Below are 60948 nucleotides of genomic sequence, written 5' to 3'. Positions count from 1 at the left end.
GGAAACTATTAAGACAGGAATTTGGGACAGAGGGGTAGAGCTCATTGTTGCGCTCACTCCAAGTTCACACTCAGCCTAAGGAAGCTACCTTCAATGTGGAACTCTACCTATCAGGCCCACCGATAGTCAGTCTGTCCCTGTTTTTCATAATGTTATACAGAGCAGAGGGACTTGTCCGAAAATTCTTGTCAATTGTCCTTCCTCTTCCTGCCCTCCCAAAAGGCTTGCAGCTTTAGCACTAAAGCCATTGTCCTCTAGTTGGGTGCTTCTCTGGGGTGACTCCCATTTGGGCTCCCTATTCTTCCTTTCTCCCCTCCTACATGCCTGCTGCTCTCAGGATTTTGACCCTAGCTTTCACCTCAGTCTTCCCTCTCCCGTCAACTCCAAGTTTCCTCATTCTCAGGACTTTTGAAACGTAGGTTGGAGAGTTCCTTGTCAAATATCCCTGGGAGGGGGGTGGCAAGAATCATCCATCCATCCATCCATCCATCTCAAATTCTCTTCAGTGACCCTTTCTATGCCTGTGGCTTCCGAATCTAAGACTTGGGCACTGCATGCTCAAGCCATGCAGAACTGTCTTTGGTTGTCTCTACCTAGATATTCCCCAGTCATCTCAAAGCTAACTGGCTGAACTACAATTTTCCTTCCTTCCTTCCTTCCTTCCTTCCTTCCTTCCTTCCTTCCTTCCTTCCTTCCTTCTTTCCTTCTTTCCTTCCTTCCTCTCATTTACCCAAATCAGAACCCCCTGCCTCCAACTTCAATCTTTCTTTGTAATTTCAAGCTCCATTCCACCCTACCCATCCCCATTGCTGTCACTCAGCTACTCTACAGCTGGCTTGTAGTGTAGCAGCTTCTGCCCTGATACCCTGCCACTCTGTCTGACACTGCATTTTCTTCCTGTGCTAGCCGAGTGAGCTTTCTAATATACATCGCTTATGAGGGTTGTCCCTGGCTTTTTGTGGGCTTGTGGCTCTCACAGTCCTCGATATCAACAACAAAACACTCAACAGCTTTTAAGGCCCTAAATGATCAGGCTCCTGATTGTCTTACAGATACTTGCTTGGGCTCCAATCCTGGAGTTCTTTTGACCTCACTCAGAAATGCCCCAAACCATTTCCTCTTGGCTCACTCTTCTTCATAGTAGGTATTAAGTGGAAATGTAAATAACATTGTAAAGCAAGGGTCTTTAAAAAATTGCCTCATCTCATCTTGTTTCTATATTATTATTAATCCTACCATTACTTAAACACACACACACACACACACACACACACACACATACACTAAAGTAAACCTCTAAAAACACAAACCTCTGGACTTGAAGCTTTGACGTGTAGGAGAGAGGAATCTCACTGAATTGAGACTCAGGCCTGAGATTGGAAACTGCACAACGAACACCACAGAAATTTAGTGTCATTTCTTCAGGAAGGGACCATTGTAACACTTTTAATTTGTAAAAAAAAAAAAAAAAAAAAAAAAGTCACGATTTTACCAAGAAACAAATTACAGCAGCCAGAGAATGTGCCACACCTCTGCTCTGCTCCTGTCCTCCTTGAGGGGGGTTGCAGTTCTTGGAGAAAGGAGTCCCTTCTCAGAGAATTACCCCTTCCATCCCAAACCCTTTAAGTGCGATGCCCTTTAGGATGCTAGTGGCATCACTGCCGCTGCGTTTCCTGTTGGCAGCAGAGAGCAGGAAAAACAAGCTTTGGTAAGCCTCCGCCAGAGCAGAAAGAGCTGGGGCGATTCACGCGGCTTTCCCAGGCCGGTGTCCCGGTGTCCGGAGCCCCCAAGCCAGGAGCCTGTGGAACGGAAAATCGAGAGAGGCCTGAACTGGGTCCCGGAGCACACCTTTCGCCAGGGCGCAGAGAAGGCTCACGCGACTAGTCCAACGCAGGGCCTCGGCTCTCTCTGGAGCTCGGCTGACCCTGGGGCGGCAGATCACGATGCCCGCGCGCGCTCCCCGCCGCCTGGTCCAGGGGCCTCGGGGGACCTGGCTGCTGGGAAGCCTCTGGGTCTGGGTGCTGTGCGGCCTGGGGATGGCGGGCTCCCTGGGAACCCCACAGCCATGCCAGGCACCCCAGCAGTGGGAGGGACGCCAGGTTCTGTACCAGCAGAGCAGCGGGCACAACAACCGCGCCCTGGTGTCCTACGATGGTCTCAACCAGCGCGTGCGGGTGCTGGACGAGAGGAAAGCGCTGATCCCCTGCAAGAGGTAGGCAGCTTGGAAGGGCAAGACGGCGGCCAGGGGAACGCCAGCTCGGGCGGGGGCTTGCTACTCCAGCTAGACCCCCAGCAGCTCCCGGCCCCTCCCGATCCCCAATTAAGTTATAGGGGGCCTTGGGATCCGCTTGGTCTGACCACTGAGGTAGAGGCAGGCAAAGAAAGGACTCTCCAAGGGCAAGATGGAAAAGCCAGGCATTCTAAGTCCAAGTTAGCCTCATGTCTTAACTGCTGAGTCAGGCTTCTGGCACCTGGAGTCCCCTGCAGTCTAGGGCGTGTTTTTTGTGTAGAAGGGACAAACACAATATTCTCTAAAATTTTTGTTTACAATGAAAACATTTTAAATCACAGTGTGTGTGTGTCTCTGTGTGTGTGTGTGTGTGTGTGTGTGTGTGTGTGTTGCCTGTGTGGAGGCCAGAGGACAACTTAGAGTCGGTTCACTCTCTCTCTTCTGACATGTGGCTCTAAGTACAACACTGTAAAAGGCATGGGAAATGATTTTTAAAAGCTCCTCCCAGCTCATTACCCTATTACAATCTGACCATGTTTGTTTCCATCTTGAGGATTTTCTCTTTTGAAAAACTAGTTAAAACTCCCATTAGAACACATATACTTTCTCCTTAAAACATCTGTTAGATACATATACTGCCACCTTAGAATAGACGCTGGGGCACATACATTCCCACCTTAAAATCCCAATTTTACGTATCCTTCTCTCTTCTCAGTTTATTAGGTTTTTTTAAAACCTATTTTTAATGACCACAGAAATTGCAAAATGGGAGGGCATGCTATCTGTCACACACATGCTCAACACAAATGCGTGCACATTTACATACACACACACAAGCAAACCAATGGTAGTCAATTTAGCTTTCCATTTTGTGTTGATAGAGGACATACTTTTTTAGAATGTCACCTTGTTTCTGGTCTCTTTAAGACCTACTTTCTAATTTAAGATCACCACCTGTCTCGGTGGCTCAGCCCTCCACTAATGTCCAGTGTGTGTCATGCAGTCACACTGACATCTCTTCATGGCATTTGCACCAGGAGGAGATACGATGGTCCTGGTAAGATTGGTGATGAATAAGAACCACTAGCTCCCAGCACAAAACAAAGCTTGGTAACACCGTTTCACCAAAAAACCATTGGAAGTGTTGGGCTTCTTGATTAAAGTAGGGGAAAGACAACTTTCTGAACCACCTAATCAGAGTGTGAGACCACCCATTACCAAATGCAGGAGACTCACTGTACTCTTGGATTTTTTTTCTGCTTTTGAGGATTCAACAAACCATGGATAGAAAATATGTGAAATCATATTGCATGTACTAAGCACATCCATACTATTTTTCTTGTCATTGCTTGTTAAACAATACAGAACTTATTTGAATAACATTTATATTATATTTGTTATACTGAACAACCCATATATGGAAGGGTGTTTGTAAGCTGCATGCAGTTTTTTGTCACTCTTAGATCAAGGACAAGGGCATCCATGGATTTTGTTATCCATAGAGGCACTGGATCCAACCCTCCTTGAATATAGAGGGACAGCTTTACATTAGCCTGGAAGGCAAGTCACAGTAGTGTCTTTATGGAAGACTCAGAGTATGCAAAGACTTTCAAGAACATGAGTGTTTTTCATTGGGGCTTGAGGGATATAGTAATATCCATTATTTGAGTGTGTTATATGATATACTATTGCTGAAACTTGGCATGTTTTATATAATTTTGTTTAGGGTTCATAACATCACACACTAGGTTGTATGATTTCTATTCACATAGAAACACCAAGACCTAGGGAAATTAATAAACTTTCCTTCTATCGCACAACTGAAAGTTAAGAAAGCTGCATGGATTCTGACATCTATAATATACTATGTTCATATTCATCCATCCTCATTCAGTAGGCTATTGCTCATGGCAGATACTGTGTCAGTTATCAGTGGAGTGGGTCCTGATTTTCAGGGGATAACAGTCTGAAGGTGGAATCTCATAATTTAATTATCCCTACGATGAATATACCCATGATGAACACATGGCCAGAGCTTCCTGGAGAAGGTGATATCCCAAATTAGTGGCCCTCAGACACCCAAGCGAATCTACCAGGGGTGACATGCAGAAAAGACTTTGTTGGGGGCATAAATATGTATGTATCACAGATTTAGTAGGTTGTCATCTGGGAGTTTACAAGCAGGACTCATATTCTGAGACTACCAGCCCAGTCTCTATGAGGAACAAAAGCAGAGTGTGTTGAGAGGTCACGCTGAAGGAGCCTGAACAGTTGGAATGCCATTATTAGGTGGCATAAAAATCACTGGATGCATGGCTGAAATTTCATCCTCAAGAGCTTTAGAAAAACTAGAGCGACACAATGAGTGTAGGAGCAAACACTCCGAGTACTGTAGCTGCTTCAGATGGAGAGGAAGCTGCACAGGTGGTTCCATTAGGGAAGTGTTAAAGAGGTGGTGACATATAAGTGATCAGAGGCCGCAGGGTATGGAGGGACAAAGAGGAGTCAAGCAGGTTGCCACTAGTGGTAGCTGGAGCTAACTGTACTGGCTGCATAGAACAGGGATCACTCTCTTTACTTGGAGTGAGGGTGGGACACGACTCTTGATGTGTCCTTAGGAAGCATGTTCACTGGTTATCTGTTGGTCAGTAGACATGGGGAACATGGGCTGGAACACCAGAGTTCACTGCTGATGCTAACTAAGCAGTGTGACCTGGAGAAGACCAAGAGTTCATTCTCACCCAAAGAGCATCATTAACTGTTCAAGACATTTGGCTATGTACTCAGAATCTGGTTCTGAAAGTGAGCTTTTCTAGATTACTGTGGGTTTTTTTTTTTTTGAGACTCAGTTTCCTCTTTTACAAAATGCAAATACGTATAGCAACTCATTTATTAGCATATAGTGAGGATTCTGTAAGTTAAATATACAAAGCACGTGCTACATTGTCTCCTCATAGAGCAGTGAGGAGGTGTGTAGTCAGGGGTCCCAGGTGCTTCTCTCACCACCCACCATCATTGTCCTGGTGGATTTCATTTCCCATGTGCAGGAGTCTTACTGACAGCCCCTCTGAACTCAGACACTTGATTGAGCAGCACACACAAGTATCCTCTCTTTGGGAACTGACTCGGTACACAGACTCAAATGCTAAACTATATTTCAGCAAGTTTTATAGCTGGTATGGAGACCAGTATTCTCAAATCCACAGAGATAGACTAAATCATTCTCTCCTTGATTCAAAACGATGTGAGAAGCCAAATTGCGATCAGGAGGTTATGAGTAAAGAGTTGGAGCAGACACACGTACAGAGGCCTGGTGATTGTCTCTTCCAGGCTCAGTTTTACGTACAACATTGAGTTTTTTCCATCACAGATAGATGTTTCTTCCCAGAATAATATTTAACAATTGTCAGATTGTGTGGGCTACTTGAAACAAGCTAATGTCATTTGGGAAGAAGGAACTGCAATTGAGAAAATTTCCCCACAAGATTGACCTGTGGTACTTTTGACCGATAGAGGGTTAATATGGGAGGGGCCAGCTGACTGAGGGTAGCACCAATCCTGGGCAGGTGATCTTGGGTTGTAAAATAAGTCAGGTTGAGAAAACCATAGGGAACAAGCCAATTAACAGTGCTCTTCCACGTTTACTGCTTCCAGGTCCCTTCCTTGAGTCCTTACTCTGACTCTGATGATGGACTGTTTGAAAGACAATGTAAGATAAAAACAACCCTTTCCTCCCCAAATTGCCTTGGTCATGCTGTTCAGCAATAGAAACCTTAACTAAGATAGAAATTTATACCAGGAGTAGGGTATTGGCTGAGATAGACCTGATCATATATTTTGGGGAGGACAGTGGTAACATTTGAACTTTGGGCTGGAAAAACCATTGGAAGCTTTAAGAACATAATGTGAAAAGCAGGGTAGACAATGGAGGCCTGGCTTGAGATGTTCTTAGAGGAAAGTTTGAGAGTCCTTTAAAGACTCTATGATTATTCAACTCTTCTATAACAACTAGAGTGGAACATTGCTTCGCTTTGCTGATACAATGGATTTTGCTCAGCTGAGGCTGAAGAATCAGCTGTGATTAAGAAGAGACCAGCATTATTGATGCAGAATTTCTTCAGAAATGTTTCCCTGGGTTCAGCTCACAGAAGCAGTGATCCAAGAGGAGGGGGCTAAGGTTATACCACATGCTAGTCACCTAACTTGAGTTTCTCAGATTGTCCTGGTTGTGAAGGCATGAAGGAGTCTTGGAGAGCAGTCTTGTCACAGTGAAAGGCCAGGAGAGGCAACTGGTGAACCTATGCGGCAGAGGTGGAGGTATGGAGTCCTTGGAGGAGCCCTGGTGATCATGAAAATCATGAGTAAGTCCCAGGTGCCCCACACTGAGCTGTTTATAGTGCTGGACATTGGTTTCGTATTATTCTGGTTGTAACTATACTCTGGCTTCTCTTTTCTGAAATAAGAAGTATGTAACTTTTCAAATTAGGAGACCACAGTTAAGGGAGTTTGGAATTTTACAGACTTTGGAATTTTAGAGAGAGAAGAAGTGTTAGAGAGGCTTGGGACTTTAAAAGAGTTTTAAATATTTTAAAGAGCCTGAACTTCTAAGTTGTGTAAAAATTTGAAACCTGTGGGAATTTTTAAAATTGGAATATTTTATGTTATGATGGGAATATTAGCATGACACCTCGGGGACAAATGAGTAAAGAAAGATTGTAGTTTAATAGTGATGTGTTTGTGTGTCAAGTTGACAAGGGTCAATTGTGCTGACTGGACTTTTTTTTACCTTGACACAAGCTAAAGACATTTGAGAAGAGGGAACCTCAGTTGACCAAATGCCCCAAACCAAATTGTACTTTAGGCATTCTCTTGATTTTATGAGTGATAAAGGAGGACCCAGCCAACTGAGGGTGGTGCCACTGCTGGGCAGGTGGTTCTGGCTGGGACAAGAAAGTGGGCTGAACAAGCCAAGAGGGAGCAAACCAGTAAGCAACACTCAATACATGGCTTCTGCTCCACTTCTTGTTTCTGGGTTTCTGCCTTGACTTTTCTGCATGATGGACTACAAGCTGTAAGCTGAAATAAATCCTTTTCTCCCCAAGTTGCTTATGGTCATGGTGTTTCATCACATCAGTAGAAACCCCAGCTAAGATGCAGGTGAAATTGAAGGTAAAGCGATGCCTGTGTTTTTACAATTGTGATGCCTCCTTGCTACTCTCTACTATCCCTTCTTTTGGTCTGGACTCCTCCCACTCTGGACGGTACACAAGCTTCTGTCAGGAAGTCTCTTTCCTCATAACTTAATAAATAATTAGTGTGTGTTTCAGACATGTACACTGTACTTGTAAGGCACAGCCTCAATCTTGTTGGCTTAGAATTCACATCCTCACTGCATCTCCATTTCTCTGTCTTTATACCATCATGTGATGGCTTCACGGTATGGCTTGTAGAAGGCAGTTGAGTTCTTCTTTCCATGTTTTTTGGCTGGGTTCTCCCTCACAGTCCTGTCAGGTCCTAAATCAGATGCAAAAGGGAGCATTTAGTATGTGAATACATTTTACATTCTTTAAATGTAGATTTCTTAGTACAGACTCAAAATGGTTTCAAATAACAGGAGTATGGCCAAGCAACCAGATGTTATTTGAAAAAACTATGGATGGTTGTCTCTTTGTATTTACTAGTAAGCTGAGACATAAGTGTAGAATTGGATCAACTTCTTAAGAGCCTTCTTCCCCACTCAGATAGTTACGGAAAATCCCAGTGATAGTTACCAGGGAATGACAAGGATTTTCCAGAATCTCTGTTCCCTGAGATGATGGAAAAGATTAAAATAGTTTATGAGCTTCAGATAAGACAAGCCTGAACCATGAATAGGAAAAATTAGTAATTGATACTATTTTGTTTTCTGGTTCCAACTGTCTCTTCTGTTTTCTGGATTAAACTCATGGGGATTATATTGGGAAGGCTAAAGGAAAAGCAGGCTGATTATTTTTATAATTTAATCAATATGGTGATTTTATGTGAGGGGAGCAAATTAGATTTGACTGTATCCTACAGGGCACCAGTACCACACTGCTGCTTACCAGTGGCGTCTTTAGATTAATGAAGCTACACACATGGAGGCAGAGAGTCACTGGATGAGTACACATAGGAATAACATTTTTTAGGCTGCTCAGGAGCTGATTTTATGTGTTCTACCAGAAATTTTTATTTATAAGTGATGAAAAGTATGTCACATATTGAGTAGCAAATGGATTCTCATTCAAGTTGCGATTGTTTCACGTCTGGTTTAGTTGTGTCCAGAGAACAAAAGAACATTTATCTTCTCTGCTGTGATATGAAACTAATTGTGTTTGGTTGGAAACTGAGGGAATGCTGTTAGAGAGCCATAGGTTGGAATCATTTCTTTTCAATGATGCCTCATTTCTAAGTACTTTTGTTTAGGAGATATATGATTGCCAATATCATGAAAGCATATTGGTGCTTCTGTTACATCGAGCTGATGGCTTCTACAATGGTGTGGCATAGATTTTATATTTTTTTCACCCTGTCCTTTGTGTAAACTTAAGCTTCTTTCTCTCCCCTTCCTTTTCATTTAAGCTTGTCCTCATGAGCAGAAAGAAAAAGTGATGATTCAGTGCTTTGGCCCTGAGCCAAAAACCTCTCCTCCCTGACACTCCATTACCATATGAATTGAACAGAATTATTTATAGGAAATCTCTTTTAAGATCAATTCTTATGTGTTTGACACATGGTAAAACTCATGGCTCTAACTGCATATGTATTAGAGGATGACCTCGTCAGTCACCAATGGGAGGAGAGGCCCTAGGTCCTGTGAAGGCTCCATGCCCCAGAATAGGGGAATGCCAGGACCAGGAATGGGAATGGGTTGAGTTGGGGAGCAGTGGAAAAGGGGAGTGATAGGGAATTTTTGGAGGGGAAACCAGGAAAGAGGACAACATTTGAAATGTAAATAAAGAAAATATCTAATAATAATAAAAAAGATCAATTCTTGTGTGTTTGAGAAAGAAGATAATGATTCTTTCTTTAACACATTATCTTACTTTATTTTGAAAATTTCTCCTATTTACATTTACAGTACAAAGAGGCTTTTCTTTTAGTTTCTAAACTATTGGGGAGTTCACTGACCACCAGATATGCACATGGTCTTCAGATACTGCGGTGTATGTTTTCTGCAAGCAAGGACGTTCATTCTCTGTACCTGCATTACAGCCATGAATCAGGAAGTCAACATTGGCTCTATTTTACTACCTGAAACCCAGCTATTTCCAGGTTTTGTTGGTGAACTTTTGGGTGCTCTTTTCAGCAGAAGAATACAGTTTAAATATAAGTATGACAGTGGGGTACTGTGTCTCTGATCTCTTTTTGTCTAGAACAATTCCCGAGGTCTTTCTTGCAGCTGCAATTTTTAAAGATTATTGCCTGGGTGTTTTACTCAGTGTTCCTCTGGTGTCTTATATTCATGTTCAACTTACTCAGTATGGAGTGTGTCAAAGCTAAGACTTTACTGTGTCTGTATGACCGCTCTAGCCACAGAATGTTGGCTATCATATTGTGCCATTGTGAAGTGACACTTTTTCCTTCATAATTAATAAGTAATTGTGTGGGAAGATACTTTTCCATCTTGTTCATTCCAATTGTTCATCAAACTCTAAACTTACATCTTTGGTTCAGTACAGATTCAGGGTTCTCATTGGATTCCTTGTTTGTTTTGACTTCCCAGTTTTTCAGAGGAGCCGCTCCCAGTCGTCTTTGACATTCTTTTTGTTTTGTTTTTGTTTTTGTTGTTGTTGTTGTTGTTTGAGACAGAGTAAGATATTCCACAATCATCTTATTTCCCCTTTCAATTAGCTGTTCCTCGAGAAGTCCTGGTTATTGATGCTGGAGAAAAACACTTGGAAGTCCAAGTCTGTAGTCTAGTTGTACTCATTGCTCTCAGGCACTGCTAACAAGGAGTCAGGGCTCGTAACACACACACACACACACACACACACACACACACACACACACGCACAGGAACACTCTCATGCACTCATTCACAAATATGCACACACTTAAATCTTTGTGTCTAGAACTCCAGTCCTTATCCCTAGAAGTAATTCTGTGGCCCTTTCCATTCCAGTTCAACCCAACATGGGGGATTCTCTTCTTTTTTTTTTTTTTTTTAACAGAGAATTCTTTTTTTTTTAATTAGGTATTTTCCTCGTTTACATTTTCAATGCTATCCCAAAGGTCCCCCATACCCACCCCCCCAATCCCCTACCCACCCACTCCCCCTTTTTGGCCCTGGCATTCCCCTGTACTGGGGCATATACAGTTTGCGTGTCCAATGGGCCTCTCTTTGCAGTGATGACCGACTAGGCCATCTTTTGATACAGATGCAGCTAAAGACAAGAGCTCCCAGGTACTGGTTAGTTCATAATGTTGTTCCACCTATAGGGTTGCAGTTCCCTTTAGCTCCTTGGGTAATTTCTCTAGCTCCTCCATTAGGGGCCGTGTGACCCATCCAATAGCTGACTGTGATCATCCACTTCTGTGTTTGCTAGGCCCCGGCATATTCTCACAAGAGAGAGCTATATCTGGGTCCTTTCAGCGAAATCTTGCTAGTGTATGCAATGGTGTCAGCATTTGGAAGCTGATTATGGGATGGATCCCTGCATATGGCAATTCTCTCTCACAGTGAATGAACAAGACCTCATCCTCAGATTCACTAAAGATCAGTCATGCAGCTAGAGTGTTCCCTCCCTACCCTGCCCAAGACCAGCCTTACAGAAATGTTTGTGTCTCCTTAATGATGTTAGTTCATAGTGTTCAAGCAGAGGAAGAGGAAAGGCAAGTTACATTTTTCGTAGATATTTACTTTCTCTTGAATTTATCAACCTGGCATCATTGCAGGCCTGCAGAGAGGATCTGTGAGTCTCAGGCTGTAGACCGGTCTTTACCTTGATCTGCATGGAATGGGATTTCATTTCTAGACTTTAAAGCTTGGGCATGACTTCTCCTTGTCACGTGCTCCCTTTCCTCATATCTGATCACTAGAGATGATGTTTTGTTTTATTAACTAAGGAAAATGTACTACTATTGACATCTTGACCCTTCTAAAATAAACCATATTGATTTGCAATGCTGACATTTTCACAAAAAAAAGACACATTCTTAGAAGAACCAAAGTTTGCTTCGAGAGGGTCTAGAGACCTTGGAGTTCAGTAATTTACTCCTTTTACTAAAGACATAAAATAGCTGAACAGAACCAAGGAGAATAAAAAAAGCAAAACTAAACAACAACAAAAGAAAAACCTTTATGAAAGGAAGTCATCAGAAGTGGTCACCATACTGTTCTGGAAACGACTTCTTTTCAATAACATTGAACTGTTTCTTCCTAAGTCTGTCCTTAGAGAAGGTGGTCAGGGCCACATGCCCAAAGATCTGAAAATATGCCACCAATTAGTGGTTTATTTTTCCTGGAAAAAAATGAGATAGTCTTATATTTCCCAATTCCAGTAAAAAAAATTCTCATTCCTTCCTTCATAAATTTTTATTTACTCATCTTTAAGGAAAAAGAGTCTCTTGAAGACTAACAGTGGAAACCTCATTTCACCCCTTTTATTTATCTCTGTCCTACTAGGCTCTCTCAAACCTCTCCAATCAAGCTGTCACACAAGTCCATGGAGAATGTCCTGGGCAGGACCAGAAGCTTCAAATACCTGTCAGCTCCTCAGCAGCCCCAATTCTCTTCTCAGTACTCACCTACCTAGGTGTGCCTCTTCTATTTGGTTTTTCACACATCACCTTACAAATGTTTCTCATTATTTGAAAAATAATTCTATGTATGTATGTATGTATGTATGTATGTATGTATGTATGTATGTATGTGTGTGTGTGTGTGTTGTATCTCTCTCTTTTGCTCTGTGTGTGTGTGTTTGTATGTACATGTTCACATGTGTGAGTGTATATGCATGTGAAAGCCAGTGGTCAATGTTGGATTCCTTCACATTCTGTTCTTGGAGCTCATGCATTCTCCCACTGGCTGCCAGTAAGTCTCCTATCTTAGCCTTCCCAGGAACTAAGACTACAGGCGTGTGCCACTGTGGCCAATTTTTATGTGTGTGTCGGGACTCCAAACCCAAGTCCTCATAGTACAGGGTGAGAAGTTTACCAACTCAACTACTACCCCTCCTCTGCCTCATTTCCTCTTTTTAGTCTTCTGGGCTCTTCTTGCTCTCTGTACTGCTAATAAAGGAAAGTTCAGGGCTGGGCATTCCATCCCTTTACTTCTTGTGTGAACCCTCTGTCTAAATGAGATCATGTAAGTCATGGCTTTAAATGTCACCTCTTCATTGGGGTTGGGGGGTGTCACCATATGTTTGGTTCCTGTCCAGAGATCTCCCCTGGACCCATCTGCCTGGTTGATGTCTTCCTTTGAAACCTGTGGTCTTTACGAATGTAGCATATCCGAAATAAATGTTTCCTTTGCTTGTAATAAAACTTACCAGAACCAAACCCAAACCAAAGAACCAAACATATAAACTAAACTTCCCCTTTCTTTATCTTAAGTATAGTAGGTCTACTTGGTCAGCACAAACCCACATGGTCATCCTTCTCTTCTCTCTCACCTACTTCCAAAGAGGCAGGATATAAATCCAACCAATTCTGATTTCAAACGCTACACAGAATCTGGTTATACCTTCTCTATCATCCTAGTTTCAACTGTCACTGTCTCATACCTGGAGTTTTGAAATCCTCTTGTTATACCCATAGTTTTGCTCTGACCTGCTGTTTGCAAGCATGATAACATAAGTGATTGTGTTCAGATAAATGTCTGTGTTAGGCAGCTCCACCTCTTTGGATTCAATGCCCTTCTTTATAGATGTCCCTGTGGGGCTTACTCCTGGCCCTTCCACATCTTATCTTTTTGCCTTTTTTGCCAGCCCATAGTCTCAGCAGGTTAATCTGCTTGGAACTTCTGTTGATTATTCCACTTAACTAGAAAGCCTTTTCCATCCAGAACTACTCTATCCTCTAATGGTTTCTCTCCCCTCAGCATTCTCATATACTTACCTCAGTGCCTTATGTAGTCAAGATATTTGTTATTACCTAACATATTGTTTATTCTTTTTGTGTTTTATCATCAGTCTTGCTACATCTAAGGTCAGGAGGTCAGAGATTTCTGCATGGTTTTGCTATCTCTCCAGCATCTTAGAGTAGAACCTGACTCTGGTTGTTTGAACCAGTTGATTAAGAAGTGAGTAATAGTTATCTATGTACTCATGATAGATATCTAAACAGATGCACAAAGACAAAATGATAAAGATTGTTCAAAATTTCTCATGGTACCTAGTTACTACTGTGCCACCTGAATATTTGAGATTTTTATGGTGCATACAGGATGCATACTGTAGTGAACACTGTGACATCACTGGCTGCTCTTCAGATGTAGAACATGTACAAGCTTACTGAAACTGATGAGTCTGATTCTGTCACTTCTGAGCTCCTGGCTTCTTCTCATTTCAGATTTCAACCAACCATATTATGCCCTCACATGGGACCTCTGTAATCACACAGCACAAGCCTCCCTCCCCACAAGGCTTTCCCCACAGGGACCTCCCCATCATGTCCCATGCCCCCTTCCTTAGGCTACTTTCATGGTCTGTCATTGTCTCATCAGCTAACTCCCCTAGCCTTCATGATGGCTTTCTTCTGTGAAGTGAGAGGAAACATCTGCGGAACCAATATACTCTTGGATTCCTTGTACTAAGGCATTTTAGGCAGAGTAAGTTTCAATAAATGTGTCAGATTTGGATGCAATAATAAATACATGCATGGTATGTGTTGTTTATGACTTTGGTATTATCAGCATTATACATGTTCATGACAGAAAAATCCAGACAGTGTTGAAATCAAATAAAATAAAGATCATGCGTACATCGTCCTTCAACCAGAATGTACAGCCATGGTACACATACTTCCCAGTTTTCTTTTTCCATTCCTGTATTTACATTTAAAAAAAATTTTTATTAGGTATTTTCTTCATTTACATTTCCAATGCTATCCCAAAAATCCTGTATTTACATTTTTAAAGTGGAAATATAGAGCTAAGGTTTAGCTCAGCTTAGGTAGCCTGTATTATATATGTTTAATCTCTAGACCTATTACAGAAAAGTAAAATGGAAATATACAATGGATTTTTAAATTAAAAAGGTTGTTCATCCCCTTGGTCTCCTTTTATTGTCAAATTGCTCTGGCTAGGACTTCAAGTACAATGTAGAATAGGTAGGGAGAAAGTGGGCAGCCTTGTATAGTCCCTGATTTTAGTGGGATTGTTTCCAGCTTCTCACCGTTTACTTTAATGTTGGCTACTGGTTTGCTTAGATTGCTTTTTATCATGTTTAGGTATGGGCCTTGAATTCCTGATCTTTCCAAGACTTTTATCATGAGTGGGTGTTGGATTTTGTCAAATGCTTTCTCAGCATCTAACGAGATGATCATGTGGATTTTGTCTCAGAGTTTGTTTATATAGTGGATTACGTTGATAGATTTCCCTATTTTAAACCATTCCTGCATCCCTGGGATGAAACCTACTTGGTCAGGATGGATGACTGTTTTGATGTGTTCTTGGATTCGGTTAGTGAGAATTTTATTGAGGATTTTTGCATCGATATTCATAAGGGAAATTGGTCTGAAGTTCTCTATCTTTGTTGGGTCTTTCTGTGGTTTAGGTATCAGAGTAATTGTGGCTTCATAGAATGAATTGGGTAGAGTACCTTCTGTTTCTATTTTGTGGAATAGTTTGAGAAGAACTGGAATTAGATCTTCTTTGAAGGTCTGATAGAACTCTGTACTAAACCCATCTGGTCCTGGGCTTTTTTTGGCTGGGAGACTATTAATGACTGCTTCTATTTCTTTAAGGGATATAGGACTGTTTAGGTCATTAATCTGATCCTGATTTAACTTTGGTACCTGGTATCTGTCTAGAAATTTGTCCATTTCATCCAGGTTTTCCAGTTTTGTTGAGTATAGCCTTTTGTAGAAGGATCTGATGGTGTTTTGGATTTCTTCAGGATCTGTTGTTATATCTCCCTTTTCATTTCTGATTTTGTTAATTAGGATGCTGTCCCTGTGCCCTCTAGTGAGTCTTGCTGAGGGTTTATCTATCTTGTTGATTTTCTCAAAGAACCAGCTCCTTGTTTGGTTGATTCTTTGAATTGTTCTTCTTGTTTCTACTTGGTTGATTTCGCCCCTGAGTTTGATTATTTCCTGCAGTCTGCTCCTCTTGGGTGAATTTGCTTCCTTTTGTTCTAGAGCTTTTAGGTGTCTTGTCAAGCTGCTAATGTGTGCTCTCTCTAGTTTCTTTTTGGTGGCACTCAGAGCTATGAGTTTTCCTCTTAGAAATGCTTTCATTGTGTCCTATAAGTTTGGGTATGTTGTGGCTTCATCTTTATTAAACTCTAAAAAGTCTTTAATTTCTTTCTTTATTCCTTTCTTGACCAAGGTATCATTGAGGAGAGTGTTGTTCAGTTTCCATGTGAATGTTATCTATTATTTATGTTGTTATTGAAGATCAGCTTTAGTCCATGGTGATCTTATAGGATGCATGGGACAATTTTAGTATTTTTGTACCTGTTGAGGCCTGTTTTGTGACCAATTATATGGTCAATTTTGGAGAAGGTACCATGAGGTGCTATGCTGGTGCCTGGCAAACACAGAAGTGGATGCTCACAGTCAGCTCTTGGATGGAACACAGGGCCCTCAATGGAGGAGCAAGAGAAAGTACCCAAGGAGCTAAAGGGGTCTGCAACCCTATAAGTGGAACAACAGTATGAATTAACCAGTACCCCCCGAATCTCGTGTCTCTAGCTGCATATGTAGCAGAAGATGGCCTAGTCGGCCATCATTGGGAAGAGAGACCCCTTGGTCTTGCAAACTTTATATGCCCCAGTACAGGGGAACACCAGGGCCAAGAAGTGGGAGTGGGTGGGTAGGAAAGTGGGTAGGGAGGGTATGGGGGACTTTTGGGATAGCATTTGAAATATAAATGAAGAAAATACCTAATTAAAAAATAATATTAGCATAAAAATGTTGTTCATGATCCTCATGCTACTATATGATAAGCAAGCCCTAGCTAAAGACATAGTATAACTTACATAGGCAATCTCTTATCATGGGACAACCACATTTTCTTACCTCTGTTTTTAACTAGTGTAACTGACAATAAAATATGTAGCCTTATATTTTCATGCAAACATATATTAAATATTTTTAACATTATTTTGAAAAGTTCCTAGATATGAAAATAATGAATTGACTTGCCCATTTTAAAAGTTTTCAACAGTTAATCATATTGACTTTCAGGAAGGTTATTCCATATAGATGTTCTGACCAGCAGACTATGAGCACCCAACTTTCCACATCATATCTATAAAGAGACTAAGTATGTGTAGTAATTTGTGGTACTATAAACAAGAAATAGATGGTCAGAATGGCACATCTAGGGTGATGTCACACTGTTGTGGTTTGGTTCTGCTTGTGGTGAGTAGGGTTATAACTCACCATTGACTCTGGAAAGGGGCTGGTTTAACAAGGACATTGATTATTTCAGTGAATAATCCCTGATAGATCTTATAAAGAAAGTTTTCTAGTTTGTGGATAAAACCTAGCCAACTCAGTGATTCATATAACAGCCTAACATGACATCACCTTCACTTTTTTGAAGTGAGTTTGGATGCATAATGATGCATAATTCTTTTAATAATGTACCCGAGCTAGCAAATACTTGTAGAGATGGCTGTGATGAGTGAACCAGGCCATCTGCATGGGCTCCACGGCTTTGGAACCATTCACTTTGTCTCTTGTTGAGACACCTCTTGGATCTCCTGGAATCTCAAGTCTTAATGCTTGGAGTTCCTCAGCCAGATGTTGATGAAAGATGGAGAAAATCAGACTTGTCTTCTGAGGGAAAAATTGGGCTTCACTAGAACTATCAGAGTCCCCTGCAAAACTCTGGCGGAGAAACCTGGTGGGAGTGTGGAGTCCTGTGTGGATGGATGGAAGTTCCACTTCAGAAGGAAGAACACAGTGGACAGGAATGATCTCACACACTCACATCCTTGGGAGCCAAGAGTTCTGATGGAAGGACCTAGCCCAGCCTTAACATCCATAGAGATGCCCTGTGGGTACTAGCCTCTGCATGACTTGGGAGCTTTTCGTTTCAGACTCATGTCCTCTCTCTGTCCACTCTGTCACACACCCTGTAATTGTGGAAAGTGGAGCTCCTGACAGCTCTAGGTGTGGCCTGTGTAAACCAGGAAAATTCAGCATTATGAGATCTTAACTCTCCTTAAGGAGTTGGAAAAGGAAGTTTGTGGTCTGGTTTTTCTAACATTAGTACAGTTCCTATTGAACAAAGCAGGTATTTATTTAAGTCCCACTTACCACACTGAAAAAAATGTAATGTGTATTGTTTGCCATGTTTCCTCATTTTCTATTTTGGATCCAGCTCCTGAAAGATCAACAACTTCCTTTGGCTAACCCCTGAGGGATTTCTGTAACATGTATATGCTCTCAGGTATATAAGGAGCTTATTCATATCTTAAGGGTCCTCCTGTCTCTGTTTCCCTGCATTAGGATTATAAACACTGCATTGGGCTTAGCTTTTTGGAGCAGGTTCTGGGAATCGAACCCAGATCCTTATTCTTGCATAGCAAGCATTGTAACATCTTGACAACCTTTCCAGGCCTAAATTTAGTTTGAATATGCTTTTCTCTACCCTCATTTTGAATTTTTTTCTATTATTTTTGAATTTGATGTCTCCAGGTCATGTCTAACAGTAAAAATTTTAAATCTTGTTTCTTGTTTAAGTTAAAATTTTGCAGTTCTAGATTGAACCCAAAGACTTTATGTGCTAGGAAACTGTTCTATCTGCCTATTCCTATGTCTCCCCATCTTCTATTTCTAGAGGTTTAATCTTGTTTTCCTCCTGTTTCTCTATGTGCTTTGGCTCTCTTACATGTATCTTTCTTTGTTTTGCTTTGGTTTTGGTTTTTGGTTTTTTGAGACAGGGTTTCTCTGTATAGCCCTGGATGTCCTGGAACTCACTTTGTAGACCAGGCTGACCTCAAACTCAAAAATCTGCCTGCCTCTGCCTCCCGAGTGCTGGGATTAAAGGTGTGCACCACCACTGCCCGGCTACGTGCATCTTTTTAAATTGCTTATTTTGTCCTTAACATTTTCATCCATCTCTTCATTTTAAAATTTCTTTTGCCAGAATACTATCTTGTAAATCTCCTCTTCATCACCATCATCCACTACTTTCTCTTCTTAGGATTGGCTTATGCTAACACCACTGCACTTTTATCTTGACTTCCTTTATTTCAAGTGTTTTATTAAATGTTTTGTCAATGTGTGTATGTGAGTTTCTATTTCAGCCTGCTGGGAAAGGGTGCTTGCCTACTTAAAATCTCAGGGCTCACTGCAAGCCCAGCCTCACTGCCCCTACCCCATCCTGTCCCTGTGCCATGCTGTAGAAAACACTCTGCTTCATGGCAGCATGGCCTCCTCAGTACTAATGAGGCCATTCCTCTGAGTGTCTGTAATTAGCTTAAACTATTGCCTCAAGGAAAAAAGGCAGTGTCTATCATCAGATAAAAGAATATTCCTACATGTCGCCAGGATCCATCAAGCTGTATTTTTGGAAGAGAAAGCACCTCAATTTCTTGAGCATTTCTTTTCCTTTTGAACTAGTGTCCAGGGACTGAAGGTCGGCCACCTATGGCTTCTTATATTACACACATAAATTATACTTTGATTTAACTTTACCTCAGACTGCATTCTTAAATAATCTAATTTTCTTTTAGTTATATGTGATTGGCAGAAAGTCCACAGTGAATTTTCCAAGTGTTTTTCTTTTTTGTGTCTCATCATTACTGTAGGGTGTAACTCACACTTCATGTGTGCCAGAGTGCAAGTGGCTGAAGCTCAGACTTTCCTCCTGAGAGTTAAGATTACTAATCTATTATATTGCATGCTAAATAAACCCAAGATTTGACCAATAGCTTCCATAGAAGCCAAAGTCCTTCTGTGATCAAATTATATCAGTGCACTCCCTTGTCTGTAATTTAGTGTGTCTGAGATGGTCATATAATTACGAGTGGGTGAGGAGCCACTGCTTCCTTTGTGGGGGGAATGGGAATAAGTATGATAGATGAGCCGACTTTGAGTCTAATCCTGATCCTGATATTCACTACTAAGTTATAATCTAAAATGCATATATTTTAATATGGTTTTTAAAATACAAGTGTTAGAGGCTTTTCACCTTTCTCCCGAATACCCCAATTCAAGCCAGAAAATCATTTAATTTTAGCTGCTCAGGCAGTAGCTAGTTAGGTTAACTCACCACCAGGTTTGACTTCAATATTTTAGAGTCCAAGATTAGTCAAATGCTAGGGCTTTGCTCATTCTGCAAGGAAAGACTCTCATACAACTTCCACGAGGGTCAATATACAGTGTCTGTGATGCAGGGTTTTAAGTGCCCCATTCGTGATGCCGAACAGAAAAGCTGGGACTAGGAGAGGTCTGCTGCTCAGAAAGAACTCTTGGGATGTATTTGTGACACATGGTTCTAAGTTTCATGTAAGTTTCTTCCAAACCCTGGTCTTTCTCTGTCTGTTGCTATTCCCTTTCTAGGATGTTGTCTCAGAGTTGCCAGCTGGCACATTGACATACAAGCACAATGTCTTTATCCAACTACATTCAAAGACAGAAATATATACAGTAGAATTGGACCAGCACCCTTCTCTTGTTTTCTAAGAGTAATCTCCATTATTCCTTTTCCGGCTTTCCCTACAGTCTGCAAGGCCAGAGCCAATTTTGCTTTTAGCTCAAAAGACAACCAAGGATGAGTTATAGAATTCACTCAGCTTCCATTTGGAGAGGAAGGGGAGGGGAAGGAGCAGAAATGTCTATTTTACCTCCTTTGAAGGTCAGTAACCTTTTACCTACTCGGGTAAAGACACATGTGTGAGCCTTCACATCTAGTTGTGATGGAAAGCGGGAAGCAGTAACAGCTCATAAAAGGAGACTTTCCTAGAACAATCCCTCTATATGGACCATTTGAATGACAGTGAATTGAAAACTAGCTCACAATATACATACACAAGATAAATGGGATTCTTAAAAGTACTGTGATGTCCCTTATGAATATTCTGTAACTGTTGATTAAAAGTTTCTCACTAGCAAATATATCCCAATAGTACATCAAAAAATACAGCAGAATCAAGAAACGTTTATCAGGGGGATGCAAGGATAGTTTCTTTTTTTTAAATCTTAATACACCTAAGACAAGGTATACATGAGAATATTCTTAGTTTGATGGAAAGACAATTGATCAAATTCAATAAACATGGTTTATAGAAGGTGGTTTGCAGGAAATGACACTACTTTCTTACCATTATAAATAAAGCTCATGTATTTTAATATGGAGTTCATATTGTTTTTGCCGCTTAGCTAAGAACCCTGTTCTTTCTATTCCACTTAGTGATGCTGGTCTTATAGCCAGAGAAAGTGCTCAGAGGATGAGAGCTAACACAGAGAAGTACAGACACATCTTTTTCAAGGAAACAATGTAGTTGCCTTTGAAGATAAGAACCAAAACTGAATTGAAGCAATAAGCGAATTCAGTATGATGGTTGAGTATTGAATAAGCAATTCAAACTTGTAATCTCCATGTATGTAAACAATGACCTGCTATAAACTTAACAGGCAAGAGAAGATTCAATTTACTCTAGCAACAAAAGATACAAAGTAATTAAAAGAAATGTGAAAAAATGTATTAGAAAAAAATTATTACTGAACCATAAAAATCAAAAGTGAGCATACATATTTGGAGGGATAGAATGTCTTTACCTGTAAGGGTATTATTAGTTCAGTAGTAATACATACATTTAACTCGAACAAAATAAAATTATCAACTTAGTGTTAGTTAATTTGATCTAAATAGTTCATTTTTAAATGTATTTGGAAATGTTAGATCTAGATATCTAGTACAACCCTAACAAGGAAAAAAAAAACAATTGCTGATGACTACTGTGAATATTTCTAAGTAAATCAGTTGGCTCTAGTGAGCAGACATGCAACCCAGAAGGATAGAAGAGTCCTGAAGTAGATCCAGGGACAGATGGGGATTCGATCTCATCACCAAGGAAAGATGGACTGTTTGACAATGTTCTTGGAGCAACTGTAACATAATAAAATTACCCTTTAGATATTAGACCATATATAAAGATAGATTTCAACTTGGTTTAAAGCTCTCAATATAAGAGAAAATAAGAGAAACACGGAGCCTGGAGACTTCTCTTTATAATCACAGCATTTTAGAAATGAAAAAATTCAGAAGCCAATATGATATTTAAATTGCAAAAATACTTCTCATTGTAAAACTAGAGCTAATAACATCTGTAACTAAGACATAAAAGGCAAATTAATTTTAAAAACCTGGAAATAAAGTCGCTAAACTTGATAGAAGATAGTTGTTTTTCAGAGGAAAAAAAAAGCAAGATGTTGCTTTGACAGGTGATGGTGTGTTCAACTGCCCTGCATGAATGAAAACCTCCTCACTCATCCGCAGGACAGAACCCCGACAGTGGCGAGCCTGGCCACTCTTGTCCTAATGTCCCTGTGACCTGGACGATGCACTGTGTAAACTTCTCAAGCATTATACTTTAGGTTTGTGTCATCTTTTGTCAGGACTTTTTTTTTCTTCTCCTTTTTAAAGATCTAAAACATAGCCTTGCGATTCTTATTCTCTAACCTGCTTATCAGATGGGCACAGATACAATTTTGGCAGCATCCTCTTTTGGCAGGACTGTAAAGAAAGCAGGCACTTGTGTTGCTGGTAAAAGTACAAAACAGCACAGTCTAATGGAGAAAAATCTGGTAATGTTTAAAACAACCACCGATGTTCTTACCTTTTGACCTGGGTATTCTGTTTCAGATGGGGTTGCATTTCCCAAACAGGACAGAACGAAGTTATTCCTTCTGGTGCTTTTGTCCATGGAAACATTGCAAAAACCAGAAAAAATGGAAGCTGATAGAAAGTATTGTCTCTAAGGCATGTGGGGAAGAAGGAAAAAGACTGGGGTAGGAGAGCGATTACTCTCAATATGCTTCTCTAGAGCATTTTGAGTTTCAAAACATGACATTTTTCACATTTAAATAATAATGTTAAAGCCGGGCGGTGGGGGCGCATACCTTTAATTCCAGCACTTGGGAGGCAGAGGCAGGTGGATTTCTGGGTTCTAGGACAGTCAGGCTACATGGAGAAACCCTGTCTCGAAAAAAACCAAAAACCAAAACCAAAAACAAAAACACAAATAATAATGTTAACCCTAGGGAGAAAAGTGTAAAATTTCTAAAATTAGAACAAACAGAAACAAAACAAGCTAATGATTATTAATCTGGAAGTATGGCCTTACAGGGAATCGAATTATTCCATGTGAACATTTTAGCACAGTATTGACTCCAAGCCTCAACAACTCCAACTAAGGATACAACCCTGCGAGGAAATCCTAACTTTATTTCACACTTTAATTTTCAACAGTTTTGACTATTGTATAAAATATGTACATCACTTTGGAAACATTTTGGAAACATGCCTTTTTATTTTAATAGAAGAAATAGATAATTATAAGAGCAATGAAGAGAACCTATGATATTAACTTTCAGCCGGAAATAGCAACATTAATTTATGATTTTGTAAACATAAGAGGCTGTGATGGCTGAAAAGCCATCCCAGAATAACACCTATTGCTCCACTCTGGTTCCATCAAGTCTGATCAGGAGAGCCCACAGTGAGCCTGGGGTATCTGCTATCACAAAGTCACCAAGTATTCAAAGATCAATAGTATTATATTAGCAGATATTGGCTGGAAGGAACTCTCAGTGACTAAAGAGGTCATGATACTGGTACACTTAATACGTGGAGCTTTGAGAGTAGAGAAATTCTGCACAGATTAGGAAACATAGAGAGAAGTCATTTATTCTGCCGTTAGTCTTATTATACCAACCTCTAGTGAAATAATTCAAGAAATGATTTTATCTAAGATTTCTAGGTCAACGCTGCCAAGGCATCACAACAGAGAAAGCCATTTGCCCCCAAGCCTGGCTACTCGCCTTTTCTCACTGGAACTTTGCTGGTAGACGAAAGCAGCTCCTTCAGCAAGTGATCTTCCTGTGACCTCTCTAGGAACATGGGCTCGTCCTTACAAACTGCTGCCCTCCTCTTACATTTGCAAGCCGCATGCGAGCGATGAATAAGATAATTACTAAAGTATTTAAAATCACCTTATGGGTAATTGAAGTCAAAACCAACACTGGATAACAGGATATTCCTAGCATCACAAAGTATTGCTCATCAATGATGGCTAATTGCTCATGGAGAGATCAGTATTATCACATATCATCATGATCAAAGCTAGCAATGTAGCAGTGAGAAACTGAATTAGCTGTTTTCTCATGTGATGATGCTGGAAGCACACACCTTGCCACTGATGGGCTCTTTCCAAGCATCCTGAGCCAAAGTCTCATCAAGCCTCAGACACAATGTCATTTGGGTGTGGCAGGGAGGGGTGGGGGCAGGAACTAGAGGCACAGGTTTAATGGCATCCAAGGAAGCTGTCCAGGAAATCCGGAGAAGAAATACAATAAGGCAGCCATATACTTTTTTTTAATTAGGTATTTTCTTCATTTACATTTCAAATGCTATCCCAAAAGTCCCTCATACCTTCCCCTGCTCCCTCCCCCACTCCCACTTCTTGGCAGCCATATACTTTAAGCTTGTTTCATGTGGATGTTCCATGGGGAACCCACTTGTCATTGGTCTCTAGAGTTGGTCATTGTTCTCAACTTTGAGTTGCTGTGCTCCGTGCTCCCACCCTGATGCCCTGCTTCATAGGTCGCAAAGCAGGTCCTTTGGAGCTGTGAGCCAAGCCCACCTTTCTTCCTCACAAATTGTTGACGCAGACTTTCTCCTGAAAGCTGATTAAATAGAGCTCTTGGTTTGGACTCTACATGGAGCCCCTGTTTCCTTGACTCTATCAGAAATGAGCACTTGTTATGAGCTGTACAAAGTCATAAGCCAAAATTAAAGCTTTATAAGAACAAAGGGAGGTAATTATTCCCTAGTGGAGTCTCTGAGCACCTCAGAAAAAAAATGCAGCTTTTGGAACCCCAGCCGGCTCATTCTTTTTTCTTTCTGCTTTGTTCTTTAGTCTTACTCATTTCACATGGTGGAAATCATCCCCACAGCTTCTGTGTTCCCATATGACAGTTCATTTACACAGAGAGGCTGACCAGTAGGCCCTCAGTCCCAACTCTACACATCCAGGCCAATCTGAATATGGCACACTAGGTTCCATATTCTCATGTAGCACAGTAAACCCAAGTGAGAGTGCCAAGGTCGGTATGGGAGATAGAGATGCTAGGCTGGATTGGGGATTAGTGGGAGTGGGCTCAAGAAGCTATCCCCATATACATGGGGACAGCTACCACAGTTTGAACACCATAGACCTAGGAACAGCATGGCATGATGCTAACAGTCGGGAGAAAGGATTCCATTGTATAACTCTGAGGGTACACACACCAGAGTGTTGGATGGTCAACCTGCCAGAAAAAGCACCGAAGGGTAGGCTTTGCTTATGGGCAGAGGTTCTTATATTTACTCACAGGCTGTGTCTCAGATTTGTTGCTGACACTTCTAAATTCAGTCAATGAGTGGCTAGGCTTTATTGTGTTGGAGACTTAAGAGATTGTGGAATAGTAGATAATACTGGCTTATTCTTTGTGAATCCTACATGCATTCTAGAGGATATTAGTTCTATTTAAAATGTTTATATTTGTGATTCATTAAATATGGGGTGTATGTATTACTGAGTGTGTATGCATGTGTGCATGAGGCGTGCATGTGTGCTTGTGGGCAAGTGTGCTCATACATATGGAGACCTGTGTTGGACCCTGGGTACCTTTCTTTGGCCACTCTTCATTTTGATTTGGGATCAGGTCTGTCACTGAACCTAAAATTATGCTGGCTATCCAATGAGCTTCAGGGACCCATCCATCTCTCCCAGTACTGGAATTGCAGGAACCCTTTGGCACGCCCATTTTTATGTAGATGCTGTGGATCCAAACCCAGTGCCTTATGCTTGTCTAACAAGCACTCTGACCACTGAACCATCTCTGTAGCACAACATTACCTCCCTTTTTTAAACAATATTTCATAAATGCACATTTTATTTTATTTTCACCCCCACCTTTAAATGCATGTCATCTTTTCATCCATTATGTCCCCCTTATAAGCTGGTTCTTGCTTTTCTGAAATTAGTGGGATATATATAAATATATAAAATGAGATCATAATCATATTTCTATACCACCTCATAGAAACATAAAGGATAATGCTAATTGTGATACCTTTGACAAAATAACATTATTGATAATGATTTATTTTGATGAAAATAATTTCAAACACAGACTTGGAACAGAGAGCAGACATCCTGCATGAACATGTGTTTTGAAACCTGAGGCTCATTGAACAAAGATCATTATCATTTGCCCATTTTCCTCATGATGCTGGGATCAAATCCATGTCAGGCAGGTGCTCTGCCACTCAGTTATCCTCCCAGCCCGTAGTGAGCAGTCTCCTTTCACTGATGAAAAGCATTTACTAAGGTCTTGGCTTTACAAAGACCCCCAAATCACTTAGTTTTAAGAAGTACAACATAGCATACCTAGAGATTTCTACATCAGATATAGGTGTAAGGCTTAGAGTTCCTTCTTTCACCCTGCAGGCAGGGTGTGTATGTGGTCACTAGAGGAGACAAAAAGCATGCAGGCAAGCTTGCTGTGTTAGCCATCTGCTCTGAAGGTTCCTTGGCCTTTGTCCTTGCTGCCCTAGGCTTGTCAGGCTACACACAGAGTACCTTCCATCAAGAGAGCAAATCACTCATGAAGGTTATCTAGGCAGTAGATGCAGGTATTTTGCCTATCTTTCTGCAATGAGTTCCGACTTTCAAGAAATTTCTATTATTCCTTGATTTTCATGGGCTGAGCATTGGTGGTGCACACCTTTAATCCCAGCACTTGAGAGGCAGAGGTAGGTGGATTTCTGAGTTCAAGGCCAGCCTGGTCTACAGAGTGAGTTCTAGGACAGCTTGGGCTACACAGAGAAACCCTGTTTCGAAAAACAACAACAATAACAACAACAAAGCAACAAAAGTGAAGTTTTCCTTTATCCTACTAAACAAATTGCCATAAGCCAGCTATTACACCCACATGTCTCCCTCATTTCAGGAGCTTAAGCCTGGGGGCTAGCATGTAGTGGTTCACAGATAAAAATTCACCTTGAAATGTCAAGGTTAACTTCTAAACTTTAATTTTTCCACAGTTGGGTGGTTTGGTGTGAATAATGTTTATAAAAACAAGTGATTTGCAATCTTTTAAAATTAATTTATATGATCCTTTATATCAAAGATCTTTGGGCTCTATATTGATGAAATACATGATTATTTTTAACATAAAAGTCCTTAACTATTTTCTGTGATTCCACTTTTCAGATTATTTGAATACATTTTACTCTATAAGGAGGGAGTGATGTTTCAGATTGAACAAGCCACCAAACAGTGTGCAAAGATCCCCTTGGTGGAATCCTGGGATCCTCTGGACATTCCCCAGAATTCTACCTTTGAAGATCAGTACTCCATCGGAGGGCCTCAGGAGCAGATCCTGGTCCAGGAGTGGTCTGACAGAAGAACAGCAAGATCCTGTAAGGATGGAAAGGATTCCCACACTGCATCTCAGGGTGTATGCTGGGGAATAGACTCTTCTGAGTCCCTTACTGAATGTAGTTGTTGGGGAAAGTCACATGCTTAAGTCCCTTATGTACTTGGCAATTATGTGTTACCATTTTTTTAGTGAGTTGTTGAAACACCTCCATCTTCTAGTTTCACTTGCATGCCTCTGTCACTTTGAATCTAATGCGATCACCCTTTGCTATAGACTTTTCATAAAATCCATTAGGTCTGTGACCTAAAGGAAATTTTTGTGATAATACTCCTGAATTTGGTGCCAACATTCACTTCCCACCATCGCTTCCTAAAACTGCCATGTCCAGACCTGCTCCATTATTCTAAACACAAACAGGCCTGCTTTGATACAAACCATTTTTTTTTAATTCTGAGGTTCTTTTGAAACATATAGAGTAGACATTCAGTCTGTGAGAAACAATATGGCATTTAACCAAAACATTTAACATAAAATTTCCATATGGTCCAGAGCACCCAAGTCTGAATATATGCTAAAAAAAAAATGATGACAGGAACTCAAATAGCTACTTGTACACCCTGACTTATATTGGTTCTATTCCTACATCCAAACTGTTAGAAACAACTCAGATACCATCAGCAGATAAGCAGATAAACAAAATGTGATACTTTGTTAGAGTAGTTTCCCTCCTTTGAAAGGAAGGGAATTCTGGTATATGTAGCAACATGAATAAAACTTGAGGCTATTATGTAAAGGGAAACAAGCCGATCAAAAATAAATAAATAAATAAATAAATAAATAAATAAATAAATAAATAAATAAATAAATAAATACTGTGTGCATGAAGTGCCCAAATCTATCAGACCATCAGTAGCATGACTGTTGTATGGTATGGGAGGAGAGGAAGATCGGAAACCACTGAACAGATAAAGAGTTTTCAGATTGGGCAAGTTGTAAGGTAAGTGATGACGATTGTAAAAAACCAATATGAAAACCTCCATAATGAGTCTTTGAACAAAGTTAAAAAGTGCATTTTATAAAAATATTCTGGAATCTTGCCTGTGTGCTCTCTGAAAAGGTCAACCTTTTTCCTCTTTAGATGAAACTTGGATCGGCGTTTATACAGCCAAGGATTGTTATCCGGTCCAGGAGACCTTCATCAGGAACTACACTGTGGTCATGTCCACGCGGTTCTTTGATGTGCAGCTAGGCATTAAGGACCCCTCTGTGTTCACCCCACCAAGCACATGCCAGGCAGCGCAGCCAGAGAAGATGAGTGACGGCTGCTCCTTGTGAACTCGCCGAACTGAACCCAACCTCAGCTCTTAGTGACCTTGTATGGCAATGGATTAGAGACTAGTTTGAAAGTAACTCTTCACTGAAAATAAAGCTAATTTTAGGAAGATAAACCCTATGTGGGCTTGCTTGTACATCTGACTGTGGCTGCTCAGCTCTGTTTTGAGAAGGAAAGGGGCCATCCTTTCTGTGAGCAGGTGGGTAGTCAGTGCCATAGAGTAGGAAAGGGCGGGGGTGGGGTCAGCACAAGGAGTTTGCCTCTGCAGGGTGAGACTTTTATTATTGCCAATAAGAATCGAAGGTGATAATAAGATATAGAATGCTTTTGTTCAGTTCTCCCCTTACAAAGAAAGTCCCTTGCTTGTCTGCACCAGGGAAGCAAGAGCTCCCAGTGACACCACCCCCTGCCTCTGGTTACTATAAGATGAGCCTTTAAGATTCTTTCTAGACTTAAATTTTGTGCCATGGCCCACTGGATGTAGATATTCTACAAGGAAGTAGAAACTTTTAATACGAAGTAATGATTCCTCTAAAGGGAAAGGAAGTTTTAAGAGGGAGGCTTGGACAATCTTAGTATTTACACGTGAGATGAAATGAAGAGTCCCGTGTGCTGCTCTGTGTGCAAGAGTACTGACCGCTCTGCTGAACCTTCATGTCTTTTCTAGTGGGCAACCAGGCTTCCAAAATAGCACTGACCTGGGAGGCCCCCAAGTAAGGCCAAGAAGTCTCTGCTACTCTAATCTTTTACGTATTAAATGCACTAGGCTAGTAGCCCTTGCCTTTCCTTTCCTGAAACTCTTTCAACACAACTGTGTCTATATGACTACGGCTCATGCTTCCAAGGTCAGCTCACATGTGACCTCTGTGAGCTGTTCCCTCGCCTGAATTCATTGCATCTTACACCTTGGCATGCCTTGCTCACAATACTCATTATGCTGTGTGGGATTTCCTGATTACTAGAAGCTGACCTCTGCTATCCTGGGTAAGAACGCCCTGAGTACGGGTACCATGCTCTGTTTACTTTAGGATCTCCAGCACCAAGCAAGTGCCTGGCACATAGTCTGTGCCCTTAACATTTGTAGAAAGGAGCTCACCAGCTCTGTCAGTGTTTAGTTTCTTCATCTATTAAACAGGGTTGGTTTTTCTGGTTGCTAGGGAGACTTATAGTAATACAACTTACTATTCTAGATTCTTCTTATCGCTGTGTTTTATTTGCCATGTATCATCTTTTGTTATCAAGAGAAGTGTATGATGCTTGCTTTATGCCATAGCCATCTATATTGTAATTTATCTATACAATTAAACAAATTTAATGAACCCTATGAATTATTCTTTGATGTGTTTGTTTTTGTAAGAAATATGGAGGAACTGAATTATAAAGAAAATAAAATCCTTCTGTAATAATCAAATAAAGTACTTCCCATAATCAAAACCAAATTGGTTATCTTCAGAGCCTATTAAGTCTCATCTTTTATAAAGTTCGGCTTTCAGTTGCCTGGGTCAGAAGGAAGCTTCAAAGGCAGTACTGATCTGTTTTCCTGAGTCAGTCCTTACCACTAATCAGGATCCCAGGTAACATCACAGTGCAGTTCTTATAGCCACCACTTCTATGCATCTCCTCAACTACCACTAGGTCTGGGTTCGTGACATCCTTGGTTTTGGGAGCAATATTTACACCTACTACCCTTTCTCTGGTCTATTTCCTAGAAACCATCCAGTTCTCATTTATCTATAATGCATTCATAATTATAATTTCGTAATATAGTCCTATATATTCATAAACTAGCATCAAGCCTCTGTCCTCTACAGTAGCTAAGCTGATTCCTGAAACCACAAAACAGAGTGAAGGCCAGCCAAAGACCAAGAAGAATGGCACAGCCACATTCCAAGAATTCCAGCCTATAAAGAGATTGTGGCAGTGCTTGCCTTTTTCCCATATCCCCACCCACAGAATGGCCTTTGTCCAGTCCAAACCACATATCTCTGCTCAGCCCTGTGACTCTGGGCACATGCCAGGCCATATCCACAATCAAAGCAGAAAGGAAAATGTATCTTATTCATGGACACAGAAAAGGAGTGTGTCTTCCTTTTTCATTTGACTCATTCTAGTAATTAAATCCCATCACAGAATGTAATAAAAAGCCCAGAGAGGGTTTTTTATCTGGTGAGAAACTCATCATGGATATTAGGGTCCTGGGGTACCATGTTTTTCCATCACCTTAACAGCCAGCAGAGCCAGCCCCCTTAGCACAACAAACCAGCCTTCTGCAGAAGGATGGTGGCTCTTCACTGCTCTCATTGAGACATAATGCCTGAGTTACATCTGAGTATCAGGAGGATCTCTTGAATCAGCAGGCCATAGAAATGTGCTAGTTGTTATCCCTCAAAATGAAGAGGGATATTAAAAATAGATCCAGGACTATACCTAATAAAAGGACTAGGCAGTGCACTTAGAATTCTAGAAACCATCTTAGAATGGGGAAAAAAAAACCTCACTTCCTGCATCCATGAGTAAGACAGAAAATTTCCTGTTTTGAATATGGATATAGTTTGAGATGTGCCCAGGGTCACAAGTTGAGTGGAATTCTGTCATTTGTAATGGACAAAGATCGTACTACTCTTGAAATTTGGCATTGAACCCCAAAGTTTCTGTCTCCTTATTCGACACTGGAACAATGTCTTTCTTCTTTGAAGGCAGCTCTGCAGATTTTATATTGCCATGAATCTTGCATGTACCAGGGAGTGATCAGGATCAGTTCTGCTGGTCAAAGAAGGTCCCAACCTAACATAGAGCCATCGGCTGCTTTCTGCGCTGCTTTATGGACATCAAGGTGCCCACATGGACCTTCTGCCACTGATCAATCACTTATAAAGGCAACTTTCTTATCAGAAGCTTTGCCACTTACAATTTCTTTTTTTTATTTTAATTAGGTATTTGCTTCATTTACATTTCCAATGCTATAGCAAAAGTCCCCCAAACACTCCTACCCACCCACTCACACTTCTTGGCCCTGGCGTTCCCCTGTACTGAGGCATATAAAGTTTGCAAGACCAACGGGCCTCTATTTCCACTGAGGGCCGAATAGGCCATCTTCTGATACATATGCAGCTAGAGATATGAGCTCCGGGGGGTACTGGTTAGTTCATATTGTTGTTCCACCTATAGGGTTGCAGATCGCTTTAGCTCCTTGGGTACTTTCTGTGGCTCCTCCATTGGGGGCCCTGTGATCCATTCAATAGCTGACTGTGAGTATCCACTTCTGTGCTTGCTAGGCCCTGGCATAGTCTCACAAGAGACAGCTATATCAGGGTCCTTTCAGCAAATTCTTGCTAGTGTATGCAATGGTGTCAGCGTTTGGAGGCTGATTATGGGATGGATCCCTGGATATGGCAGTCTCTAGATGGTCCATCCCTTTGTCTCAGCTCCAAACTTTGTCTCTGTAACTCCTTCCATGGGTGTTTTGTTTCCAATTCTAAGTAGGGGCAAAGTGTCCACACTTTGGTCTTCATTCTTCTTGAGTTTCATGTGTTTTTCAAATTGTATCTTATATCACGGGTATTCTAAGTTTCTGGGCTAATATCCACTTATCAGTGAGAACATATCATTTGAGTTCTTTTGTGATTGGGTTACTTCACGCAGGATGATGCCCTCCAGGTCCGACCATTTGCCTAGGAATTTCATAAATTCATTCTTTTTAATAGCTGAGTAGTACTCTATTGTGTAAATGTACCACATTTTCTGTATCCATTCCTGTGTTGAGGGGAATCTGGGTTCTTTCCAGCTTCTGGCTATTATAAATAAGGCTGCTATGAACATAGTGGAGCATGTGTCTTTCTTACTGGTTGGAACACCTTCTGGATATATGCCCAGGAGAATTATAGCGGGATCCTCCGGTAGTACTATGTCCAATTTTCTGAGGAACCGCCAGACTGATTTCCAGAGTGGTTGTACAAGCTTGCAATCCCACCAAAAATGGAGGAGTGTTCCTCTTTCTCCACATCCTCGCCAGCATCTGCTGTCATCTGAATTTTTGATATTAGCCATTCTGATTGGTGTGAGATGGAATCTCAGGATTGTTTTGATTTGCATTTCTCTGATGATTAAAGATGCTGAACATTTTTTCAGGTGCTTCTCAGCCATTTGGTATTCCTCAGGTGAGAATTCTTTGTTAAGCTCTGCACCCCATTTTTAATGGGGTTATTTGATTTTCTGGAGTCCACCTTCTTGAGTTCTTTATATATATTGGATATTAGTTCCCTATCTGATTTAGGATAGGTAAAGATCCTTTCCCAATCTGTTGGTGGCCTTTTTGTCTTATTGACGGTGTCTTTTGCCTTGCAGAAGCTTTGCAGTTTCATGAGGTCCCATTTGTCAATTCTCGATCTTACAGCACAAGCCATTGCTGTTCTATTCAGGAATTTTTCCCCTGTGCCCATGTCTTTGAGGCTTTTCCCCACTTTCTCCTCTATAAGTTAAACTGTCTCTAGTTTTATGTGGAGTTCCTTGATCCACTTAGATTTGACATTAGTACAAGGAGATAGGAATGGATCAATTCGCATTCTTCTACATGATAACCACCTATTGTGCCAGCACTATTAGTTGAAAATGCTGTCTTTTTTCCATTGGATGGTTTTAGCTCCCTTGTCAAAGATCAAGTGACCATAGGTGTGTGGGTTCATTTCTGGGTCTTCTATTCTATTGGTCTACTTGTCTATCGCTATACCAGTACCATGCAGTTTTTATCAAAATTGCTCTGTAGTAAAGCTTTAGGTCAGGCATGGTGATTCCACCAGAGGTTCTTTTATCCTTAAGAAGAGTTTTTGCTATCCTAGGTTTTTTGTTATTCAGATGAATCTGCCGATTGCCCTTTTTATTTTGTTGAAGAATTGAGTTGGAATTTTGATGGGGATTGCATTGAATCTGTAGATTGCGTTTGGCAAGATAGCCATTTTTACTATATTGATCCTGCCAATCCATGAGCATGGGAGATCTTTCCATCTTCTGAGATCTTCTTTAATTTCTTTCTTCAGAGACTTGAAGTTCTTAACATACAGATCTTTGACTTCCTTAGTTAGAGTCACGCCTAGGTATTTTATATTATTTGTGACTATTGAGAAGGGTGTTGTTTCCCTAATTTCTTTCTCAGCCTGTTTATCCTTTGTGTAGAGAAAGGCCATTGACTCGTTTGAGTTAATTTTATATCCAGTTAATTCACTGAAGCTGTTTATCAGGCTTAGGATTCTCTGGTGGAATTTTTAGGGTCACTTATATATACTATCATATCATCTGCAAAAAGTGATATTTTGACTTCTTCCTTTCCAATTTGTATCCCCTTGATCTCCTTTTGTTGTCTAATTGCTCTGGCTAGGACTTCAAGTACAATGTTGAATAGGCAGGGAGAAAGTGGACAGCCCTGTCTAGTCCCTGATTTTAGTGAGATTGCTTCCAGCTTCTCACCATTTACTTTGATGTTGGCTCTTGGTATGCTGTAGATTGCTTTTATCATGTTTAGGTATGGGCCTTGAATTCCTGATCTTTCCAAGACTTTTATCATGAATGGGTGTTGGATTTTGTCAAATGCTTTCTTCGCATCTAAGGAGATAATCATGTGGTTTTTTTTCTTTGCGTTTGTTTATATAGTGGATTACATTGATGGATTTCCATATATGAAACCATCCCTGCATCTCTGGAATGAAACCTACTTGGTCAGGATGGATGATTGTTTTGATGTGTTCTTGGATTCGGTTAGCGAGAATTTTATTGAGTATTTTTACATTGATATTCATAAGGAAAATTGGTCTGAAGTTCTCTATTTTTGTTGGGTCTTTCTGTTGTTTAGGTATCAGAGTAATTGTGGCTTCATAGAATGAATTGGGTAGAGTACCTTCTGCTTCTATTTTGTGGAACAGTTTGTGCAGAACTGGAATTAGATCTTCTTTGAAGGTCTGATAGAACTCTGCACTAAACCCATCTGGTCATGGGCTTTTTTTGGTTGGGAGACTATTAGTGACTGCTTCTATTTCTTTAGAGGATATAGGACTGTTTAGATCATTAACCTGATCCTGATTTAACATTAGTACCTGGTATCTGTCTAGAAATTTGTCCATTTCATCCAGGTTTTCCAGTTTTGTTGAGTATAGCCTTTTGTAGAAGGATCTGATGGTGTTTTGGATTTCTTCAGGATCTGTTGTTATGTCTCACTTTTCATTTCTGATTTTATTAATTAGGATGCTGTCCCTGTGCCCTCTAGTGAGTCTGACTAAGGGTTTACCTATCTTGTTGATTTTCTCAAAGAACCAGCTCCTGGTTTTGTTGATTGTTTGAATTGTTCTTGTTTCCACTTGGTTGATTTCACCCCTGAGTTTGATTATTTCCTGCTGTCTACTCCTTTTGGGTGAATTTGCTTCCTTTTGTTCTTGAGCTTTTAGGTGTCTTGTCAAGTTGCTAGTGTGTGCTCTCTCTAGTTTCTTTTTGGAGGCACTCAGAGCTATGAGTTTTCCTCTTAGAAATGCTTTCATTTTGTCCCAAAAGTTTGAGTATGTTGTGGCTTCATTTTCATTAAACTCTAAAAAGTCTTTAATTTCTTTCTGTATTCCTTCCTTGACCAAGGTATCATTGAGAAGAATGTTGTTCAGTTTCCACGTGAATGTTGGCTTTCTATTATTTATGTTTTTATTGAAGATCAGCCTTAGTCCATGGTGATCTGATAGGATACATGGGACAATTTCAATATTTTTGTATTCTGTAATGCAAAAGACACCATCAATAAGACAAAAAGGCCACCAACAGATTGGGAAAGCATCTATACCTATGCTAAATCAGATAGGGGACTAATATCCAATATATATATATATATATAAAGAACTCAAGAAGGTGAATTCCAGAAAACCAAATAACCCCTTTAAAAAATGGGGCTCAGAGCTAAACAAAGAATTCTCACCTGAAAAAATGTTCAGCATCCTTAATCATCAGGGAAATGCAAATCAAAACAACCCTGAGATTCCACCTCACACCAGTCAAAATGGCTAAGATCAAAAATTCAGATGACAGCAGATGCTGGCGAGGATGTGGAGAAAGAGGAACACTCCTCCATTGTTGGTGGGATTGCAAGCTTGTACAACCACTCTGGAAATCAGTCTGGCGGTTCCTCAGAAAATTGGACATAGTACTACTGGAGGATCCCACAATACCTCTCCTAGGCATATATCCAGAAGATGTTCCAACCAGTAAGAAGGACACATGCTCCACTGTTGTGTCTGGCCAGTAGATCACAACCTGGGTTCTAGCCTGGAAAGGCATTTTGGAAACCTGGAAGAGAAGAGGGGCTAGGCGGTGAGAGAAGAGGGGCTAGCAGCTAAGACAGGCATTCTGATCAAAGCTCAATTTTACTGTTCAGCACACAGTTATAAAGCAGGGGAAGGGGGCCTGATTCCCGCCAAATAATCTGGGAATCCAGTAGCAGGGTGACCACGTGTGTGGCTCCAAACAGAAAAGCGGCACGTTCCAGCAGTGGGCGTGGCAGAACGATTGAGCGGTAGCTGAACCCCTGAGCAAGCAGGTTTCAGGCTGAGGGAGGGGAGACTACACTCCACTATGTTCAGATTAGTCTTATTTATAATAGCCAGAAGCTGGAAAGAACCCAGATTCCCCTCAACAGAGGAATGGATACAGAAAATGTGGTACATGTACACAATGGAGTACTACTCAGCTATTAAAAAGAATGAAGTTATGAAATTCCCAGGCAAATGGATGGACCTGGAGGGCATCATCCTGAGTGAGGTAACCCAATCACAAGTCACATGATATATACTCACTGATAAGTGGATATTAGCCCAGAAACTTAGAATACCCAAGATTTAAGATACAATTTGTGAAACTCATGAAACTCAAGAAGAACAAAGACCAATGTGTGGATACTTTGCCCCTACTTAGAATTGGAAACAAAACACCCATGGAAGGAGTTACAGAGACAAAGTTTGGAGCTGAGACGAAAGTATGCACCATCTAGTGACTGCCATATCCAGGAATCCATCCCATAATCATCCTCCAAACGGTGACACCATTGCATACACTAGCAAGATTTTGCTGAAAGGACCCTGATATAGCTGTCTCTTGAGAGGCTATGCCGGGGCCTAGCAAACACAGAAGTAGATGCTCACAGTCAGCTATTGGATCGATCACAGTGCCCCCAATAGAGGAGCTAGAGAAAGTACCCAAGGAGCTAAAGGGATCTGCAACCCTACTGGTGGAACAACAATATGAACTAACCAGTATGCAAACTGTATATGCCTCAGTATAGGGGAACGCCAGGGCCAAGAAGTGGGAGTGTGTGTGTAGGGGAGTGGGGTGGGAGGGTATGGGGGACTTTTGGGATAGCACTGGAAATGTAAATAAAGAAAATACCTAATTTAAAAAAAGATTAAAAAAAAAAAGAAAGCTCTTGCACAGTTTGGTAAATTGCTGAACGGTACTGCAGAACCTCTACTTCTGATGGTCATAATGGAATTTTTGTGTATTTATACTTTATTGTGATTTAATGGACATTTGATTCTAAAGTTTTGGAAATAAAAAATAGTATTACTGTAAAAGAAATCTGGCACATCTGACAATCAAAGGTGAAACTGAAGAACAAAGCTTTCTTTTCAATTCATTTAAAATTATCTGTAGATAATTATATTTAAATGTATTCATTCAATGTTCTATTTATTTGTTATCTGTCATTTCTAAATTTTACACTAATAGTATATACCTAATAAGTAAAATCATAGTTGAAATTTTTCAATTATTATCCCAAATCAAGAGCATTTGATGCATACTGTAGTCCTCTAAACTGTGAGATGGGTATAAAAGCCACAGTGTCTGTTTATAAATGGTTGTAGAAGTTAAATAACTATCATGAAACTAGAGTACAGGAATTCACACAAACAAGGCATCTTAGATGGCCATGAACATTGAAACTGAAACTAATTTGTTTTCTCTGTCTTTGATAGGACTTGTGGGAAAAACTGTAGGAGCTATGAGAGTGCTGATGCCTGCCTATGGCCAGGGGTGGACACACGTTAATGGATGTGAGTGGGAGCAATGGAAGACATATTGAGGTGCCCAGAAGCACCCAGGGGCAGGTAAATTGGGAGATCAAAAGGAACACACAGATATTCCTGTCTTGATGGGTGTCCGTAGGCTAGAGGGATAACTGAGGTTACTGAATTCTTCCTGACACACAGAACTAGCCAAATATTTTGTTTGGGATATTCCTCTTCCTGCAGGTGGTTATTGCTCAGATTAGCCAGGATCGTGGGAGGTAGCATTAGGCACCAAGTCAAAAACTGTCCTAGCTCTCATGGCTTTTTCCTCAGCCTTCTGTGAATCCACTCAGCATTGGAAGTGGATTATTTCTGAAGATGAGCCACTTGAGTTGGGGCTAAAATGGACAGAGTTGGTATGTTAGCCTGCTCTAGAAGGCAACTAATTTGGTCCCTCTCTCCTCTAGTTGGCTTAGATTCGGTGTTCTACAGAAATATCTAGAGCCAAAGCTCTAGCAAGCAATGGACATTGGTTACCTCTCTGTGTATCATTGATGGAGAGAATGAAGTAAAATCTGGATATTTATTGAATTGTGACCAAAATAACAAAACATGATTTTAATCTTATGTCTGTCTCCAATATCCTCTTTATGGTCGCCAGGTTCCGTACTTCTCTCAACTGGATACAGTTAGATTAGCAATATCAAATGCTCAGTTTCAGATTCTTTAAGAAAACTCTATGTAAACCACTCTCCATCTGCTAAAACTTTTTTTCATCAGACAAAGTGATGCCATTTCAGGATTCTCCCACATCTGTTTCTGCCTGTCTGGGTCTCCAGGTACCACGCTCTACTGGAAATCTTGCTTTAACTGGACTTTGTAATTTTCTAAGTTATTAACCCTGGGCTTTCAGATCTTCTCTTTCTGTACTTTGCTGATCTAAATTACCTATTCATTAGCTATTGAGCTCATGCTTGCAAAAAGAGAATTTAGTATTATTTCTGACTGTGGGCCATCTAAATTTACAATGTCTATTTATGACTTTTCAATATATTGAACATTCTTCTAGAGACAAATGAAAAGTTTCCTTTTCTTCTAAGTTTTTATGCAAAGTTATTTTTGAATGGACTGATTATATTGATGGAGGAATCTGCATCTGTTGCAAATATCTATAGGGAGCAGAGGAACCCCCAAGACACTGAAGTCCTGTGTGATGTGTATTTTGATGTGAGCAAGGCCAGTTGAGGACTCCAAGACCAATCAGTCCATGCTAAACTGGCAAAGCTCTTACCCACATGAGCCAGGCTCAAGAGGAATAACAAAGCTTTCCTTAAAAGTTTGAGTATGAGTTGTATGAAAACTGGTAAGTATGTGCAAAGACTAGCTCCTGAAGCCTCCTTTTCAGGAATATTTACATTCTTAGATAGCTCACCTGCAGAGACCTTCTACCAAGCCTAGCCAACCTCTCCCTTTGTGCTGTAACTAATAAGCATGCCGAGGTTCCAGGTTTCTGTGGAACTCTGAATGGTTAGAGAACCCTCCTTAATCCAGTTTAATTGTATGTGTGACTACATATCTGTCTTTTCTTGATTTCCTAGCCATGCCAAGACAGGGTTCCAAGACTCAAGCTGTGAGGGATGAAGCAAATATCATGATAGACTTTATCATTCTTCCATTATCTGAACTATGACTTAGGAAACTGAAGCTTTCCACTCCTTCCTAGCTAATGACCCAATTAATACAGAGTTCTCCTGAGTATATACAAGATGCAAGCTTTACACAAAATGGATAATTTATTCTGAATTTCAAAAACCCGTAGCATCAGTCGACATGCAATGCATTTTACTGTTTCAAAGGTGACTAGATGGAGACTCTGAGATAGAGTACACATCAGTTTGTTTTGGCACCATGAAAAATAGTTTAGCATTAAAATTGAGATTAATATTAAGACTGAATAAAACTGTATAAAAACATATGCATACGGGTGCTGCTGATATGATCTAGATCACCGAGTAGAGACCTGTATACAAGGTGCATTATCTAAGACTAGAAAGAAGAATAAAGTGACACTCTGGTAAAGAGTATTCCAAGTAGAGGAATATAGGAAAAAGTTTCTATGGTAGGAGACATACCACTGTGTTTGTGGAACTTGAAGCCAGAGTTGCATGTCAGACACCAATGACAAAATAGTATAAGGTGAGCTGCTGGCCACTTGGCCCTGTGACAGTGTCAATCTTACTGTTAGAGAAATAGAAACTATAAAAGGCATCTCCACCTCAACCACCCTGAGAGCCTCTGCCCTCTCTGACTTCTTCAAATGTAAGATAGTGATTTTTAAAAAAAAACACCAGTTCTTTCCCCACCATCTTGTTCTTCTTTCTGCCTACACTTTGCAAGGACATTTTCTCCTTATGTGCTCCTTTCTGTTATCTAATTGATTTCCAATCTGGTGTCCTGTTTGAGCCCATTTAGAAAGTGTGGCGTCAGCTACCACCCTTATGCAGACAACTTCTCGAACTGTGATTGCCTTTTCTGTTTGCGTGTAAAATAAATAATGCAGTGCTTTGGTCACATGAATAGCTAAATAATCTACTGTCTAGCAGACCTATTTTGAAGAGGTTGTTGCAAATCCATATGATCTTGGTGATTGACACAGATTTGCTCTTGGCGAGAGGTGAACTACTAGTCATCTGTGAAAGGTCTTGAAAAGTGGTTCAGATAAAGATTCCAGTTGTCTGTGGAAACAGCTGACTGTCTGACCTTGTGATAGCCACAGTTACATAAAACACATGCTTTAAGTTTATTTTATGAGGTTTCCACTCATCTTTCCCAGGGTACCCTGATTCAGGCTTACAATCTTCCCTGCTTACGTCCTTTTGGCTAAGGGGCATCACCCTTCCTGAGATAGTGTGGGAAGAAGCCAGAAACTTAATGCATGTGAAGGCCACTGTGGTCAGGTCAACCTGAGCTCTGAAAAGCTGATTCTCTGAAGGCCTTAGGAGGTCTGATTTTCTGATCTCTGTGTAGATGTGTAGAATTAAAGGAAAGAACAAAGAATATGATACCAGGAAATAAGAAAGGAGGAGAAAAGCAGTCATGGCGGCAGATACTGACCACAGTGCTGCCTGCACTACAGAAGTTAGTTTCACCGTCTGTGCTGGCCAAGGTTTTTGTTTTGTTTTTTTTTGTTTTTTTTTTGTTTTTTTTTTGTCAACTTGACACAAGCTAGAGTTATCTGAAAGTAGGGAATCTCGATTGAGAAAAAAACCTCCCTGAGAACTGGCTATAAAACATCTTCTTAATTAGTGGTAGGGCAGGGCCCAGCACATTGTGGATAGTGCCAACCCTGGGCTGGTGGTCCTGGGTTCTATAAGAAAGCAGGCTGAGAGAGACATGCAAGCAAGTAAGAAAGTGACTCGTGTAAGTGAGTAAGCACTACACGCCCTGGCCTCTGCATCATCCCCTGCCTCCAGGTTCTTGCTCTGAGTTCCTGTCCCGACGTCCTTTAGTCATAAACTATAACCTAGAGGTGTAAGCTGAAATAAACCCTTTCCTCCAAAAATTGCTTTGGTCATGGTATTTCATCACATCAGTATTAATCATAGCTAAGGCACTCTTACACACAGCTTTGTGACATGCATATTTACATCTCAATTTGGACAGACTCCGAGCCACAAAAGGATCTCCTGAAATGAAAAACCAAACAATCAGTAGGAATTTGTTGGTCGAGTTCAAACTCAATCTCTTCCTCTCCCCTTACCCCTCCCCCATCTCTCTCATATCTTTTCAAATCTTCCAGAAAATCTTGGATATCTCTGGTGAATTAGCCAGAACCTAGAGTGATACACGATTCTGCTACCCTGATGGAGGTTCTGCTAGATCTCTGGGATAGTTCCTTTAGACACCCAGCCTTCTATTAGAAACAAGCTAAGCCCAGAAACCCAAAACCACCTGGTGACAGTGTGCATCTGCAGACAATGCCTTCTGGTTTGTCCTGACCCTTTATCTCACCACTATTCCTGACTCCTCCTTGAGGTTCTCCCATCTGATCTGGCTTGGCTAGTGATAGCCTTTGGCCTTTGGCCTTGTCTTTTCCTGCCTTTGCGCCCTGAGTCCCCTCTCCTTCTTACTGAAATTATTCCACATTCTTGAACATTTCATGACTCTCCCTGAAAGCACAGTTCTCATGCTCATCTCCAAAGGCAGGCAGATGTGTACGGATTGCTATGCAGAGGAAAGTCATTACTGTACTTTTTAGAGGACTTTCTCTTTCAACCAAGCCCTAGTACATAGGGTGAATTCCTGTCTCTTCAGCTCACTCAGTTATTGCATTATTAGGGATGGTAAAAGATTTCTCAAGGCTTCATTCACTAGTGTAGACAGTATTCTCCAAAAGTGAGATCATCTGTCTTGCACATTCAATGCATGTATATATTTCTACTTCTGATGGGGTTTTTTCCCAAAGCTCAGAATTTTGCCAGCATTGGCTTGATCGTTATGAATTCTTAGTGGGACTAATATCAATTACCCCCAGACACATCTCTCAAATACTGCTGCTGCCTGCATGCTGCCTGGTGTGTACACAGGGTTCTTCCCTAGCACCTATGTCTGAGGCTGATTGACCCATGGACTCAACCTCCTTTGTTATTTTCACACTCAAACAAGCAAAATTATCCAAGGTCCTCAATAGTTATGAACAGGCAGGACTTAACAGACTGTCTTCTCAGAGCCACAGAGAAGGTTCCAAGAAGCCTCCTGGACACAGTTTCCCACTGCTTGGCTTTCCCCTTTCATAACCGCCTTTTCTTCTGTCCTTGGCACTCATGCTTTCGAGTTGTTCTTGCTGTTGGCAGTTCATTTTTTTTTTTTTATTTCACGTCCTTATTAGCCAGCGTTTAGCAATTCAACTGTTAACCCAAACTTATTGTCTGGGCATTTCCTAATTCATAAAAATTGTCAACTAATATGATCATTTTAGTGAGGCAAAAATATACAAATATGCTTCTTGTTACTAGGACAGTCATATATTCCAGTTATGCAAACAGGATAATTTAGTTTGTCCATAATAAATGTAATGGTTACAGCCAAATCATATTTATCTAATATGTTTTATTAACATTGGCCTTTCTGGAAATTTCTTAGAGCAGAAGATATTTTTTAAAAAAATCAGTGCTCTGGATGGTCCATCCGTTCATCTTAGCTCCAAACTTTGTCTCTGTAACTCCTTCCATGGGCATTGTGTTCCCTATTCTACAGAGGAATAAAGTATTTGAATACAGCTTAAATTACATGGGCCTTTAATTAAAACCTGAAAACCTTTTCACTATGCAGATTGCCTCTGTTGTAAAGGAAGTTGATGAGTCATTGGGCAGAGCTATACACAGCATCTCCCAGTGATAGTGAGCTTTGGGACTTTTGAAGAACATAAGTCATCCAATTATAATGTGAATTGTAATTCACAGAAAGTAAATTCTAACTGATTAAAAAAAAATCAGTGCTCTAGATGGGCCATCCTTTCATCTTAGCTCCAAACTTTGTCTCTGTAACTCCTTCCATGGGTATTTTGTTTCCTATTCTACGGAGGAATAAAGTATCCACATGTTGGTCTTCCTTCTTTCTGATTTTCTTGTGTTTTGCAAACTGTATCTTGGGTATTCTAAGTTCGGCCATCATTGAAAAGAGAGGCCCCTTGGTCTTGCAAACTTTATATGCCCCAGTACAGGGGAACGCCAGGGCCAAGAAGTGGGAGTGGGTGGGTAGGGGATCAGGGTGGGGGGAAAGGTATAGGGGACTTTCAGGATAGCATTTGAAATGCAAATGAAGAAAATATCTAATAAAAATTTGAAAAAATCAGTGCTTAATATTCATTCAAGACTATGCTCACGTATTTCGGCGGAAAAATAAAAATGACTAAATATTTGCATTTTTCATTTCAAATACAATGCTCTGACAGCATCTTTACAGTACAGCCACATAATTCTCAAAATCAATCCCTGCTCTATATGAAATTAACAGGAAATTTTTTTTAAAGAAAAAATCGGATGATGGTTTAATCTTCATTGTTTTCGTTTTCTCCAGATTTCCCTTTCTTCAAAGTCCTGCCTTTTAGTGTAAGTGCCACAGGATTAGTTCAAGGAAGGTAGAGATTTCAGCTCCAAATACAAATTAATAGAGGTGTAGTTCAATAAAGGAAAGAAACGCCCTGGCCACTGCTGCTGAGTCCCTGATTTCATCTGGTTGTCCCAACTGTTCATAGTCCCCTCAAAGGCTGACTTTCTGGAAACCTTGGGAGAGTTAGCGAGTGAGGCATGTTTTTCTTCTCTCATGTGTCACAGTTGTTTCTGTTGTGGTCACCTCTGAGACTTGTAAACTGTTTGATTCCCTTCACTTTTGTGAGAAGACCTGAGGTAAGGCATGATAGCAAAGTCTCTGTTTAGTCCACAGCAGCCTCTGAGATGCCACAGTCTTTTGGAGATTGGTCTTGACACATACTTCATCTGTAAGATCTCTGTTGTTATAGGGCAAAGAAGGATGCTTGTGGTCAACTCTCTATAAAGGTGTATGACTAAGCTTTCATCTCTGAGAGCTGGTGGTAGCCAATTTTAAAGCATTTCTCTAGCTTTGGACAATTTACCGAGACTTTTGTAGATACCTGCTTGCGCTGATCTCCCTGTGAAGATGGTTATGGTAATTATCACGCAGAAGAGGTAACTGGGGCTGCCACAGGTTAACTGTTGTCCTGAAATTGAGCAGAGTGCATCATAAACCTGTCTGCTTGAAACATCTGCCTTTCTAACTGCTACCTGGTGCTACGATTATTAAAGAAAGTGCCTTGTTAACCAACTGTGAGCATGTATACTTATGACTCATAAAATGTAAAGGTTTTGCCTGTTGTGTTATGAGCTGTCCTTGGCTTCTAATCTGGAGGTCTGGATGCAGAAATTCTGCAACTAATGATGGTGTCTATACCTGTTCATCTACTGTATGCTATAACCTGCAACAGGTCTTGTTCTCAAATATCTTTCTGGGCCTTTGTTCCAGCTGCCCAATTAGTCTTCTTCCTTTGTACAGCTGAAATACACTTACTGCAAATAGCCTGACTGACTCATCAATATCACTTACTAACAGAAATAGGAGGGAAGCGGAGAAGGGATTCTAATTGAGTCCATTATCAATCTAGCATGTTTCAGTGAACTTGATCCTGTTGTGAACAGAGAACACACAGTCTTCCAGTTTGTCATAGGAGGGCAGACAGCTCTAGATTTCTGTGGTTATTGTCACCTTCTACAAACAGCACTGGATTTCTTTCTACAAGAGAAACACAGAGATACAAAAATTGCCACTCAAAGTTATCAAAATAGTAATCACTTAAACCCAGGAGAAATTTCCACCATAAAGGAAGCCAGCATGTTTATACACAAAATGTTAAAAAACAGTAAAAAATACTGCATTAAGTTTTTGATCCCTAATGAACATGGTAACTCTGTCCGTTTGGCATATTGGGTTTGTGTGCCTGTTGTACGGGAAAGTGCTATGCTTGTGTAAGTGTCTGCTGGTGGGAGGCTATCCTACCAAGTGCCTTGTGTGGCATGAAACAATCTTTGCAAGTTCCAGTGACTTATAGGAGGATCACTTGCTCACATTTACACACTGGCATCTGCTCCTGAGACAGGCAGCTCTGCCCCAGCAACCTGCAGTGTGGGCACCATGCTGGATGTCAGATGGCAGCCCTTATTTTATACACACTTCCCTGTGGCATCTTTTGAGATCAGGCTATATCCTATTCTAAATCATTCCATATTACATGAAACAGATTTTTCAGGCAGTGCCTTGTCCTAGATGACTCCATTTTACAACCCCGTTTTGAGGCAGAATATTACAGCATCCCCCCATTTGGATCCAGAAACTACACCATCTTCCAGGCACTACCCACCATAAACAGATAGGTGACCACTTCCTGGGAGTAGCTAGGGAACCACCCTATACGCTTATCACCGAGAACTGACACTCTAGGGGCACACTATATCAGGGAAACCAGGACACAATAGCTTATTAAATGCACCAGAAGGAGAAAACAGGTTCATCTCATCTAGAACTCATAAAGTGGCATATTGGTTCTCTAATTTTTCATGACATATTGTTGATAATATCTGTGATGCCTATTTTTGATTCTTATTGATCGAACTGCACCCACCCCCACATAAAAATCCATATTAGTAGCAACTCCTATGACCTAAAATATTTCAAGATAGTGTCTCAAAGGGGTTACAAACTCTAAACTACTTTAATAGGAAATTAATGCAACAACTAATGCATTATAATTAGTGTCCTTATAGGAAAAGGAGGTTAAAATACAGGCACAGGAGAAAAAGAACACAAGGGGAAAACAGCTGTTATATACAGAGGAGAAGAGCCACAAATGAAAGCAACACTCAAAACATTTGGATGTTTATGAGGTCTCCAGAATTATGAGAAAGTAAAGTTCTCTTTCTCCTTCTCTTTCTCCTTTTCCTTCCTTCCTTCCTTCCTTCCTTCCTTCCTTCCTTCCTTCCTTCCTTCCTTCCTTCCTTCCTTCCTTCTTCCCTTCCTTCCTTTCTTCCTTTCTCCCTTTCTTCCTTTCTTCCTTCCTTCCTTCCTTCCTTCCTTCCTTCCTTCCTTCCTTCCTTCCTTCCTTCTTCTTCTTCTTTCTCTCTCTCTCTGCATTTTAATGACAGTTTTTCTTTGTAACCTTAGCTATCATGTAATTCATTCTGTAGTCCAAGTTGGCCTTGAACTCAAGAGATCTGCTTGGCTCTTCTTCCTGAGTTCTGGGAATAAAGGTGTGTGTCACTGCTCAGCTGAGAAAGAAAATTTCTAATATATAAGCCATGCAGAATTCAGTATTTCTTGTGATATAAAACTATATAGTAATGAGTATATTAGTAAGTTTTATGATTTTGATATTCCTTTCACCCTTCTTTTTATCTAGATAACACTTGTGATATAGTATTCCTTAAAACTTTAAGCAGTTAATACATTAAGCAGTCTATACATACTGTTTGTTTTTCTTTTTTTAATTTATTTTTTTATTATTAGGTATTTATTTCATTTACATTTCCAATGCTATCCCAAAAGTCCCCCACACCCTCCCACACCCACTCCCCCACCCACCCACTTCTTGGCCCTGGCGTTCCCCTGTACTGAGGCAGATAAAGTTTGCACCACCAATGGGCCTCTCTTTCCACTGATGGCCGATCAGGCCATCTTCTGATACATATGCAGCTAGAGACACTTAAAACACATATATTGTTATAATAGGTTTAATCTGAAACCACCATTGCCACCCTATTTACACATGCTTGCACCTCTATCTCATGAGATGAATAACTGTCCTCAATTGGTGGCCCCATTCTAGAAGGTTCTGAAGGTTTGAAGAGTTTGGCCTAGCAAGAGGAGACAGATCACTAGGAACATGCATGTTGTCTCTGGCAGCTTTCTGTTGCCCATTTTTCTTCCTGCTCAGCCATGAAGTGAATAGCTCTGTACTGCCCCTCTACTGCTGCTATGGAGTCCTGCTCAAGCACATGTGATTAAAAAAAAAAAAGAAAAAAAAAAAAAACCCAAAACCAGACCAACCTCTGTGAAACAGTGTGCTAAAATAAATCTTAACCGATGTTGCTGGCTTATGGATTTGGTTACAACAACACAAAGGTGACTACTTCCATGGCAGACAGACTACTGTTTGTCAAATTTTGTTTGTAAGAAAATGTTCTATGTATGCTTTAAGTGTTTGAAAACCTCAACTCAACTTAGCCGACCATAGGGAGTAGCAATCTGATCCTCGACATTTGGAATCAGGACCAGCTTCCTGCTACCAATATCTGGGCTGGCAGAACTTTTCCTACTATTTAATGAACAAAGGGAAATTAAGAGATTCTGGAAAAGGCATACATGATAGATGATGTCTGTCTTGAGGACTTCATAATTCAGTTGAGAAAACAACTTTAGTCTAGGCAAGGTGAAGATACATGTCATATAAAAGTGCCTGTCTGGAAATGTTATTTATAACTTGGATGTAGAAAACAACAGCATAGTAATAAATGTTACTAATAAGTCAGCTGGAAGAGGGATAATATTCCTTGGATAACAAATTGAAGTTTTTAAATCTGATGAAAGAAAACTATTTTGTCAGTCTCGTTTGGTTGCCTAAATTAAATGGAGTGGTGTAAAAGGAAAAATAAATAAATTTCCAAGTCTCAAACCAGCTGAATCAAAACAGTGAAAGAGTGCAGTTGTTGTGGAATAAGGACATTTCAGCTTTCTTATTTGGCTGTGTTGTTCTTTGTATGCATATCTAAGCTAACACCTATAGGGTGCCCTGTTCACAGCGCATGGCAGTCTTGAACTTGGAGAAAAATGAACAAGTAGAAGAAGATCACGATTCCTAAGATGCCTCAGCCCAGTGCAGAGACAATTACTGGAGGTTTCTGGTAATAGAAGAAAAAAATGAATAACTTTAATTTTTAAAAATTTATTGTTTTGAGAATTTTATATATGTATACAATGTATTTCAACCATATTCACATATGCCCTTCCTCCAACATCTCCTGCATCCCCTTCTACATTTACTTCCCAAGTTAACATCCTTTACATTTTTTAAAAAGTATCCCATTGAGTCCAGTTAGTTTTATTTATGCATCTGTGGGTGTAGAACCATCCATTGGAATATGGTCAACCTACCAGGAATCATATCCTTAAAGAAATTTGACTTTCCTTCTCCAAGTAGTAAACAACACTCTATAGCTTCTCAATTAGTTGTAGGGACTTATGAACCCATCTCTCTTCATACTTGAATCTTTAATAGGCTTGATCGTGTTAAAAAACCCATGGCTTCCGTGGGCTTATGAGATCAGCAGTCTTGTGATATCCAGAAGACATGGATTCGCTCTCAACTTCTAGCTCATTACACTCTTTCTGCCCCCTCTTCCACCACTGTCCTTGAGCTGAGTATCAGGAGTTGTGGTACAGATGCTTCATCTATTAAAGAGCACTTCACAGATACTTATTCTCTGCACTTCAACCATTTGTGAATTTTTGTATTAACCATCATCCAATGCACAAAGACACTTCCGTGATGCAGACTCAGAACTTCAGTAAACTATGGATATTGAAATATATATTAGAAGATAATTTTATACTAAGCCCATATAGAGAAATAATAGTATTAGGTTTGCCCCTAGGACTCATGAGCTCTCTAGCCATAGGTTTTTGACAAGATTTATAGTGGTAGGCATAAACTCCATCCTGTGGAGAGGGTCTGAAATCCAGTCAGAAAGCGATTGGTTAACTCATTGCTCTATTCCATCCATGAGCATGTCTTTCTACACCAGTCATTATTGTAGTTCATAATATTCACAATTAAGGAAGACTGTGCCACTTCTACCCAAACATCCTGAAGAGTGCTCTCTAGTACTATGAAAGCTGGTCATACAAGGTCTAATGAATGGTGACTTACAGGTTGAGAGCTCTTGATTTAAGCTGACCAGCTCTAAATGATGGGAGGGATACCTATTCTGCATCACTAAAAATCTGCTTACTAGAAGGTGTGGGCTATCAGCTCCCCTTTCTCTGTTTAAGCTGAACAACCTAAAATGAGGGGGAAGGGACCTATCCTATGCCACCAAACACACTTAAGAACCCTGTCAGACCTCTAGGGGTAAAACAGATGGCAGTCCCTCTGCTCTGCAGGGAGTCCCTGTGTGCATTGTGTGCTCTCCTCCTCCTCCTCCTCCTCCTCCTCCTCCTCCTCCTCCTCCTCCTTCTCTCTCTCTCTCTCTCAGTGTGTGTGTGTGTGTGTGTGTGTGTGTGTGTGTGTGTGTGTGTGTGTGAGAGAGAGAGAGAGAGAGAGAGAGAGAGAGAGAGAGAGTTTTTGTGTATGTGCGTGTGTTTCTTCACTTGATGGCAGTTTTTTACCTGTTGCTGCATCCTCTGTCTCAGGTTTTTCCTGCCTTCTAATTCTTTAACTGCAAGGGGAAACGAACCTGATCAGGATTCCTAAACAGTAGCAAAATCAAGAATAGTCTAGGGAATTTTTTTACATCATTTCAAAGTAGTTATGGCAACTTTGCAGGACTTTATGTCTGTTGAATCTAGTCATAATGAAATTGAAAGCCTATTTTCATCATGTGATTTTCTTACTTATTTTCTAATTCATTATTATATTAATAAAAGATGTAATACATGAAAGGTCAAAGGAAAGAAAGTGCCTGGTAAATACAGAAGTGGACGCACACAGTCATCTATAGGGTGGAACACAGGGCCCCCAATGGAGAAGCTAGAGAAAGCACCCAAGGAGCTGAAGGCATCTGCAACCTTATAGGTGGAACAACAATATGAAATAACCAGTACCCCCAGAACTCGTGTCTCTAGCTGCATATGTAGCAGAAGATGGACTAGTCGGCCATCATGGGGAAAAGAGGCCCCTTGGTCTTGCAAACTTTATATGCCCCAGTACAGGGGAATGCCAGGGCCAAGAAGTGGGAGTGGGTGTGTAGGGGAGCAGGGCAGGGTAGGGGTATAGGAAACTTTCAGGATAGCATTTGAAATGTAAATAAAGTGAATATTGCCGCAGACCCTCTGGATCCCTTTGTCTGCGTGGAACAGGTCTCTGGGGCAGGTGGGCAAAGCGTCGGAGGAAATGGCAGACAGACCAACATGAGAGATTATGTAGAATCTGAATGTATTATGTCAGGTCGAGCATCAAACTTTTTATACCAAAGAAGAACGAAGACCAAAGTGTGGACACTTTGCCCCTTCTTAGAATTGGGAACAAAACACCCATGGAAGGAGTTACAGTGACAAAGTTTGGAGCTGAGACAAAAGGATGGAACATCTAGAGACTGCCATATCCAGGGATCCATCCCATAATCAGCCTCCAAATGCTGACACCATTGCATACACTAGCAAGATTTTGCTGAAAGGACCCTGATATAGCTGTCTCTTGTGAGACTATGCCGGGGCCTAGCAAACACATAAGTGGATGCTCACAGTCAGCTTTTGGATGGATCACTGGGCCCCCAATGGAGGAGCTAGAGAAATTACCCAAGGAGCTAAAGGGAACTGCAACCCTATAGGTGGAACAACATTATGAACTAACCAGTACCTCGGAGCTCTTGTCTCTAGCTGCATATGTATAAAAAGATGGCCTAGTTGGCCATCACTGGAAAGAGAGGCCCATTGGACATGCAAACTTTATATTCCCCAGTACAGGGGAACACCAGGGCCAAAAAGTGGGAGTGGGTGGGTAGGGGAGTGGGGGGGGGGTATGGAGGACTTTTGGGATAACATTGGAAGTGTAAATGAGGAAAATACCTAATAAAAATATTTTTTAAAAAAGAAAGAAATAACAAGAAACCAGGCAAAATACAATCCACCAAGTTACAGTGACGCAATACATCAAAAGAAGGTGGGGACCAGGCTGCTGCCAAAAAAGAAGGGAGCCAGGTGTAAACTAGTCTATTGTTAAACCCACCACCAGGGGTTCTGCACTAGCAGACCTTATCATGAATACTGCAATACCCCAACACCCTATTTCCTGGGTCTACAGAAGAATATATCAACTTGCTTCTAATGTGAAGCTCTATACCTAGCTGTAGAGAAGATCTCTGTCTCAGTGGAATTCCCTAGCTCTATGGTTCCCTAGTTTGGGTGAGAATTGCTACTGTCCTTGGTAAATATTTTGTAGACCAGCTCTGAGCTACTGTCTTTGTAATGCTTAATTAGTAACTGAATAGGTAACTTCCTTTCTGCATTCCTGCCAGATTTGAAGCTCAGATTTCAAGCTTGCAGGCTACTGGGACCTTGGAACACCATAACAGAATTTAATCTTAAAAGGCATTTATAATAAAATATTAAAAGAGAGCTTGTAGATCCATGCACCAGACTAACTTGGGAATAGAGTATAAGAATATGGTTAAATGAGAATGCCAAAACTCCAGGAGGTGAGCTTCCTTGAAACTCTTTTCCTCGTTGAGTGCTTACAGACTTTCAGCCTGTCAAGCAGACCCGACCAGAGGGCGTGGCAAAATATCTAATTAAAAAAAAAGAAGAGATTCTAGCTATCACATTTTATGCATTTACACTTATCCATATGCATATACGGCATCAGTGCCCAGTGGAGAACAGGAAGGAGATAGGATGCATTAGGTATTCTTCTGCATGTTTTGATGCCTACTCTTTTCCAATTTTTTGCGCATCTCTATGTGGCTCCTTTGTTTGTTTGTTTGTTTGTTTGTTTGTTTTGTTTTGTTTTTGCCGTAAGGAACTTACACTCATGCTCCCTATGGATACATCTATATCAGTAGGCCCTTATGTTCCTGGACAGTGAGACAGATCCTATTTTCTGTGTATAGCACTTCATGGAAGCTCAGAAGAGAGTGAAGACTAAGAACCAGTATGATGTTGTATGGATTCCTGCCAGTTCTAAGGAATTTACAGTGATGATTGGTGTGGTGTCATCCATTATCAGAAAATGACTATTATTTCTGGAGTAAAAGAAGTGGTTAAGTTCACCAGACAAAATGTATGGGGGGTGTGTTCAGTACAGAAGGCTCTCTGGGAGGTATATGTAAATTGAAGGTTGATGGAATTAACAAGTCATTCATATCTCTGGAAAGGAGTGTTTTAGGCAGAGAGACTTACGTGTACAAGGAAAAAAATTGAAAAATAGCCTTTACAAAAGCCCCATGGCTGATGAGGAAACTGCTGGTATTGATAGGAGGCCACGTTGTAAGTTTGCTCAGGCTTCCTGAGCTCTCTTAGAGGCATTTTCAGAGACTGAAACAGTAGAAGAGATAGGATGCATTTCAAAGCTTTCAAACTTGCCCTTTGGTAGGAGCTAACTGTGAGCTGTATTTGAAAAAGAGAACTGATATTTTAGTGAACAATAGCCTCTCACTAGCATAGAGGAAGCCAAGAGATCTAAGACTGTGCTACAGTGTAGGGGGAGGGAAGAAACCGAATTCAGAGTTTGAGGTGGTTGGAGGGTTTGACCAATCAAATTTAGGAAATATTTTGAAGGTAGAATTTTCTTTTATATCATTCGATGCATGCATATATTTGGTAAATCAAAAGAAATAAAGTAAGAAATATCCTTTTAATTGTCTTTGGTGGAACAACTTAACAGTGGATTTGGTCTTAACTGTAGTAAGGATTGGGAATAAGAGTTCCAATTTGGACACTTCCTTAGAGCATGTTGAATGCCCAATGTTCTTGGATAACAGGCAGTTGAACAGTTGAACTTGAGAGTAAAGGGAATATTAAGGACTAAAACAGTGTGTGTTGGGCTGTACAGAATCTGGTCTCAACTGGATTGTATAAGATAATTTATAAATGAGCACTAAGTAAGAACACAGAAGTATTCTAAGGATGAAACAGTGCCAAGATCACAAGCTTATGAGCTGTGCAGACACAGAAAACCTTACGCTCAGTAAAGCCTGGAATAGTTAAATGACCTCTATTTACTATCTTGAAATTCTCTTTCTTTATTTTTTATTTATTTTATTTTATTTTTAATTTAATTTAATTTTTACACACCATATTCCATTCCCTGCCCCCCCATCCACCCTCTGCTCCACATCCCACATCTCCTCCCAACCCAACTCTATCTCCATATGGTTGCCCCCACCCCCACCCCACATGACCTCTAAACTCCCTGGGGACTCCAGTCTCTTGAGAATTTTCTTTTATATTAGGTGCATCATCTCTGAATGAACACAGACCCAGAAGTCCTCTACTGTATGTGTGTTGGGAGCCCTCATATCAGCTGGTGTATGCTGTCTGTTTGGTGATTCAGTGTTTGAGAGATCTCAGGGGTCCAGAATAATTGAAACTGCTGGTCTGCCTACAGCTTTTCCTCAGCTTCTTTCAGCCTTCCCTAATTCAACAACAGGGGTCAGCTGCTTCTGTCCATTGGTTAGGTGCAAATATCTGCATCTAACTCTTTCAGCTGCTTCTTGGGTCTTTGGGAGGGCAGTAAAGATAGATCTTTTTTTGTGAGTGCTCCACAGCCTTAGTAATCGTGTGAGGCCTTGGGACCTCTCCTTGAGCTAGATCCCACTTTGGGCCTGTCACTGGACTTCCTTTTCCTCAGGGTCCTCTCCATTCCCATCCCTATAATTCTTTCAGACAGAAACAGTTATGGGTCAGAGGTATGACTGTGGGATGGCAACCCCATCCCTCACTTGATGCCCTGTCTTCCTGCTGGAGGTGGGCTCTATAATTTCCCTCTCCCTACTGTCCAGCATTTCATCAAAGGTCCCTCCCTATGAATCCTAGGAGTCTCTCACCTCCCAGGTCACTGGTGGATTCTGGGGGGGTGGGGGGGGGAAGTCCATCCAACCTCCTATTTCCTGAGGTTGCCTGTTAACATTCTTTCTGTTGACCATCAGGGCTTCAGTCCTTTTCCCTCTCCCAATACCAGATCAGGTTCCCCTCTACCAGCCTCCCTCCACTGCCCCTGACCCCGTTCACTAACCCTCCCAAGCCTCTCCTCCCCTCCACAATTGTGATTGCTTTCTTCTCTCTCCCAAGCAGCACTGAGGCGTCCTCACTTGGGGACTTCAGCTTGTTGAGCCTTTTGAATTCTGTGGATTGTATGTTGTGTATTCTGTATGTTTTTGGATGGGGGGGCTAATATTCACTTATTAGTGAGTACATACTATGCATGTCCTTTTGGGTCTGAGTTACCTAACTCAGGATGATATTTTCTAGTTCTATCCATTTGCCTGCAAAACTCAGAATGCTCTCTTTCTTAATAGCTGAGTAGTATTCCATTGTATAAATGAACCACATGTTCTCTATCCATTCTTTTGTCGTGGTACATCTAGGTTGTTTCCAGCTTCTGGCTATTACAAATAAGGGTGCTATAAACAGAGTGGAACACGTGCCCCTGTGGCATGGTGGGGCATCTTTTCGGTATATTCCCAAGAGTGGTTGTCTTAGTTAGGGTTTCTATCCCTGCACAAACATCATGACCAAGAAGCAGGTTGGGGAGGAAAGGGTTTATTCTGCTTACACTTCCATACTGCTGTTCATCACCAAGGAAGTCAGGACTGGAACTCAAGCAGGTCAGAAAGCAGGAGCTGAGGCAGAAGCCATGGAGGGATATTCTTTACTGACTTACTTCCACTGGCTTGCTCAGCGTGCTCTCTTATAGAACCAAGACTACCAGCCCAGCGATGGTCCCACCCACAAGGGGCCTTTCCCCCTTGATCACTAATTGAGAAAATGCCTTACAGTAGGATCTCCTGGAGGCATTTCCTCAATTGAAGCTCCTTTCTCTGTGATAACTCCAGCTGTGTCAAGTTGACACAAAACTAGCCAGTACAGTGGTATAGCTGGGTCTTCAGGTAGATCTAGTTCCAATTTTCTGTGGAACTGCCAAACTGATTTCCAGAGTAGATATTAGCCCTATATTGGATGTGGGGTTAGTGATTTTTTTCCCAATCTGTAGGTTGCCAATTTGTCTTACCGACTATGTCCTTTGCCTTATAGAAGCTTCCCAGTTTCATGAGGTCCTGTTTATCAATAGTTGATCTTAGAGCATGAGCCATTGGTGTTCTGTTTAGGAAATTTACCCCTGTGCCAATGAGTTCAAGGTTCTTTCCCACTTTCTCTTCTATTAGATTCAGTGTATCTAGCAAAAGCATTTGACAAAATACAATACCCCTTCATGTTAAAAGTTTTGGAGAGAAGGTACCCAGAGGACTCTCCATGCTGCAGGCACCCAAGCACACCCAAGATCTTGAGATCACTGGTGAGTAGAATGCAACATCTTTTCCAAAAAACCCAGAGGGTCTTGTGCTAGCATGAACAGGGACAAAGGAAACCTTCCCGACCAGTAGCTGGGGTTCGTTCTGGTCAGCACCAGCCCTGCGCCAACTTGGATGTGGAATCCTTAGAGGGTCCCAAGATCCCCAGAGAACTCTCCACTCTGCAGGCACCCTTAGCACACCCAGGATCTGGAGATCACTGGTGAGTCGAACTCAACATCTCTTCCGAAAAAAACCAGAGGGTCTTGTGCCAGCAGGAACAGGGACAAAGGAAACCTGCCCAACCAGTGGCTGGGTCAGCGCCAGCACCTCACCATCTTGGGCGGGAACTCAGCAGGCCCTAGCATACCCAGGATCTTGGGATCACTGCAACCAGTCTATGCAGGAGAGCACTTGGGTGGCAGAAACAACAGAGCTTCTTGGACAGGGTCCCTTCAGGCCATCATCCTCAGACAGGAAGCAGAGCTGAGACCCAGACCCCTGGGCACCTTCCCCACCAGAAGAGAGTCAGCCTCCAGGGAGGGCTCTAACCCCAGGACTCAGGAGGTGGATCTGAGCTCCAGACTTCTGAGCAACTTCCCTGCAAGAGGAGAGCTTGCCTGCAGAGAGTGCTCTGACCACTGGGACTCAGGAGAAAGTTGGACTGCCATGAGTGCTGACAGAGGCTAAAGAATCACAGGAGGAACATGTTCCAGCCAGAGACAGCTGGAAAATCTAACACCAGAGATTAACAGATGGTGAAAAGCAAACGTAAGAATCTTACTAACAGAAACCAAGATCACTGCGCATCATCAGAACCGAGTATGCCCACCACAGTGAGTCCTGGATACCCCAACACACAAAAAGAGCAAGATTCAGATTTGAATTAATATCTCATGATGCTGGTAGAGGATTTTAAGAAGAGCATTAGTAACTCACTTAAAGAAGTACAGGAGAACACTCCTAAACAGGTAGAAGTCCTTAAAGAGGAAACACACACAGAGACACACACAAAAAAATCCCTTAAAGAATTACAGGTAAACACAACCAAACAGATGATGGAATTAAAGAAAACCATCCAAGATCTAAAAAGGGAAGTAGAGACAATGAAGAAACCCCAAAGGGAGACAACTCTGGAGATAGAAACCCTAGGAAAGAAATCAGGATGCAAGCATCAGCAACAGAATACAAGAGATGGAAGAGAGAATCTCAGGTGTAGAAGATTCCATAGAGAACATGGACACAACAATCAATGAAAATGCAAAATGCAAAAAGATTCTAACCCAAAAGATCCAGGATATCCAGGACACAATAAGAAGACCAAACCTAAGTATAATAGGTATAGATGAGAATGAAGACTTTCAACTTAAAGGGTCAGTAAGCATCTTCAACAAAATTATAGAAGAAAACTTCCCAAACCTAAAGAAAGAGATGCCCATGAACATACAAGAAGCCTACAGAACTCCAAATAGACTGGACCAGAAAAGAAATTCTTCCCAACACATAATAATCAGAAAAACAAATGCACTAAATAAAGATAGAATATTAAAAGAAGTAAGGGGAAAAGGTCAAATAACATATAAAGGCAGGCCTATCAGAATTACACCAGACTTTTCACCAGAGACTATGAAAGCCAGAAGATCCTAGACAGATGTTATACAGACACTAAGAGAACACAAATTCCAGCCCAGGCTACTATACCCAGCCAAACTCTCAATTACCATAGATGGAGATAAAAACTGCATTGTATTGGTACAAAGACAGACATTTTGATCAATAGAATAGAATTGAAGACTCAGAAATAAAACCACACACTTACAGTCACTTGATCTTTGACAAGGACACCAAAAATATAAAATGGAAAAGAGAATGCATCTTCAATAATGGTGCTAGTCTAACTGGCTGTCTGTATGTAGAAGAATGAAAATAGACCTATATTTGTCACCTTGCACAAAGATAAAATCCAAGTGGATCAAGGACCTCAACATAAGATTTGATACACTGAATCTATCTTAAAATTCTCAATAATTTGGAATTACTTAAATCTTGAACTGTGTATAGCAAATTATATAGCAGGTGTTATTTGAAACTAATGTCTCCAACTAAAAGCACGAGTCAATCAAGTAGACTAGAGCCCAAGCAAATATGTGGTAGTCTCCTGAAGTCTAAGTGAAGAGAGTATGCAAAGATGAGCATAGTGCTCCATGAGCCTAACAACTACTGCAGGGTCAAGCTATCTCACTACTGAGTCATGGTTGCTGGATTGTAACATGAACATGGGTTGTGTTTGGTGCCTAGATTGGACTGAATGACAGAGTGAAGAGATAACAGTTGCAAGAAGAGAAGTAAGTGTGGAATGGTCTTCTAGGGCAAAGGACTAGGAACTGACTGACAATTAGTGCGCATGGCCCACAAATGGACTCAGTTATGAAATAATGGATGAGACTGTAAAGTACATGAAACCATTAATATCTGGAGCCTCTGGTGATGGTTTTTGTTGTTGTTGTTGTTGTTGTTGTAATTTTTCAAATGTTCACTAATACGTGTATTGAACTTTCATAATCAGACTTTTTAAAGTTTTATGGAGATAACAAAGTAGAACCTGTAATGTCTGAGAGAAACACTCAGTATGTGATGCATCAGTATTGGAAAAAAGGTTGCGGGGGGTGGGGGTGTGTTGTGTCCGGCCAGCAGATCACAACATGGGTTCTAGCCTGGAAAGGCATTTTGGAAACCTGGAAGAGAAGAGGGGCTAGGTGGCGAGATAAAGAAATGTAGCTAAGACAGTTATTCTGATCAAAGCTCAATTTTACTGTTCCGCACACAATTATAAAGCAGGGGAAGGGGGCCCGATTCCCGCCAATTAGTCTTGGGGTCCAATAGCAGGGTGACCACGTGCACGGCTCCGAACAGCAAAGCGGCAGGTTCCAGCAGTGGGCATGGCAGAACGATTGAGCGGGAAGCTCCACCCCTGAGCAAGCAGGTTTCAGGCTGGGGGAGGGAAGACTACAGGGGTGGGAGGGAATGGACCTCGTTCTATCTACCAGGAAAAGCAAATACTTAGCAGTGGAGTAGAGCAGTATGTTCTGATTCAGAAATGTACAAAATGACCTTGAACTGCATCAATTACATACGAGTTGTGCTCATTTGTAGATCTGAGTCACTGGCCATATTTCTCATTGAGTGTAACCCTGTGATAGGTCAAGTGGTAGAACTGCTCAGGGCTAAGGGTGGGCCACCATTTCTGCTTCTCCCTGGTGATGTGCATGCCCATCTTATTCTTCCTTCATGGTGTCCTGATCCTGATGTGACTCCCTCAGGGACTTTCCAAGCATCTCTTGAAATAGAGCCCCATTAGTATTTTTAAATTGGCTGAAAGTCAATGTCAGATGCTAAGATACTCAATATCTGCATTCAGGCTCTCTTCCTCCCTTCCTTGTTTATGTCTTATTAACAGATGTGCCTGATATTTCTAAAAATTCACATAAAGATTATTCCTCCAAAAGAGAGTTTTCAAAATGATATGTTGTTATGAAAGGATTGTTGCCGATTCCAAAACAAGCTCACCCTGGTAGACTCTGTAATATTAGCTCACAAATACTTTTATTTTGATCCATGACCCACAGGGTGGTGAGCAAGGACTTTGGAACAACCTCTTAAGCTGAGTTCCTCTGAGCTGTTTATTGTCCACAGTCTGTTGAAATCTTTATTAGTATTATAAATCTCAGCTCTCAGGGCAAAATGTGAGAATTAGATCTTAAGATTGTTATGCACCACATGGTGCTCAGCTGTGTGGACACTGAGCTGATGGTGGTGGTGGTGGTGGCCATGGTGGTAGTTGTGATGGTAAGTCTGTATGTTTGAAATTATAAGAGTGGCAACTGCAAGATTCTAGAGTCAAGGACAGACATAGAGCCAAGCCTGGAGTTGTTAACTCCAGGAGAAGACAGATAAGTTCTACTGGGGGCAGTTGAATCATTTAACTGTATAACAAGCATTTTGATTCTCTAACTCCCTTCATGAAAGGCACACACTCATGAGTGTCTTTCATCTTTCAACTTTCAAGATGAATGTTTTATACTGATAAATGTATGCAGTCTTTGTTTCCTACATAAATGTAAATTCTTTATAATAACATAGGTGTTTTGCTATAATTGCCATGACTTTATGTAAAAACATACAACAGATTATAAATGCTGAACAAGTCTGCTTTGAAATCATAAGCCTGAAATCTGGGTGGTGTGAATGGAGCTGTCTTCAAGTCAACTGGAGGGAATGGCTTGCAGCCAAGCATTTCTGTCTTTGATAACCAATGACTTACTGAATAGCTGAATCATGGTGGGGAAAGCTTTGGTTATTATTGGTGACAAACCTTAGGATATACTTAGACATTAACTCTTTTAATCTCACAAAGAAGAGCACCAAGAATAATGTGATCAGTAACCAGCTAGACAACAACTAGAGTTGGCTGCCTTGAAGAATGAGCTTAAGACAGGGAGTTTTCCTTAAGGAATGTGGATATCACTGACGAAATCTTCTGGTTGTCATTAGGCTGGCTGAAATTGATTGCCTTTGGGGAAAGTCATCTATTCCAAGTTGTTATATTTATGTAATAAAAACACTTAGATTATAAGTGTGGAATTTAAAGTATATATGCACCTATATCTTCTAGATATGCCAAGACTGTAGTTGATTACTGGGTTCAAGAGAAGTGGAGCCAGTGTAAAATCAATCTGTTTAATTCTAGTTTGGGATATAAATTAGTGGTAGAGGAATTTCCTAGCATGCATAAGGCTCATTCACCATCAAAATTATGGCAAACATAGATAGATAGATAGATAGATAGATAGATAGATAGATAGATAGATAGATAGATAGATAGATAGATGAGAGAGAGAGAGAGAGAGAGAGAGAGAGAGAGAGAGAGAGAGAGAGAGAGAGAGAGAGAGAGAGAGAAATTGAACATCTCACTTCCTGGACAACATTCATAGCTAAATACTAATCATAGCATCTATTGTCCTGTCTTTTGTACATTGTTTAGAAACAGAAGGAAATTCCCTTTTGAGTGAAGGGCCTTCTAGCCATACCTGCATTCCTAGATGTTTTAACACACAATATAGAGTTGAAGATGTCTTCAAATACTGATGGAATAAAGGACTCCAATTACTACTCCTTTTTCAAAGCTGCACAAGTCAGAGAAATCCTAGCCTTTCTGGCTGAAGGACAACTGCAGGTTTGTGTGGCTACTTAGGGAGGACGGTCCAGGAGTCTCACGGGACTTGAGGATCACAAGATAATCTAACAGAAAGCTGCTGGGTGGAGTTGAAGCAACCTCTTCCATATTCATCACAATCACACAGTACTAATGACTGTTTTGCCCGACATCACTCCAGGTGAAATTATCTAATCCCCTTCAGATAATTAGTTCTCTAGAATGCTTTCAGACACAGGAAGGGGAACATTTTTAAACACTGCAAAGGTGCTCATTAGCACCTGCCCTGAACTCTATACACAGCTTTAGAAAAACATCAGGGAAAAGATGATGTACTTTTCCCTGATGTTTTCTTTTGAGCACAGCTGGGGCCATTTCAGTATCCAGGAATTTCTTTGGCAAATGACTTAGGGAGGGGCGGAAAGAGAAATGGAAGAGGTCTCTGGAAAATCTTTTACACAGGGGTGTATTCTCTTTCTAACTGGCTCCAAGGAGTTTCTGCTCATGGAATCTGGCCTATCATAAAGAACATTTCTCTTCTGTACTTGATTCAACTTAATAAATAGTGT

General features: G+C 40.9%; 1 protein-coding gene across 1 annotated transcript; it reads left to right on the top strand.

The window, feature by feature from the left end:
* The first annotated feature begins 1675 nt into the window (after window positions 1-1675).
* Window positions 1676-29798, top strand: Epdr1 (ependymin related protein 1 (zebrafish)). Its single transcript, NM_134065.4, has 3 exons — window positions 1676-2212; window positions 26851-27059; window positions 28158-29798. The coding sequence occupies exons 1-3, from the start codon at window positions 1944-1946 to the stop codon at window positions 28352-28354; spliced, it is 675 nt and encodes a 224-aa protein (NP_598826.3). The 5' UTR covers window positions 1676-1943; the 3' UTR covers window positions 28355-29798.
* The last annotated feature ends 31150 nt before the right edge of the window (window positions 29799-60948 follow it).

Source organism: Mus musculus, chromosome 13 (genome assembly GCF_000001635.26).
Source record: "Mus musculus strain C57BL/6J chromosome 13, GRCm38.p6 C57BL/6J".
In the NCBI taxonomy this organism is placed as follows: Eukaryota; Metazoa; Chordata; class Mammalia; order Rodentia; family Muridae; genus Mus; species Mus musculus.
The sequence above is the reverse complement of the archived record's forward strand: the minus strand, read 5'-3'. Positions and strand labels throughout refer to the sequence as shown.

Coding starts and splice junctions, on each gene's coding strand:
- Epdr1 (NM_134065.4), top strand. CDS start 1,944: ATGCCCGCGCGCGCTCCCCGCCGCCTGGTCCAGGGGCCTCGGGGGACC. Junction 2,213..26,850: donor GCGCTGATCCCCTGCAAGAG/GTAGGCAGCTTG, acceptor TCCACTTTTCAG/ATTATTTGAATACATTTTAC. Junction 27,060..28,157: donor CAGAAGAACAGCAAGATCCT/GTAAGGATGGAA, acceptor TTTCCTCTTTAG/ATGAAACTTGGATCGGCGTT.